The sequence below is a fragment of the Notamacropus eugenii genome, chromosome 4, assembly GCF_028372415.1.
Source record: "Notamacropus eugenii isolate mMacEug1 chromosome 4, mMacEug1.pri_v2, whole genome shotgun sequence".
Classification (NCBI taxonomy): Eukaryota; Metazoa; Chordata; class Mammalia; order Diprotodontia; family Macropodidae; genus Notamacropus; species Notamacropus eugenii.
Window position 1 is genome coordinate 425,142,467 of NC_092875.1, and position 53,851 is coordinate 425,196,317.

At 39.3% G+C, this 53,851-nt stretch overlaps 1 protein-coding gene across 1 annotated transcript; it reads right to left on the reverse strand.

Annotated features, from left to right (window-relative positions):
* Positions 1–416: 416 nt before the first annotated feature.
* Positions 417–29,954, reverse strand: IL7R (interleukin 7 receptor). The gene is made up of 8 exons (XM_072605819.1): positions 29,767–29,954; positions 23,782–23,920; positions 15,494–15,654; positions 11,333–11,490; positions 9,118–9,286; positions 6,242–6,335; positions 4,507–4,582; positions 417–3,848 (listed from the first exon to the last, which is right to left on the reverse strand). Exons 1-8 carry the CDS (start codon positions 29,846–29,848, stop codon positions 3,360–3,362), a joined length of 1,368 nt encoding a protein of 455 aa, XP_072461920.1. The 5' UTR covers positions 29,849–29,954; the 3' UTR covers positions 417–3,359.
* Positions 29,955–53,851: the final 23,897 nt, after the last annotated feature.

The window sequence follows — 53,851 nt, forward strand, 5'->3', positions numbered from 1 at the left end:
GCTTCCCTACAGGTATGAATGAGACACAAAGTAGAACTTTAGTCAATATCTTGTGTCGGTAACTGGTGAAGCTACTATTCAGGAAGGTTATCTAACAATTCATTTGCTTAGAAAAATGGAAGTGTCCAGTCATGACCTAGAATCCTATCCTTTCTTAGTTATCCATGCTCATGAGAAGCATTCAGAAGATGTAGTCAGAGCTCAGACATCACTGCTCCCTTTGTGATAGCAACTCAAATCTTGGGTGCGTATTTAGAATGAAGAAAAAGAATGTATGAGTTAGCCTGAAAACCCAAACTCATAAAGGGGTAATAGTTTTCAGAATCATAGACCAGTGACTGAGGATGGTTATACAAATCACCCACCCCAAGGAGGTCTCCATTACTCATGCTTATAGAAGACACAGAAAGTAACAATTAAATTTCGTATCATTTAATTAAATAAACTACAATATAACATACATTGGTTATTTATTTGGGCACTTAGCAGCTCTGCAAAATGTATTTCATGCATATGGAAAATGTGAGCCCAAGCCGTGATCTTTGGAGTAGTGAATTATAAGTTGTTTGTTTTTTTTTTTAAACCAGTAAATCAACGTTTGTAAATCCACTGGGCTTGCAATGATTTCCTTTGATAGGTAATGCTTTCTGTACTTTTCCCGACACTGGCATTCCCCACTGTCCTGATTAGCCCCAAGTCATTCTGCCCCTTGTTATGTTGTCACAGGGAATTTCCAGTCTTATGCTGTATCAAGTTTATGGTCAATTGATGAAGATTCCCACATGGAAACCAGAGGAACAAGAGGCAAGGGACCACAGGCAGCCCAAAAAATAATAATTCAGACCTTTACCACAAAAAGCAAACCAGTTTAGGGTTCACTTCTCTTCCTTCTTGTATAGTGCAGCCATGTCCAATATCAAACCAGCTCGATGCTTTATACATCTCTTTACTAGCATGCTCAATGTAGATCCATCTTGTAAGAGAAGTGACAATACACATCGTTGTTTCAAATGTGGTCTGAAGATCTTCCTTCCTTTCAAAAGTCTGTTAAAAATCGGGCATATTCTCTGCTTCAACATGGAAAGAGACTAGTTATGTTTAAATGCTCTATAGTGCAAGTCAGTGTGTGCATCAAGCATTAGCAGCAATTATACATGTAATGATCATGTTCTTCATAATAAATGAATAATAAATGTGTCTTCTTTCCTTCCTCCCTTCTTCCTTCCTTCCTTCCTTTTTCCTCCTTCCTTCCTTTTTCCTCCTTCCTTCCTTCCTTCCTTCCTTCCTTCCTTCCTTCCTTCCTTCCTTCCGTAGAAGCTTTGTCCCACTCCATCTCAAACCCAGGCCCACTAATCCTTCTTTATACAGTCCAGTGACCCTTCACTCAGGGCTCACCACATTGGTTACAGATTTAGTGCAGATGCCCAATTGGCTCTTGGTCTTACTGTAGCTCAGAACTTCCAGACTCAAGGGATCCACAGTTTCACCCTTCCAACAGTAAGGGACTATAGGCATGTGTCTGCTCTCATGTGTCTATTTTCATTCATGCTTAACATTTCAAATGATAACGTGTTAAATCATAGAATTATAGAATGTTAGAGAGAGAAGGGATCTTAGAAGTCCTCCAGTGGTGTTGGAGTTCAGTCCAGAAAACAGTACATTTCTTCTTGGCTCCAATCCACTATTTATATAAAACACACCATTATACCTGGGTTCTTCATAACTTTTTTGTGTCTTTGTTTTTTTTTCATCTTTCAAATGGAAGTAATAATGCCAACCTCACAGAGTTGTTAAGAAGATCAACTGAGGTAATATAGATCATTGTACAAAGCATGATGGCAATGTAAGGTAGCAAAATTATCATCATCATGGCACTAAACTAGCTAGGGGAGAGGATACCTTAGATCTATTATGCAACATTAATTCCCCTAGCTTCACCTCTCCCCTTTTAACTTCTCTGCCTTATGTTAAGGGATGACCCTAAGAAGAAAGAGATAAGGGACAGCAGCAAATGGAGAACTGCAATAGCTAGTTGCTCTAATCTCAGTCCTTGAGATTTGGATTAATTCTTATATCTGTCACCTTCCTTCTATACTTGCAGCTTGCTATACATCCTTGAATTTTCACCAGACTAAGAGAGATGAAAGGTAAAAGCAAATGTGTCTCTAAGGCTACCACAAATTGTGACTTCCAATGAAATCCAATGAAGATCCCTAATATGGCCAGAACTTATAAACTACAAATAAATGTAGCAGGCTCCTTAGGACAATTTATGGATAAATACAGGTTGTTGATTCGCTAATGCTAACATGAAAGTTTATTCATTTACTCCATGTGCTGAAATGTCCTGACATCCAGAGTTAGCAGTGAGATTTCCTCTCAGAACCATTAATGGTTACACACTTGGATAATGACAGGTCACAGTGAACCCTGTAGTCTAGGTAATTCAGAAATCGTCCTTTTTTTCCCTACCACTAATCAATTTCAAGTTGAGGACTTTTATAGAAAAATAGAAGTGAATTTGTTTTGCCCCCAAATAGAATGTAGACAGTGAGATACCGATTTCCTTAAACTGCAGAGAACTGGGTGAAAGTTTGACCTAGGTGATTCTTAAGGTCCCTTTCAAAGCTAAGATTTGGAGATTCTATGCGTTAATCTTGAAAAGTCACTTATATTATGTATCTTTAAACTCTGAAGACATGTTTCTTGAACCAGAAAAAAAGCTCATTTCCCTTCTTTCTTAGAACTATGGCATATTCTCCAAGACATGGCATGCCTGGCTTGAGTTTGGTGTCTCCACTGCCAGAAATTGTCTAGAGTTAAATGGTAAACTACAAAATGGTGTGTGCCAGGTAGTTCAGAGCAGCCGGGAGAAAAACCAGAATAGTACAGGGTCTTTGGCAGTCTCCATTTCTATGCCCATGTTGCCAGCTTCTGATTTGGAGAGTGTAGCTTAGATTTATACTTGTGGGATTTATACATCCGTCACTTCTTCCTCACTTTCTTCATTCCTTCTTTTTCTCCCTCCTTCCTATATTTCTTTTCATCCTTCCCCCTTTTCTCCTCTTCTTCCATTTTCAAAGAACTGAACAGCTTGCTAATTTGTTTTTGAAATCAATAACAACAGAAATAAGGCACTCTAATCTTGTTAGAAGAAAGCGTCACTTAACTGGGGAATGGTCAAAGGGGTGTCCAAAATTTGGTATATGTAGATGTATTACAAATAGAAAAGTTGCTTTTTCTTTCTTATGTTGAGTTATTATTAGAGATGAGATTCAGTTTGGGAAATGGAGTCTCCAAGCAGCCTCCTCTGTTGTCTTTATTGACTGTGATGCTGCAAACCATGGATTTCTTGAGGCTCACTTGTTTTGGTAGAAGCTGGACATAGTGACATACGCTTCTTCTTGACTTAACCTCAGGTTGGCATTGATGGGTTGTCCTTGAACAGTTGGATTTGGAGCCAACACTCCTAGTCTGAGTGGAAAAGGGAATGTCAAAGCACTGTTTCTAGAGTCGGAGCTAAGGAGTAGGCCCCCACAGAAATGAGCTTCATTTTTGCTATTCTCCTGATGGGTGGGTGACTTTGAGGCCATGACCATAGAAAGGTCACATGTGTTGAAGTTTCCACGCAGGCAAGCTGGGGGTGAGTTTCCTCCATAAGCCACTGGTGGGATGATGTTATTCTCAGATGGCCAATCAGGGCTGAGTCCAATCTTCTCTGTGACATTGAAGTCTCGGGGGAGGGAGACTTGCAGAAAACCTTCCACCTCTTCTTTGGCTTGAATGCCATCTACTTTATGAATTGGATAGTCCAGAAAGCTTTCTGGATTGAAGCTGATGTTGAAATTCTGCATAAGAAAAGAGATAATAAGTTCAGACATTGAACTAGAAGAACATGCTAACTAGAGTTCCAGAAAATCATTCTTTCTGACAATGGATCAGGATATATTTCCATAGAATATAAAAAGTGCTATTCAGGAGATAGTGTTATTAGGACATAAGCCTCCAGAAAGAGTTATAAACTCTGGGAAGTGATTTTTCTGATCCTTTCCAGGGATGGGTAACCTGTGGCCTTGAGGCCACATGTGGCCCTTTAGGTCCTCAAGTGCAGCCCTTTGACTAAATCCAAACCTCACAAAACAAATCCCCCTAATAAAAGGATTTGTTCTGTAAAACCTGGACTTAGTCAAAAGGTTGTACCTAAGGACCTAGGGGCCCAGGGGCTGCAGGTTTCCCACCTCTGAGTCCAACTCCCTGTGAAGCCCAATGTTTCCCGAGTCTCCTTCACTTTCTGATAGTGAGCTCTTTGGAGGTGCGGTAGCTCTTTCAGGCCCTGTATTCAGGGGTGCTGCAGTCATATTCCACAGTCAAGCATCCTCCTACTCAGAGGGAGTGTTTCAGAAAAGGGCCAAGACTCAGGCTCCACCATCTCTTGTCCTAAAATCCCTCCCTGGGATGCTCTGATCTACTCATCCAATGTCCTGAAAGTTTCAGAAAAAATCCAACCTTTTGTGGTTTCCTACAAAGCTGTTCCAGAGTCGTCTTGTGGTCAGGAAGGCTGGGCCACAAAACAGGTTTAATTCTGAAAGAACAAAATGTTTATAATAAAAGAGGGAATAGATGCAATGTGGCACAGCAGCTCTATTTCCTATTGGATCAAAATTCATTTTTGAGGGCCAGTTTTAGAAACTGTTCAAGCCTTCTCTCTGGTACAGACTGGCTGATACAGACCAACCGAACATGGCAAGTTACCTAATAATAATAGTTAATATTTCTATGTTGCTTTAAGGCTTACATAGTGCTTTACAAATATTTTATCCTCGCAACAACTCTGTAAGGTAGGTATTATTTTTAACCTCATATTTCAGATGAAGAAACTGAGACAACCAGAAGTAAAGTGACTTGCCTAGGGTCACACAACTAATAAATGTTGGATACTAGATTTGAACTTGGGTGTTCCTGACTCTAAGTCCAGCCCTCTCTCCACTGCATCACCAAACTGCCTCCCAGACAATCCTCTAAGATAAAATGAGAATTGGAACCGGTGTTGGAAGAAGCTTCAACAGTGGGATTTCCCTACATTGATGAAATATCAGATTTGAATCAAATCAATAAAAGTATTTATGAGATTTGGGGTCTATAACTAACTAATCATGGGGTTACGTACAAGTCTTCATTTCCCTTGGCCTCAGTTTTATCTTCTGTAAAATCTGGGGATCTGATTATATAATCTATAGGCTCCACTCTTGAGGACTCAAGACTCTTTACATGTCACAGAAGCCTCTTTATGGATGTGACTTCTCAACCTGGAAGTGTGCTTCAGTCCTGTAACCTCATCCTCACAGAACCTCCACATAAAGACAATTGTCTAGAAAGGCCATGACTTAATTTCTCTTCAGGGTCCATTCCTGATACTTTGTAATTTCTTTCCCACACACCCTCAGTACTATCTTTTCCTCTACCCTCTCCTACCTTTTCATCTTCTTCTGTGCTATCTTCCCCCATTAGAATATAAACTCCATGAAGGTAGAAACTGTCTTTCTGCTTGTATTTGTATTTCAGCATTTAGCTCAGTGCCTGGCACATATAAGTGCTTATTAAATATTGACCGACAGATCGAATGATCTCTAAAGCCCTTGTCCAGCTTTATCATACTATGATGCTAGGTCGCATGGTGGAAGGAGAGTTAACCTTGATGCTGAATTCACTAGGTATGAATTTGCAGAAGGGAAGCAGTAAACTCTGGACCATTGTGAAAAAGACTCTTAGTGAAGGAACAAAGCTGGATGCCAACACAATATTTTTGATGCCGACACGGAATCTGAAGTTGGCCCAATGGAACACCCAGAAACAATTGTCAGATTATTCAAGGAGACAACTTCAAGTGTTTATCTTTCTTGGACTTCATCCTATGTCTGTTTATCATTTTTGACTTTCTAATAAATGATAGGGGATACAGCTCTGTATGGTGGAAAGGTTGCTGAATTTGGAGTTTGGTTTAGAGAACCTGGGATCAGGTCTACCTCTGTGACTCCCTTACCCTCTTTGATCTCTTGATTTCCTTCTCTAAAAAAAGAGGGAGTTTGGCTAAATGAACTCTAAGGTGTTTTATAGCTTTTGAGAGAGCTATATAAAAATGTCACTGGGGCTTGAAAGTTAGCTGAGAATGAGCAGGGATAGTTGGCTTTTCAATTCCTATTATACCTTAATACAATCCCTCTGAGTGAGAAAAGGACCTCACCTTTTTTCCCATAGCAAACGGATAACAACAATCCCCACGATAATAGAGAAGAAACTCAGGGTGACAATGATAAGCATGACATAATTCAGCTCCTCTGGAAACCAAGAACAAAACTATTATTAATTCATCATTTTGTTAATATCCACATCCCCCTGTGGCTTCATCTGCTTAGTTACTTGGGCAGTTTCTTCAAATCAGCTTGGAAAACAATTCATGCAACAATACCATGACAGACATAAACTAAGTTTGAAAGATTTTATAACTATGATTAATGAAATGATAAACCACAAGACCTGAAGACTGAAGATGAAACAGGCCACACACCTCCTGCAGAGAAGAGATGGATATAAAAGGCAGAGAAAGAGATACACATCGCCAGACATGGTCAATATAGAAATTTGTTTTGTCAGGTTTATGCAAGCATGTATTAAAGGCTTTTTTCCCATTTAATATAATTCACTAAATAGAAGGATAGTGAGAGTGACGTTAATAAAAGAAAAATGGATAAGTAGTTGAATCTGAATTTGACTAGCAGTGTAGCAGTGTCTTTGATACCATGTTTGGAAACTGCAGCCAAAAATATGTTTATCTAACACATCATCATCATCATCATCATCATCTTTTCCACCTCCACCACCATCATCATCATCATCATCACCAAGATTATCATCACCATTATTATTATCATTGTAAATATCTATTGTCAAATTATTTTATTCTACATTTTGGATTGGTTTTATGTTAATAAAATTGTAACACTTTTTTAAGCTGAAAAGGGTTCTGGAGCCCCAGGTCCAAGATAAAGTGCTTTTCTGAATGTTTTGGGGAATTGTTGCTCCATCAAATAACATTCATTTGAGTGATGGAGTTAACATGACTTGCAGGATCAATCATCAGAAATGTTCCCCATCTCACCCACGATAGACAGATAATTACTGAGCAAAGAAACTTCCTGGGAGTGAGGACAAACTGTGGGCTGATTATAAAGATTCAGATTATAAAGATTCCAATCTAATTCAACAAGCATTTATTAGTGCCTCCTACATACAAGGCATTGTGCCAGCCACTTGGGAAGACAAAATGCCCTCCAGGAGTTTATATTCCACTGGGGTAGTTTAATATGCAACATGATTAATACATGCTGTCTCTCCCAGTAGAATGTCAGCTCCTTTAGGGTAGGATTTTTTTTTTTTTTGCTTTTGCTTTGTATCCCTAGTGTTTATCAGTGTCTGGTACAAAGGGAGTGCTTAATAAATATTTGTTGATAGATGACTATATTCACTGGTGACTGAGACGAGAGAGGATGCTAATATTGGGGTAGAGAATCACAAAAGGCTACTCCTGGGAGTAATGCATGAACTTAATCTTGAAGGAAGCTAAGGATTCTAATTAGACATGAGGACTGTTTAAAAAGCCACTGAGGTTATGGGTGAATTGAGGAATCTTAGAGAGGACATGGCTGCTGGAAAGTGGGAGAAGGAAGGTCAGCATGAGAGCTATTGGTAGCTCCTAGCACTTTCAGGACAATGGAGTCAGGCATTCTCCATTTTCATCCTACATTAGAGTTCCATTCATTTGACGATTCTGTGAAATTGACAAACTCTCACGTTATACAACCAGTAGGTGACTTTTAGGGGTTTAGAATCTTTCCGGAGTTGGTAAATTATAGTTAGCAGGTTTTAATTTTTTGGTACTTCCTTTAGATTTTAGCTACTTCCTTCTCATTTTCCCTAAAGAAGGTACAACAACAGCATCGATTACATGGCTCCATGGAAAATGGAATGCTCTGCTGGGGGGAGGGTAGTCCAGCCCTGCAGAAGTCACCTGTTCTTTTCCTTCTTCTCCTTTTTCTCCTCAAATTCTATGCCCTATTTATCTATCTATCTGTCTGTTTATCTATCTATCATCTGTCTATCTGTCTGTCTGTCTGTCTGTCTATCTATCATCATCTAATAACACTAGCTAGCATTTATATAGAGCTTTACAGATTACCTATAACCACCCTATGAGGCAGGTGCTATTATCATCTCCATTTTGCAGATGAGGAAACTGAGGCAGGTTAAGTGACTTGTCCAGGGTCACACAGCTAGTAAATGTCAGAGGCAGGATTTGAACTTGGTTCTTTCTTACTCTAAGTCTAGAGCTCTCACCCACTATGCCACCTAGGTGCCTCAATCAATATATGATTATCAAGTCTCTATATAAGGTGCTGTGGGTGCACAGTACATGGCACATAGTAGGTGCTATATAACTGCTAACTATTATTAAAGTAGTAGTATTCATAACAAACTAGAATTAAAGTGGTTGAATAATGTAGTGGATAGAGCACTGGACTTAGAGCCAAGAAGACATGAGTTCAAATGTTGCCTCAGACAATCACCCCAAAGAAGTTACTTAGCCTCTGTTTGCCTTAGTTTCCTCAACTATAAAATGAGGTTGATAAGAGCCATATCTCTTAAGAGTTGTGAGGATCAAATGAGATAACATTATAAAAGTGCTTAGTAATGTGCCTGGCACATAGTGGATACTTTCTTCCTCCCTCCCTCCCTTCCCTCTTTCCTTCCTCTCTCCCTCTCTTCTTTCTCCTTTTCTTTATCCTTCCTTTTCCTTCCCTGTCTCTCTTCCTTCTTCTGTCTCCCTTTCTTCCTGACTTCACACCTTCCCTTTTCCCTTTCTCCTTCCTTACTTCTCTCCCACCTTCCTTTATCCCTCCCTCTATCCCCCCCTTTACTCTTCCTCTTTTCCTCCCCCATCCCTTTCTTTTTTCTCCCCCTCCTTCCTCCCCTCCCTCCTTCCCTCTTTGCTTTCTTCCTTCTTTCCCTCTTTCCTTCCTTCCTTAAGATAGACCACAGATATAAACATAGAAGATGGCATACCTGCTTTGGGTCTCAATGGTGTCCTGAAGTAGACACTGGGGCTCCAATCACTCCAGGACCCTGCAAAAAAGGTTCCACAAGGAAGTGACCGTATTTTAACCTCATATGTTGAATTTGGTTGTAGCTTTCTCTCCAGGAGTGTTGCAAGAGGATAAAACGAGCTTATATGCTGAAGAGTGAAAGAGGTAATTTTTGTTATTCTTGTTCATGTTGAAGAAACAGGTAACATTCAATTTTAACAAAGTATTACAAATCAAGCTTAATTTCATAATGTTGCATTCTTGTGGGCTTATCATTTGAAGATCAAATTCCTTGGAGGTTTCCAACAGGTTTTCTCAAGCCTCTAGGTGATTATGCACAGCATCAGCAATGGACCTTTATCCATTAGGTCAAGTAGACCTAACTTGTCACATCACATTATATAAGAGGCTGTCTACTTTGTTCATGGTCAGCCTTGGCCAGAGAAAAAGGAAAAGTGGATCACATAAGCTAGACCTCTGAAGAGAGCCCATTTCATTCATCACTTTACTTCCTTCCTCTGAACTAAAGAAGAGAAGGTTGAGGAAGGTGGAGTATAAGCCACGGTTGGGGTACTAAAGTATAAACATAAAAGAACTTCTCTCCTAAAAACTATGAGGCTGGCTGCAGATGATGGCGATGATCTGAAACATGAGAGAATGCAAAAGGCATGTAGAGGGTTGGTTTGGAAAGTTAGAGCAATACCATTGTGCCCAGAATAAAGATACCTGGACTATTTCTTTCATTAGCAAGACAGAGGCTATGACTTAGTGGAGACATCCAGGGACACTTCGTGTTCATTGTAGTGATATGGTCCACCTTACTTATTGTTTGTGTGGTTACATTTTATATTACGTTCTTTATTTCCCTAGTGTTTGTCTAAAATAATTTTCAATGAGGAAATCTCAAAAGCCATTTCCCTAGGAGAGGATCTGTGGCTAGGAGTTGGGGGTTGGGTTAATTCTGGGAAAGGTGACTAGTACTGACTGGGCTCAGGATGGGTCTATTACAGAAGCTCAGCCTATAAACTGGTCATATTGAGGTCCAGAATCAGAACTATGTTGGAGGGGGGCACAAGAGAACACAAGTAAAAATTTTAAGACATTAAAATAAATTATGGATTAAAACACCAAATAAAATGAGCATTTCCTAATACATAAAAAAGCAGAAGAGGATTGTCCATGGAATGAGATAATAGAGTTTGAAGAATAAGAGAGTGGAGGCAGAGGCAGAGGGAGAGTCTCTATGTGATTTCAAAAATGGGTAAGTCAGGTTTAAGAAGGGAGGGTAATGGTGGCTGGGAGGAGCCACGTTGAGTCATAGACCTTGGTAACTAACTAACATTCCCCTGTGAGTTTAACTGAAAACCACTCCCTGCAAGCCCTAGCAATATTTATTTTCCCTTGCAATTGGAAAAATGGATGCCCTTTAAACCCCTTTTTAAAAGACTGATGAATTATTTTCAGGGAGCAAGAGTAGGAAAAGATCTGTTTGTTGCTCTGCTGACTTACTGGAAATCTTTCAATTCCTTCAGGCCAGAGGAGGGAAGTGGTGTCACCTGCAGATGAGTAGAGGGAGGTGGGCAGCTAGGTGGTGTAGTGGATGGAGCTCTGGGCATTGAATAAAGAAAACTCATCTTCATGAGTTCAAATCTGGCCTCAGACACTTAATCTGTTAAAGTGAGTGGGAGAAGCCAATGGCAAATCACTCCAGTATCTTAGCCAAGAAAACCTCAAATGGGGTCACGAGGACTGAACAACAGAGGGGGAGGGATCCTGCGAAGTTTTGATATTTGCTGTGCTGCTAAGCCTTACTCCAATGGGCCCTGCTCACTGGTGAGTCTCATCCATCATTTGACCTGGTTTGAAGAATGTCATTATAAACCATCACTGCATATCCTGAAGCCACACAGTGGAAGAGAACTTATATTTTCCCAAATCTCAGAGTTGGAAAGGTATTTAGTCTAACCTCCCCACCTGGTATCAGAGATGCCATAACTTGTTGGAAACCTTCCTTTGGCTCCATAGATAACAGAAAGAAGCTATGGACTTTAAGGGACTCAGAAATGTTAAGAACTGACCTGGTCCTGATATCCCCACACAGTCCAACTGTCTATTCATTGTGCTAGGAGATTTTCCCTCTGTGCTACACATCTTGAATCTTCAGAAGACTTTCCAAAATGCTGTTAGCTACTTACCATCCATTGGCCTTTACTGTCTTTTTGGTGATAGGCTATATCATGGATTAAATCTTTTACATAGTCCTTCCTCAAGTGTGTTGTATTGAATGTGAGCACAAAGTCATTTGCAGCTTCACGGTAGGTGACATTTATGTTGAAAGGAGCTTCAGGCTTTACTAGAAATGATAACGGAAAAGAGGTCAGCACACAGGGCAGATAGGAAGGATGAGCAAAAAAGCAACCCTTTCTCTAGCTCTCCGCCTTCTCTGAAACCCTAACTCTCATCCCTACCTATGTCACAGGGTTGTGAGAATCAAAAGAGATCGTATTTGTAAAGCACTTAGCACTTTTGCTTACTACACATTCAGTGTACAAGAATTCCTTGTTCTCTTCCTCCTTCCCCTGCTTGGCCCGAAAGGGAGAGCAAATCAATTCAGTTTCAGTAACATTATCACATTTAATGGCAAATAGAGGCAGATTCCTGTACATTTAAGCACCCTCAAAGCTCCAACTAAGCATCACAGTGGTATGGCACAGGAGGCAGGGTGACGTGGAGGGGACGTCTGACCTGGAGAGGAACATTCTAGCTCTAGCTGTACCTGTGGGAGCCTGGTCCAGTAATTTATATAGGCTCTATTTCATGCCCTCCAAGAGCTGTACCTAGGGCAGGGCTGCTGGGCTCTATACTTAGAAAATACCAAAAGCACTTATAGTCTTCAAAAAGAAAAAAAAAACCAATAACAACAGAGCTTAGCATTTTGTTAGCAAGAAGAATTAGCTAAAATAGGAAACTAACAGACACTTCCTTTTTTTCCTCCCAGGTGAATGCCTGCCTGGCCTGCCCTGGTCTGTTCTCTTTCTCCCTGCCTACCCTTCCATAAGCACCAGGCCAGGGGCAGTGTCTTACCTTGAGGACACCCTGCACTGCCACAGTGTGGGCTGCCCCAGATTGCCTGTGCTTACACTATGGCCACCTCTGCCCAGATGCTAAAATTTTAGGTCCCTGCTTCCTCATCTGAGAATGAGATTTCAAATCATTTGACTAAACAATTTCATGACCAAATGAGAACCTGCTGTGTTTGAGTAGGTGGGGATGCAACGATGAAAAAATTAGCTCTGTGCCTCCAAGGAACTTAGAATGGAATTAGTAGGGGGACAGGATGAATATCTAAATAACTATAATGTAAAATGTGTAATAATAGTAACTGTAGAAAGAACAACGAAGAGATCTAAGTGGAGTGGTTAAGGAGATTCTAGCAAGGGGACATCATTTTTAGCTTGAAGGCTCATGGAAGGCTTCAAGTCAGTGCCAGGAACAGGCAGGAGCATCCAACCGAATGATCCCCAAAGGGAAGGTGACACTTGGACTAAGTCTGGAAAAGAGAAAAGGGTAAAGATGGGGGATGGGGCTCCAACAAGATCATAAAAGAGAGGCAAACTTCAGAAAAACCTGGGAAGACTTATATGAATGAAGGGAGCAGAACCAGGAGAATATTGTACACAATTACAACCACATTGTGAGATGACTAACTTTCATAGACTTAGCTCTTTTCAGCAATGCAAAGATCTAAAACAATTCCAAAAGGCTCATGACAGAAAATGCCATTCAAGTCCAGAGGAAGAGCTATGGAGTCTGAGTGCAGATTGAAGCACACTGTTTGCACACACACAGACACACTCTCTCTCTCTCTCTCTCTCTCTCTTTCTGTTTTGTTTCTTCTTTCTTATGGTTCATGCCATTGGTTCTAATTCTTCTTTACAACATGACTAATATGAAAATATGTTTGATATGAATGTACATGGAGAGCTTACATCAGACTGCATGCTGTTGTGGGGAAGAAGGGAGGAGAGGGAGGGGGAGAAAATTTAAGCCTCAAAAGCTTGTGGAATTAAATGTTGAAAATTAAAAATAAATTAATTAATTTTTAAAAAAAGATCATAAAAGAGGACTGTGGAAGTGCATGGTAAAGTTTCAGGAATACAAGGGATTGTTAAGATAGCAAACGCCTTTCATAGTCTTCCAAGCTTGGTAGCTGAGATGGAGAGACCAGGCTTCCTGCCCATCTCTTGCAGGGTTCCCTGTTTTGCCCCAGCCAGGAGGTCGCCCACTCACTCTAGCTGAAGGTGTGGTTGCTGCTGAGTGGGTGGCCTGTTTGTTTATAGGGCTGATCTCAAGCAGAGATAGGATCCATGGAAGGTTTGGCATCTGACCAAACCTAGAGGTGTAGAGAAAAGCGATTGAGTGCACACTTATCTCCTGTGGTGACTGAGTCTACTTCTCTCCTGGTTTGAAGGTACAATGGGATCAGTTCTATGTGATTGGATGAGGAAAGCTATTATAATAACATATGCAAATAACTGCTGTGGCCTCTGGGAGAATTCATCTGTACTAAGATGCTGCTCACATGGGAAAACACATAAAAAGTCACCAGAAAAGCAAAGGAGGGAGGGAGATGCCAACAAACAGAAACCAGAGAGCAAGTAATAGTCTTTTCTCCTGACTCCATTGCTGGTAGACAGCTCCTTTCTTTCAATGGAAATCCTGCTCTTCTTTCAAGACCCAGTTGGAGTCTGCTCTTCCATGAAACATCTCAGGAAAGCCCATTTCTCAAGGACTTTCCCCCTCCTTATTTCTCTCCCTTCTCCTCCCTTCCCTTTCTGAAATTCCTTCCATTTAATGGCTCCCCTTGGCCCGTGGAATGAAGTCCATCATTCAAGATCTCCTGCAATCTGATCCCAAACAATTCAATGAATTCAGTCCAACTAAATTCGACAGACATGAATTGCTTCATTGAGTTAGGCTGCTGAGGGCCCAAAGATAAAAATGACACCCTCCTGGATCTTGAGGCATTCTACTTGGAAGAACATAATACATATATACACAAGAGAGTATGAGTTGAAGGAGTGCAAAAGAGAGACCCAAAGTGTCTAAGAATATTTGAGGAGGGTGAGATCATTCTTAACTGAGGGGATTAGAGAAGGCTTCATGGAGGAAGCTGCTTTCCTTTAGGAGAATGTTAGCTCTTTGAGGGTGAGGATTTTCAGATTTTTTTTTTACTCCCAGTGCTTAGTACGTTGCTTGGCATACACTGACAGATGCTTGTTGAATTGATTCAGAAGATAACAAGTAACAAGGCAGATATTTAAATAGGTTCCCTGACTCCAGAGCCATCTTTCTTTCCATGATGCCAAGTTAAACATTAAATAAATATAAAATAAAATAAATTTTTATTTGGCTGTGTTAACACACTGATGTGCATCGATAAGCAACTAGCTGTTTGTCTGAATCAGTTGGTTATCAAATAATCATTAATACGTATTTGATGAAAGTTAGTAATGATTGTTCAATAACTAGCTAAGTCAATTAAAATAGTTAAATTGGAGGTCCATAAAGTCAGGGACTTAGAAAAATAGGCTTCCAACTGAAGGAGATTAAAATTACTTTTATAAATTGTCTCATTCTAGCTTCATTACAGCCCTGTGAGATAGGTCCTAAGGATCTTGGTATTTTCACATATAATGAAGGAAATGGAAGCTCAGAGAGGTTACGTGACTTGCCAAAAGTCACATACCAAGCAAGTACCAAAGCTAGAGCTTGAATCTTCTTGGTGGCCTTGTGGTGTGCTAAGTCACAAAGCAGAAAATACTCTAAAAAAATAAAGGAAAATGAGGAAAGAGTCAGGAAAGAAAGAATTGCACTTTGTTGGTGGTAGAAGGAACAAAGTTTATTTTTTTGATAAAAAGTTATTATTGATTTTAACATTCTTTTCTTTTTAAATTTTGAATTTCAAATTCTCTCCCTCCCTTTCATTCCCTCTCCCATCCACTAAGCAGAAAAGCAATGTATCAATTATTCATATGAAATTATGCAAAAAATATTAGCCTTTTTTTAAAAAAGCAAGAAAAATAAAGTGAGGAAATTATACTTTCAATTTGAACAAAGTCCATTCTAAAGGTCATAAAGTGTGTTTCCTTCTGCCCTCTTTCTTCTCAAGTATATCACCTCCATCATCCCCTTAGGGCTTAATTGTTTTTCCCAGTCCTTTGTCTAAAATCTAAACTGCTTTCATAACTAATCAACTCAGCACATTGTAAAGGGATTATGCCTTGTAATAGAGAGCATCTCCAGAAATTTTAAACAACCCCAACCATGTCCCTTCCCATTGTGTAAAGACTTACCTATTTTGGTTATCTTCAGGGTTTTGCAATTCACCTTACTTTTTCCAAGTATCACACATATCTCACAAGTATTAATCAGTGAAAATGATCTTGATTTCATAAAATAATCCTTTTCTCTTTTCGTCATCATCTCACATTGTGGGTTGGACATAAAGGCGCCACTGGGAAATGAGATATAGAGCCAGCATAAGCTTAGGAATTCTGGGTAACAACAATGGTCAGTAGATCTGACGCTGTCCCCTCATGGCACCCATCCCTCTGCCAGGATTTAGCCATTAGAAAACTAAAGGCAAGTCCTCTCCCCCTCAGCTTCTTAGGTTTGAATGTAAATCCAGTCAAACAGCCTTGGTAGACAGTCTGGCCAGGTCAAACCAAAGGCAGATCTGCTGCCCGCTAATGACTCAGTGACATTTTTTTTTTAAGGAAATAGACTGGGATCAATCCCCACAGAATTTTTTTTTTCATAAAAATGTTTTATTAATGACTTTTATATGATTAATTTTCTGGTGAAACTCCCACTCTTGCAGAACCTTCCCTTGTAAATAAAGAAAACATTGAAGTCCAACGAAGTGAGACAGTGACTTTTTCTAACAGATTGTACCTTATTTTGCATCAATAGTTTTCAACTAACTCCAGAGAGAGGGAGGGATAACATTATTTTTAAAGGAAAATGATGCTTCTGTGGGATGAGAGATAAAGAAAGCCGTCGGACAAAGTGGGGATTACTTCAGGGACGCTTTCTCTCCTTCTTTACAGAGAAGTGTACACCTTCAATCGTTGGATCTGGGTTCTGGGTATGACTGAATGATTCTCATATGCTCTTCTCATGTTCTTGGCACAATCAAGTTGGAATATTATACATTGTACCTGGACTTTCTGAAGAGGGAACTGCTTGCCTACCTACGAGGTGGGTGAGGCTGGGGAATTAATTCTGAGATAAATCTGTCACATTCATGTGCAAAATCTCCCACTATCAAACTTGCTTACAAATAATTAAATGTATTTACTTGTAGGGAATTACTTAAAATCACCCCAATGCAACATTTAAAAAAAATCATTATCTATTTTACCAATAGAAATTTATAGAAATAAAGGCAACAGTGGTCAAATCCTATATGATCTCAGTATAAAAAAATTTGCAAAGTATATTCAATTTGTTGTTGCTCTGTCTTGGGATTTTGAAAGACCAAGCAAAGGCATACTCACACATAGTTGTCTTGACTAAAGTCATTTAGAATGCTGCTACCACACTCACTTCAAAATTGGGGGTTCCCATTCTGCCATCCCTCATCAATTCCCTTCTCCTGGTGTGGTAACCCTTTGAGAGTTTGAGTATTTAGTTTCCACTCTTTTTGCTAAATTTACCACCTAAATAGTTCAGTTATAGTATGCTTTTGACATGGAGGCTGGCTGCACGAGTTCTAGGAAGTGTTTGAAGGAGGCAAGATTGTCCTCTTCCTGTTCTACGAGGAGTGCCTGGAGACAGTATGGGGGATTTGAGTACAGGTCTTCCTGGGCTGCTGAAGAGGAAGGGACTATGACAGCATAAAATAGTACATATGATGAGGAGAAAGAACTTTTGGGAGAAAGGAGCACCAGGTGCCTTGTATCTTTGTCCACCAAGGCAGATGGGGCAAATGGGACAGGTGTGATCAATGTGGGGTGCTTTGGTAAATTTCTCCCTGGCCAAGAAGTCAGGCAGTCAGCCAGTGTGGTGGATGCTATTTATTGCATCCTTTCATGTTTTATATCCAGATGAAATTCCCTGAGACTCTGGAATCCTTCCCATGATGACACCCTATTAGCATTTCCATGAAGGTCTGCGAAGTTTCAACCAGCAACAGACCAGCCTAACTCTAGATATTCCCCATGATTCTCTCTCATTGTCTCAGTCTTCTGGAAAGATAGATTTTAAGCTTTTATAGGATGAAGGATCTCACATTTTATAACGTTTCTTCTTTAGAACTAATTGTTCTTCCCCACTTCTCCCACATTTCGTTTGAAATCAAGTTTTCGCAGAACCTATCAATAACCGTTGGTGAGTTATACCTGCAATATTTTTAGTCCAAGGGGATGAACCTGGATCAATGTTACTTTTTATCCCTTTAATTCATTTGAATGATGGCCTAGTTTAATAAAATTAGAACAGTGTTCAGTAAGATATTTGGCAGGTCATGTTTATAATGGAAATTCACTCCAATGATGTAATGATTTTGAAGCTTATAATGGATCTGAAGACAGCAACAACACTGTTGAGGTCCTCTGCCCCTTGAATGCATTTGATTCCACATGCTGTATGCACACCTAAGAAATGTAAGGATCTTCCTAAAGAAGTCTGGGTTACTGGGACCCTGAGAATGTCAAGTCAGAGTTGTCTGGAAAAAATTCACGCACTCAAGCCTCCTTTCAGTCAAGTGGCAAAGTTTATTGCCACACCGATAGTAGCGGGCAAAGTACTTCTGGAGTACTTGCAACCTAATGGGGGTGAATCTCAAACTTATATAGAAAAGGGGTAGGGAAAGGAATGCTAAGGGTGCTAATTGAGTAGTGCAAGGGGTCCAGGTGTCATGGGCAGCAGGCATCAGTGATATATGGATCGGAAAATTCAGGGAGTCAACAAAATTCAGCAGAGACACCGTTATTGATACCAGGCACTGAGGGAGAAAAGAGAGTTTTTTGTTTAGTTGCCACAGGCATGGACTTTGGGCATGCACCAGAGACAAGATCCTTGGGCAGCCACTCCGAGACAGATTCCTTGGGCCAGCATCTTGCACTGATTGTTTTTATCTGAGGAATTACAGGGTCAGCTCTGTCTGGAAGGGAATTTTCTCACAAGGTGTGTACGTGGGGCCTGTGGGTTATTTAGACATGATCTTAGGGCTATTTTAGGGTCCAGGTCCCACCACCCCATCATTCGCACCAAAATGCCTTCTCCTTAATCTGCCTACTAGTTAATGCCAACTACTCGAGAATCAGATTTTCATATCATTTTCCAGAACCACTGGGATCTAGTGTCCTCAGAGGCAGCTAGGTGTCTCAGTGGATAGAGTGCTAGACCTGGAGACAAAAAGACCTGAGTTCAAATCCAGCCTCAGACATTTACCAGCTGTGTGACCCTGGGTAAATTACTTAATCTCTGTCTGCTTCAGTTTCCTCATCTGCAAAAGAGGGATTATAATAGCACCTACCTCCCATGGTTATTGAGAGATTAAAATGAGATCATTGTAAAGCCCTTTAGAAACCTTAAAGCATTATAGAAATATTAGCTACTATTTCTTTTACCTTTTTCCAATTAAAAAACCTGACTACTGATCAAATATCAAGTTTAGTGGTATAGATGCTTTCTTTGATACCTTGAAAGATCTCACTATGCGAAACATATCTACCAATGTAGGATCACAACCTAGTACACCTCATCTATTTCTCCTGGAGAGCCCCAATTGGAGATGGCACCAAGTGGAGCCATGCTCCCCTTTCTGTGCCTCAGCTCACCCAGAGACCACCCCAATTTTTCTGCCAGCGCTCCTTTTTTTTTTTATTCTGCTGACCAGACAATGACATCATCCCCAACCCTGCCTCTTCTGGAGGGAATCCAGAGTTCTTCCTCCATAGGCTCACTCATTCCCTGCTTGCCAATGGTGATCAGATATTCCCTTCAAGTTTCCTCCCCATAGTCGCCCAGTGGGACAGAAACTCTCTTGCCCCCTAAAGAATCCTGGGCTGCTGCTGTTCCCTCATTACCTTCTGTGCCTTTCCATCTGCCCTGCAGCTGAACCCTCCCTTTTGGGTTGTCCCCTCTAATTAGAATGTCATTTCCTTGAGAGCAGGAATTATCTTATTTTTCTACCTATTTACCCAGCACCAATCACAGTGCTTGGCACATAGTGCTTAATAAATGCTTTTTCATATATTCCTTCAGAGGACCCATAAAACAGACGGTATAGAAATACCAGAAACATGCTGTGGGATAAATCCAAATGTTTAACAGAGTATGGGGGCTGTAGCATGGTCAAATACTATGTAAGTAAAAGTAGATAGAATGTTCATCCCATGCGCCCACAATCGGTGCTGAAGCAATCAGTTGAAAAGTAAAAAAAAGTCACTTGAGCCAACCCATTACTTGGCATGCTCCATGTCAAGCACATTTTTTTATGAATTTTTTTCACGACAATGAATTATTTGCATTTTCAGTGAATTATTTTTGCATTGTCTACTCATAGTTTATAATATAATATAATATAATATAATATAATATAATATAATATAATATAATATAATATAATATAATATAATATAATATGATATAATAATATCCTCTTCTCTCTTCATTTACACTACACTGTCTTCCCGAAAGCACCTTATCAGAAGGTTTCTACAAAGCCGATTGAGCATTCATACACACTGAATTTGCTCGAATGTGTTCCACATCACCAGCAGAAACTGATGTAGTAACTTTAATAATAGCTCACATTATATTTATCCTGCATGTTGTTTTTCCCTTTGCAATAACCCTGGGAGGGAGAGGTATTAGGAAAGATGACAAGAGGACAAGCAGATGAAGACGGCTAAGAAACAGAACCATTGATTTAGGTTGTGTTAAAAGAGGGCAGTTGTGCGATGTGAAACAGAGGCAGCTGTGCAGTATAGTGGAGAGAGAGCTGGCTCTGGGACCAGGAAGACCCACGTTCAAGTCCCACCTGAGCCAAAGCCTCACTATATGACCCTGGGGAAGTCACCTACCCTCCTGATGCCCCCAGGCAGCTCTCTAAGACTATAAATTGGGGACAAGGTACTAGTTTCCCTTGGTAGAGAAAGTCCTCTCACCATGAATTTCCTTTGTCGATGAAATCACAACCTCAGTTACATCATCGGTGCTCTTAGAAAGCAAAGGATGACAAATAACAACAGACCCAGTTAAAAAGTAGGCACAGTGCAAAGTTGGGACTGCCTGGGTTGTAGGTGCTATTGGAGCTGGCTGACGAGCTCTAAGACATTGGAACTACCTGACCTCATGTCAGCCTTAGATCTGTTTCAAAGCTGAAAGTTAAGACCATCTACTTCTGAAATGGGGGGTGGTCTTCTACGAAGGGAAACCTCAGACAAGTGTTATACACACGTACATGCTTATGTATATATGAATGTATATACATACCTATACCTATATTATATAAATAATGCTTATATGTAGTATATAATATAATGCATATATATAGTTTAGATATTGACAGCCAAGAAATACTTTGGTAAAGCAAGTTGCCTTCCTACTGAACTAACGGTACATCCCAACTTTACTATCCCATGTCATCTTTACAACAACTTTGTTGAGATGAAAATAAATCATTTCTTCAGTCAGTGAAACTGAGACTGAAAAAGGTGAAGAGCAGTGATGGGGAACCTGTGGCCTCGAGGCTACATGTGGCCCTCCAGGTCCTCAAGTGTGGCCCTTTGACTGAATCCAAACTTCACAGAGTAAATCCCTTTAGCAAAAGGATTTTTTCGGTAATACTTGGACTCAGTCAAATGGCTGTAGCTGAGGACCTAGAAGGCCACATGTGGTCTTGGAGCTGACAGTTCCCTATCCCTGGGGAAGAGACTTGCCAAGGTCACATAGGTAGGAAGAGACAGAACAGGGCTCCAAGTCTCTGGATTCATGTTCTTTCCACAAACTAAATGGGACTTTTTTTTTTTTTGTTCTTCTTCTCTTTACTGCTTGTCTCCTAGTATAGTGTAAACAGTCACAGGCAATGAGAGTTAGATCTTCCCTACCCATTAATAGGCCTTGTTTTGTAGGAAGGCCCTCACCTTTTGTTAATTAATGAGGCAATGGTCATGAGGGTTATGACACCCTCTGGCTCTGAAAAGTGTTTATATACTCTGAGGTGAGGTTTTGCTTTGGAGGCTTATTCTCTGGAAGAAGGTTCATGTGCCAGATGAGACTCTGGGTAGCCATGAAGGAGCCCTGTCATTGAAAACCCAGATGTCGGTGCTTCTCTCTCTGGTAAGTATGTTAATGGTTAGACAACTGGATCTGTCTGTTGATCTGTGATGCATGTATTGCTTATGGTCAGACAGTTAAAAGTTCTGTCTGTTGGTCTTTATTTTTTTGTTTGTATTTTATCTGTTGGTATATGTGATTAAAGAAGATTGTTGACCCCTCAAAAGTTGTTTTCCTTTTAGAAAAGCAGATCTAAGAACCTGAGCCACCAAGACACCCTGGATGTGTCAGGGTGCTTGCTGTTATACCTAGTACTCATGAGAGCCATGATCCCAATTCTACCCATGGCTGTGTGTACATTTAATTCAATTAAGCAGATATTTATTAAGCATCTGCTATGGGTAAGGTACTATGTTAGGAACACAAAACCCATTGAGGTCCACAGTCGATGTAAAGCAATAGGGTGAGAGGGCAGCTAGAAAATCTGCCTCAACTGTTTTTTTCTTTTCTGAAATTGATTTTGTGTGGTTTTTCCCTTCATTCATTTTCAGGTAGGACTTGGGATTGAGGTTCTAAAATTTTAACTTTCATAATCATGGAAATCTCTTACATTTTTCATCTCAGTTGCTCATTCTACAGTTAGGGGTTGATAGGTAGAGAAGAATTGATATTTCTTAATTGGGAAAATGAATTTTAATAAGGTTTTCATAAAGATGCTCAAGGTATTTGGTTGTATTGTGAAAGAAACAGGTAAGGAAGGTTCCCCTCCTCTTATGGCCAAGTGTATGTATGTATGTATGTATGTATGTATGTATATATATATATATATATATACATATGTATGCGTGTGTGTATGCATATATACTGGAATTCATTCATACCTGGGCCACCTAAATATACAACATGGATGAGATAGGGCTGATTTAGCATTATCAGGATGGTTCTGCAACTGTCTTACTGAGAAAAGTGGACTAGATGCAAACTGTGGCACAATGTATAGAGCACTATCTGGAGGATCTGAGTTCATTCTCAGACACTATCTTTGTGGTTCTACAAATGTCACTTAATCTTTGCCTCAGTTTCCTCATCTGAAACAGCGGGATACCCGCTTACCCCTCTAGATTATTGTGAAGATACATTGAGACGATAGTTGTAAAGTGCTTTGCGGACCTTTAAAGCACTATCTATGTACTAGTTCTTGTTAATGTTGCTGTTATTGAAGACCTAGGTTCTGGCTCGGGATCCAAAGTCAAGTAGTCTTGTGACCCTGGGCAAATCGCTTCATCTCTCATATGCTCAGTTTTCTCATCTAAGAAAAGATTGTTGTGTTCGTCCTTCGTTGCTGAAGAAGACCATACCATCAGAGAAATGGTGACATGAGATGAAACCAAGTGAGATGACTTCAGACATTCCTTCCCATTCTAACAGTACGTGAGTCTGTGTCCTCCAAGAGCAAAATCCTTGTTAAGCTCAACAGAGTGCTTCTTGTATTGGTGGTTATGGGGAAATGTCAGAGGAGTTGGGAATTACACTGCACACAATTTGGTAGCTGGGGCAGTAAACTCTGTTAAATGAATTTGAGTTCCCGTCTTTTACTTCCTATACTTCCCTTTTAGACATTCCCTTTCATAGTCTTTAATTAATTAATTTTTAGTTTTTGACATTTACTTCTACAGGATTTTAAGTTCCAAATTTTCTCCCCATCTCTCTCCTCCCCCGACTCCAGATGGCATGCATTCTGATTACACCTTCCCCCAATCTGCCCTCCCTTCTATCACCTCCTTCCTTCTTTTATTCCCTTCTATTTTCCTGTAGGGCAAGATAGATTTCTATACCCCATTGCCTGTATATTTTATTTCCCAGTTCCATGTAAAAACAATTTTTAACATTCATTTTTAAAACTTTGAGTCCCAAATTCTCTGCCCTCTTCTCTCCCCACCATCCTCATTGAGAAGGAAAGCAATTTGATATAGGTTATACATGCCCTTTCACATTCTTTTCTAGCATCCAGGATCTAATATTAAGCTTAGGAGGAAACAGGAGCTACAGAACTACCAAGGAGAGAATGTGAAGATGAACTATAGATCTGTGTGTTTATGATCACACAATCTGTGTGTATGTGCATGCAGGCATGTATATGTGCATGAGTGTGTGTCTTTAGTAACAATTTTTCTAAGGGAATTTAGGGTATTCATAAAATGGCAAAATTGACTAATTCTGGCACCAGTTTAAGAAGTCTTCCCTCTCTCCCCCCGCCCCTTCCTTGCCAGGAGTATGACACTAATAGAGGTTTGGAAACTTCTACCCTCCCCCGCCCCAAATGAAAACAAAAAAAACCACACTAGTTTCTCACCATAACTTGAGCCCCAAATTGGTGCTATTGAGAGACGAATCATTGAAAGAACAAGTGAGAGTGTGCTGCTGGCCATGGACTTGCAACTGGCTATAGCAAGTGAACTCAAATTCATCTCTTTCCTCATCTTCAAATCCATCTGGAAAACAACACAGAGATTATTAGTCAAGCAAGAAATTTCGTTAATTTGAAATGTGGGATCTAGCAGTGAGTAGATTTTTTGTTTAATATACTTTTCGGGGGCACCAAAGGGTAAAAAGTCACGTTTTGTTTATAAACAATAAAAATGATCATAAAGGAGGTGGCATCAGGGGAAAGAAGGGCAAGCTTAAAAAAAAGATCTAACATGTGCCTAGAAATAATTTCATGATTTAAAAGACTGTCACACTATGTGTTCTCTTCCACTTACTGTATCTAATTTGTATCATATTTATTTATGAATATGCCATCCATTACTTAGAGTACATAGTAAGGTCTCAGAAGGAAGGGATTGTTTTATTTATCATCTTACCTCTGACCATTCTTAGCACAGCATCTCACATATAGTATTGATATACGATCATAAGGTTAGAGATAGAAGGGAACTTGGAGGTCATCTTGTCCACCAGCTGCTATTTCACAGATGAGAAAATGAGCCGGGGAGATGTGAGGTGACATGCCTAAGGGTACATAGGTACCAATGGGCAAAGCCAGAGTTCAAACCCAGAGTGTCTGATGGCACACTGAGCATTCTGTCCAGTACACCATACTGTGTCTTAGCCATTTAAGAAATAAGAAAAAAGTTTGTTGGATGGATCAAAGTAGAAAATAGACATGGTGCAATGATTAAATGCATTTCTTCATTCAGACTCAGTGTAGCTTTGCCATTTGAATGCATTAAAAAACATTTCTTAGGTACTTTCTATGTGCTAAATACTGGGCTAAGTTCTGTGCATACAAATGGAAAAATCAAAAGACAGTCTGTTCTCAAGGTGCTCATGTTAAAATTGAGGGAGATGATAAATAAAATCAAGTTCAGCTTATCATCTTTGTGACTCATTTTCCTCCTCTGTAAAATGTAGGTGGTAGAAAAAATGCATTCTAGGGTCCCTGCTAATACCATAATTCTCTGTGACCCTTTAATTGATCTATTTGCTTGGTTAATTATAAGTTAGAGAGAATGCATACTACTACTTTTGTTCTTAATTTTTGATCTGAATTTAATATTACTTTTAATTGTCTTTATTAGGGGAAAAGAGCCAATAAGTTTAACAATATAATAGGAATGGAATGGCTATTTATTAAGAGCTTCCTGCGTATCAGGTAATGTGCTAAGTATTTTACAAATACCATCTTATCTTTTTCCCACAACAACCCTGTGAGGTAGGCACTGTCATTGTTTCCGTTTTATAGTTCAAGAAACTGAGGCAAATAGGCTAAATGACCTGTTCAGGGTCATATAGCTAATAAGTGTCTGAGACTGGATTTGAATTCAGGTCTTTCTGACTTCAGGCCCAGTATTCTATGAACTATGTCACGTAGCTTCCTCTAATAAGAACAATGGGCATGTATATAATAACTGATAATAATAATGATAATAACTAACATTTGTGCAGTACTTACTATTTGCCAGACATTATACTAAGCACTTCAGATCATTATCTCATTTTATCCCCACAACAAAGTGAGATAGGTGCAATTATCCCCATTTTATAGATGAAGAAACTGAAGCAGACGGTGGTTAAGTGACTTTCCCAGGGTTGCATCCACATCTGTTAAGTGTCTGAGGCTGGATTTGAACTCAAGTCCAGTCTGTACTAGACACGGAACCACCTAGCTGTCTCTAATAATAATGATTGACTTTAACGTAGTGCTTTAAAGCTGTGCAAAATGCTTTCATAAATTATCTCATTTTATTCTCCTAACAATCTTATAAGAGAATTACTACAGGTCCCTATTTCACAGGTGAGGAAACTCAGGCTGAAAGGTTAAGTGTGCCCAGGAGTGTGCAATTAGTAAGTTTCTGAGGTGGTATTTGCACCCAAATCTTCCTGACTCTAACACCATTCATTATGTTAAGCTTGTCATCACAGCTCCAAACTTGCCTCAGTGGGTCATTTTTCCTACCCACTTGCTACAGGATCTTAGCTAAGATGCACAGCCCCACTGACCAAAGGCAATGTGACAATTTGTTTCAGGGAACAACAGGACTGGTGAAAAGATCCTAGATATAGAATGGGAAGGTCTTGATTCTATATCATACGAGAATTAGGATTAAGAAACAGGAGATACTTTGCTCAGAGATGAGATGATTTTTGGGAGATTTGGTCACTCTCTTTAAAGTATCTGAAAGGTGGTTATACTGAAGATGGATAAGACTTATTTTGTTTGGCTCCAACATTTAGCACTGAGGGTAACAGGTGAAAGCTACAAAGAGGCAAATGTAAATTTGATGTCAGGAAAAATTTCCTAAGGATCAGAGCTGCCCACAGATGGAATTGGCTACCTCAAGAGATGGTGGGTTCTTTCTCCTTGGAAGTCTTCAAGTACTGGCTGGATAACCATTTGTTGGCTATGTTAGGAAATCTAGTGGGAATTCCTACTGGGGTATAGTTGGACTAAATGATTTCTCAGTTGCCTTTCAACTTTAATATTCTGTATTGGTCCCATGAAGGTATAATTTCTGTGTAAGACATTCTCTAGGAGGTTAAGAATGATCACACTGCATCAAATGCATAGACCATTCAGTCCAGGGCTATAATTTCCAATGGAGGGCCAAGGGACATGAATCTTTCCTCTCCCTGATGTAAGCCTTAAAAATAGGCATAGTCAAGCCTCTATTAGCTATTGTTTCTGGCTTACAAGTTTGTTACACCTGTTTGGTTCTACTTCTATTGGATATTTGTACTACATCTTAGAATAAAGGATTTTTTTTACATCTCTTAACCATCATGGGAAGCAGCTTTCTTTCTTATTTGCTTCTTTTACCTTGTTCAAGTTTCAAAGGGTACAAATGTAGGTTGACCTGAACCATACTTCATGAATTTATAAAATCAATATCTCCCTCCTAGATTTCCTCCCCCTCCTCCTCCTTTTACCCCTTCTCCTCCTCTTCCTCTTCCTTTCCTTATTTTTGGCCCCAGCATTTCCTTTCCCATCATTCTTTCAACTCTTATTTGGACCTGCTATAGTTCTATCATGCATAATCATTATAACCTGTCTTGTTATTCCACAAAGGAAGGTAGACTATGGGATAAATTTGGGGGATGATTGGGGATCACCGGGTGTGTGAGATCTGTGATTTCATTGGCATGAAGACTCCTTCCTCCATTCACTGATACAGATTATCTACTTGCCTGTATTTTATGGTCTTAGACAGTTGCCTCGAGCACTGAGAAATGACCTGCCCATGGTTCCACAGCTCCATCAAAAATGGAACTTGAATCCAGGTCTTCCAAGATCTGCCCTCTGTTACACTGTCTTACCATGGGTTAGGTTAGGTGCCTCTAAATGTATCAGATTCAGAGTAATAAAAGATTAGTCTATAATGTGATCAGCACTGGCATTATAAAGATGTTCCATGGGACTTAGTGTGCCTCAGTGTATTAGCTACACTGTGCATCGAGTCTATCATGTTAAATGTTAGTTTTGTTAAAGTGCTTGTTTTTAGAAGCAATTTCTTGACCGTTACTTTACATCTTGGTTCTGACACATACTAGCTGTGTAATCATGGGCATGCTTCTCTACCTTACTGAGCCTTAGTTTGCTCCTCTGTAAAATGGGGATAATACTTGGTACCCTATTCATACACTATCAAGCTGGGTTATTATGAGGAAGAAACTTTGTAGACTGTAACTGTTATATAATTGTGAGGAGCTGAAAAGAATGCAACAGTGTAAGGATGCTGTTGGGGACTACCATCCCTGAGCTTACAGGACCTTTCATTTTTTTTCTTTGCAAACAGCATCTGGCAAGTTGCTGGAATTCTCAAAATCCAAGGAGACTGAAAAGTCTTTGGACGGCTCAGAAGGTAATTTAAACAAAAGCTCCAAAGTTCAGACCTTGTTAATGGGAGAGTCCTTGACTCCCTTTCATTCTCTGCTCAAGTACCACATCTTTCCAGAAATCTCCTGAATTTGCTAGTTGTTTGTGCCTCCTCATAAATGGTTGTTCAGTCATCCTGTTGTGCCCAACTCTTTGTGACCCTATAGCCCATAAAATGCCAATCCTGTCCATGGAGTTTTCTTGGCAAAGATACTGGAGTGGTTCAGCATTTCCTTCTCCAGTGGATCAAGGGAAATAGAGGTTAAGTGACTTGCCCAGGGTCACACAGCTGTTAAGTGTCTGAGATGATTTGAACTGAGATCTTCCTGACTCCAAGCTCAGTACTCTATCCATTGAGTTGCTTAACTGCTTTCTAACCAATTACCGTGTATTTATTTTACAAACATTCTCTTTTTATTAATCTATAGTCTTGTGTATTGTCTCTTCCTGGTAGAATATAAGCTTTGTTTCTCCAGCATTTAACTTAGTGCCTGACACATAATAAAGGTAAATGAATACTACCGCGGAATTGATTAGTTTATTGACTTGTATCTAATCACTCCCAAATTAAAATGTTTCAGAGTTGAGGAGACTGTTCTCCAAAGGCATATGTAGTATTTTCCCCCCTTTTCACCAGAAGTTAAAACACATTCCCAGTAAAAACCAAAATTTCCACTTGAGTCACAACTCACAGTTTTAAGAGAGATCATGCAAAAAAAATAAAGATCACAATATATGTTAACATGTTTTTTCTATGTTCAGTATTCATTTTCTGTTCAAAGCACAAGACCACATTTACTATGAACTAATAAGCATCTCTGTGGAATGACTCATAATGTAGTCAGACTGTGAAAAAGTTAACTGTATGACTTTTATCCTGGAACAAGAAAACGTCAGTGATTTCCCTATTTAGTAGTTAAATTACGCGAAATATCTAAACTGAGTCATTAGAGCTAATGGGTTCAATTCCGTCTCTTATTATCAAAGTAAAAGAACTTAATTTACAGGAATGAATTGATATGAGCAAACTCCCCAAAGTGCTGCTGTTTGCTTCCTTCTTGCTAACTGTTGGCTGGAATTCCTATAGACTGGACTGTATCTTCGTATCTATGTTTCCTAGCAGTAGGATTATCACAGCAATGATTCATCTCCTCATTTATACTCAGTAATGGTGGCTTGTTAAAGAAATGAACCTATTCAGGATCTCTGGTAAGTTGATTTCAAGGAAATAATTCATTTTTTTCTTGCCTAATCTTCTAGAAAATTTAAAAGCAAACTCTGGGGTCCAGTGGAAAGAACAGTGGACTGGGAGACAGGAGAGCTGGATTCTGGTCATGTACTTTCTATTCTCCAGCAGGGCAAATTGTGTGGAAACTCCTAGATGGGAGGATATCTGAGGTTACCCAGTCCAACCTCTCTGGACTCTTTATTTGTTATAGAATGAAGGGGTTAAACTCTATCACCTCTACTGTCCCTTCATGTGCTAATATTCTGTGATCTCTTCTGTTAAAAAACAACTTTAAGTTTTAGTGGGGATTTCTCAAGAATTGTGGTTTTGTCACCAAGTCCACACTTTGGGAGTTCCTTAAGTGCAAAGGGCTTGGAGTTTTCTACTTGGAATTAACTCTTAAAATCTATTGCTTATGGAGGTTACAGGTCTCTCTCCTTTCATTGAAAGAAATGATCTCTACCCAGATTTAAGGTCCAGTTTTCAGAAAAGCTAGTAGCTCCTTTCTTCTCGATATTTAGGAGTTAAATTATAAAGCAGGAGTCAATACAACTGCCCATTCTTCAATGCTTTAATTCCCAGAATAATCTAGTTTTTAAATGATCATCTAAATGCTCATTAGAAGCACTTGCCCAGGACCTCTCCATAAGCATTTAAGATTCTCATGGTTCTGAACAACCCCAAAGAAGTCTTCAGAGTCCCATAATCCTAAAAAAAAGTTTGAAATGACTCACCATCCTGTCCGAAGCCACTTTCTCCAGAAGAAGAGTGAAGTAAAAAGAATATAATAGCAATAGTTGTACTGAGAACTGTCATTTTGAGAGAGAGAGAGAGAGAGAGAGAGAGAGAGAGAGAGAGAGAGAGAGAGAGAGAGAGAGAACGAACCAGAGCCAGTGAGAATCTGTGCCTGTGTTAGTGAGAGAAAAAGTTGGGGATGCAGCTTTATAAACCAACACTAAGTAACTCTGTCTTGCTTAACCACAGCCAGGAGGAAATATAAACACATGAGAAAAGAAGACAAGTGTCTGCAACAGGAAGCCTGAGTACTACTTGTTGAATTGTAGTAAGTAGAGAGGACTACTGACTTTCTACTGGAAATGGGGGCTTGTGAGCCTTTGTCTTTGAATCTCCTGAGTTTTCTTCTGATCTCCCCCTACTTCTAAACTTGTTGTAAACCAAGGCAACAGTTCCAAACGAAGTACTGATCTGGCTTATCTTCTCACTGATGAGAAATAACCATACAGGCTCCACCCAGGATACGAAATCCCTATTGTTAAAACTGGAAAAAAAAAGTGAGAAGATTCTCTGGTCCCTTCCAGCTCTCTAGAGGGTATGATTTCTTACCTGAACAATGGAGATTATGTGCCTTCCAAAGATTTCATCACAGAATTTATTTATTAAAATTAATTTATATTATATTATAAAATTAATTTATTTTAGTTTAATTTTAATTAATTTATTTTAAATAAACTAGCTCCTTAGTGTCCTTTAAGAACCAACTCACTTTACATACAGTCAAAATCGAACTCCTTGACAACAGGGGCTATCTTTTGTTCTTTTGTGTATCCCTTCCACTTAGTCCAGTGCCTGGCACACAGCAAGTGGTTATGAAATATTGGTTGAGCTGGATTTACGAAAACCTGACTTAACCACAACCTTCTAGAAACCCTTTGCATGAGAAGAATTGTTCCCTTATTTTGGCTGTCTTACACATTACTTCTCTAAGGCCAAATCATTAAATGAATGTATATTAATGTACAAAGTGTAATTCAGTGGATAGAGAACTTGTCTTGGAGTCAGAAGACTGGGGTTTGAGTCCCACTCCTGACACATACCACCATGGATTGGCCAAGTCACTTAAGCTCTCAGTGCTCTTGGACAATGCTCTAGGATTATAAAGTTGGAGATTAGGTGATACCTGCATTGATAAAAGGAAGCTCTTCAAACAGGGAGATCCTTAAACCAACAAAATCGTGATCCAATCCCCATTCCCGTATATATATGTGTGTGTGTATAAGATACATTTCTGCCTACAGATAGTATAGAAATCTATATACCTAGATAAAAATATATCCTATAGATAGTCTACAAAGATATCTATAGTATATATCTACATCTATTATCTATACACATATATCTATATAGGATAGATACTATGCTATAAGATAATGTAGATACTGTACTGTACTATAGATACAATAGTACACATATCTACCTATATCTGCATTTCACATACATGATATATATTTTATATAACTTATCTATACGTGTTTATAGCTAGCTGTCATCTATCTCTCATCTACTAATCTATCTACCTGTAATAATGGGATTTGAAATAAACATGAAAGGGATGAATGATCAAAAATAAGTTGGGAAATGAGTATGTCTGGCATATCTCCTTTGTGCAAGTAAGTTAGATTCAAGAGAAGACCTTCAGAAATAGTATAGAACTAGTAACATGGAGGTCTGACAGAGGTCAGGAACTTTGAAATTTGTTTACAGAAATTCAGTCACAGAAAACAGAGTGGAAACGGAGCCTAGAAGTCATCTAGTCTAACTCTCATTTTGCAGGTGTGGAAAGTGAGTTTCAGAGATGTGAAGAGAGTTTATTCTCTAGGTTTATTCAAACCTAGGTTTTCTGACTCTAAGTCCTTGACTTATCCCACTACACTGACTATCTGTGGGTGATATTTGCCTTAGGAAAACCTTGCTAAAATATAATGATCTAGATAGAGGTGTATTATCTACTGGACTCACAATTTTTAGGAGGAATTAAAACTAGATACTGTCCTAGGATAAGAAGTAATGAAAACATGCCTCACCTAAAGGGTCAGAGCAGCCAGAGTTATTGGCCAACTCACTTCAGGCAAATCAATCAGAAATAGAAAGGTCAAGTGTGAGTTAGGAACGTCTCGTATGAGAATAATAGAAACCTCCAGGGATGGTGAAGGAAGCCACTACAAGTTTAGCGCAGGTCACCATGAAGTTCATGAAGATATTTCTTGGTCACATAGGGAAGTGCCTTCTGCCAGTCCAGAGGTCCATATCAAGATATAAGAATGAGAAGCAGGTTCTGGGAAGAGTGAGAAAGCTAACACTCATGCCAAATGTCCATTAAATGAATCTTGTTCTAAGAGCTTAGGAATGTGGTCTATGATCCAACTGAGATAGGACTGGGGCCAACTCAGAACAAATAGTAGCAGGGCTCATTTGGAAGAGCAGAGGGTCAGAACTTCAAGGAAGCTAGGGGAAAAAAGATGTGAAGAAACTAGATTCAGTAGTATCAGACCTGAGAGCTGTGCTGAAGTGGAAAATGGATAATTTTGATTATTTCAAATTAAAAATCTCCTGTATAAATAAAATCTATGTAGCCAAGAATAGAGAGAATGAAGAAAATTGGGGAAAAACTCTCATAGACAATCTCCCAGATAAAAAGTGGATGGGAATATTGTTGTTGTGTAGGAAATGATGAACTGGTGGATTTGGAAAACTATGGAAAGGCTTGGACTTATGAAGGAAGATACCATCAACCTTCAGAGAAACAGATGACAAGTGGAAATGAGCACAGTATGATCTTATGTAAATGTGTTCAATAATATATATTTGTTTATGAATATCTATGTACATATGTATATGTATGTGTATATATGTGCATAAATACATGTATATATATACATATATATGGGGGAAGAAGGGGAAAAATAAAGCAAAAAGTGTCCTTCACACATCACACAAAAGAAAATCTACAAGGAAGCAAAGAAAAGCTGGATGGTTTTGAAAACAATGTGTAGTATTTATTATATAAGTTTTCTTGAAATGGAAATTTATTGCTTTGTATTGAACTCTCATATTCTGTTGTTTGCATGGTAATTTTTTCTTGTTTTGTATTTAAGTTTAAAATAAATTTAAAAACTGAAAAAAAGGATTGGGGCCAGATGATTGGGGTCATAGGCATGCAAGAACTAAAATGTTGACTAGGTTAGGGGGAGGAGATCAGTGACAGAGTAGGAGGACCTAAGAGAAATCTAGACACCATTCGCAGTTTGTGCACAGGAGACCAATGTTAGCTTTTCAGACTTTCTGAAGTTTATCACTTTTTACCCTTTGGTATGTCATCTTTCACCCTTATTTGGGTAAGCTGTGTAACATTTTTGGGCAGAAGTTACGTTATCTGTAAAATGATGGGGGTAGACTAGATGAAGAGGGCTGACCTCAGGACCAGGGTTCAAATCTTAGTTCTTTACTCTGACTACCTGTGTGTCCTTGTGAAAATCACTTAATTCTCTGGTCTTCAGTTTTCTTGTCTGTAAAATAATGAGATTTATTACCCCATTTTATGACCTCCAAGGCCTTCTTCTATGCTCCTGTGATCCTATAAGACCTAAGGAATCTATCAGGACTAAATATATGATCCAATGATCTGTCAGACAAGTAGGAAGTTTTGATTTCAGCAGGTCAGCATCTTCTCCCCTATACCATACTGCATTTAGACCTGTCATTACATAGACTTTGAATCTGGGTTTCTTAAGGATCATTCAGAATTTTAAAAATCCTCCTCAACCTAAAGGTTGCATGTTGCATGAGCTGTCTGTCTTTTTCTTCCTCATCCTTATACAAGCAGAAATGTGGAGGTGAGGAGGTGTGTTGGATGCTCTGGCCTGTTCTCAATGAGAAGCTTATGATTAACCATAGCCACTGAAGTCCCTCTTCAGGGGGGAAAGAGACACTCAATAAGACAAGATCTTTCTTGTTTCTGGCCTTTTTCTAGACTTGATGGGACTCTACAGGATATTCCAAAGTGTAGAATGGAGGAATGGTGGTGGAGAAAGTGTGTAGGATGGGCAGCAGCTAGCCAGGTAGTTGGCTCTGCCTTTGAGAGGTTTTCCCCAAAGGACCAAACTCTAAACGATTCTTTCAGCATCTTTGTGCTCTCCAATAAGAGCGACCCTCCTCCTTTTAATATCGTTAATTCAAGAACCTGGTTAGGAAAAACAAGAAACCAGGTGATAAAAATCAATACAGGCTACTCATGGGGGTGAGTCCTTCATGAAACCACAATCTAGCACTGAATCCACTGCCAATTGTATATGTACACCTCCCTCTGCAGAGTTTACTGATGAATTGGGAGCTGAACTGGGTCATGTCTCTTTAAATTCTCTTGTTTATCACTTAAATGGACTATCATTTTGATTTTATCTCTTTCCTTCAGATGTGAAGAAGCAAGAGAACAAAAAAAGGGCACAATATTTTGGTTTAGCTTCTGATCTTTAGCTCAGGGGATTTCCACTGGTGTACTCTCTTTGGGTGGGGACAGGGGATGCTCTCGGAGGAATCAGAGAGGAGAGTCCAAAGTAAACTGGCCCAAGGGATGAAACAAATGAGTTTCATCTTGAGGTCTTTCCCAAAGACTCTGGCTGTTGGAGAATGCTCTGACTTTCTTTGAGAGATTGAAGAGGAGGGAGGAGAGAGGAGGGCAAGGATTCTCTGGACTCCCACGAGAGAGGATGAGACATAAAAAGGGCAGCACTGGGTGGGTGGGGAGGATGGGAAGGGGAAGGTTTCTCTCCTCCTATCTTCTCTCCTCCCCTCTCTTCCGCTTTCGTTCCCTTCTCTTTCTTTCCTTTGCCTGATGGGGGAAATAATATATTCACAGATAAGTAAATATGAAATATACGTGAGCACATACAAAATATGCAAATGAACAATCCTCTTTGGTGGGAGAAGGGGTGAGAGTACTAGTAACTAAAGAGATTGGCATCAGAGAAGGCTTCTTATAGGAGGTGGCACAACTTGCCAGGGGACAACTAGGTGGTGCAGTTCATGGAATGGAGTTAGGAAGACTCTTTTTCATGAATTCAAATCTGGCCTCAGACATATATTAGCTGTGTGAACCTGGGCAAGTCACTTAACTCTATTTAACTCAGTTTCCTGATCTGTAAAATGCTCTGGAGAAGGAAATGCAAACCAGTATATTTGCCAAGAAACCCCAAATAGGATCATGGGGGGTAGGACAGGACTGAACAACACAAGTCTGTGAGGGAACTAAGCCTTTCAAGAGGCTGAGGGGAAGAGGGAAAGAATTCTAAGCACGGGCAAAGGGCATGACAATGTGACATGGAAGCTCTCGAGCAGTGGGATATTTCGCAGGACAGTTGGGCTGAACTGTAGAGTGTGTGAGGGTGAATATCGTGGAGAGGGGAATCCATTTGGCACAGCAGAGCAAAAGATAGAGTCATGAAGATCTAGCCTGGAATCCTGCCTCAGGCACTTTATGGCTGTATAGACCTGGACAAGTCACTTAAAGAGTCTCAGTTTTCTCATCTGTAAAATAGGGATACGAATAGTAACTACCTGAAGATTATTTTGATGATCAAAGAAATCAATATGTGTAGAGTGGTTTGTGAACTTTAAAGTACTGTATAAATCTTAGCTGTTATTATTATTGCTGCCATGTGTTTTTACTGCTAGTCGTAATTATTTTGACAAAATGGACCAGATTAGAAGGCTCCTTACACGACATGTAGTCAAATAGCCCCATTTCCTGCCCTTTCCTTCCACTGGGGGAAATGATGTACATATATATGTAAATGAAAATCTGGCCTGAGGCACTTATTAGTGATGTGAGCGACCCTGGACAAGGCACCTGAACTCCTTCTGCCTCAGTTTCCTCATCTATAACAGAGGGACAGTAATACTACCTACATTTCAAGGTTGTTGTGAGGACCAAAGGAGCTTGCCTAGGTAAAGTACTTTGCAAACCTTAAAATATAAATACTAGTGGTTATATGAGGCAACGAGGTGGCACAGTAGATAGAATGCTGGGCCTGGAGTCAGGAAGACCTGAGTTCAAATCTAGCCTCAGACACTTCCCAGCTGTGTAACCTTGTGCAAATCACTTAAATTCTGTTTGCCTCAGTTTTCTCATCTGTAAAATGGGTATAATAGTAACACCACCTACCTCTCAGGGTTGTTGTGGGGATAAAATGAGAAAATAACTATAAAGTAATTAGAACAGTGCCTGGAACATAATAAACACTGCACAAATGTTAAACCCTCATCATTGTTGCTTTTAAAGCAGAATGATGCATTTTCCTAGTTTTAGAAGCAGAGAATTTCGATATTTTTTTTATAACTAGGCAGACAAAAAACAGGTAATTTCTTCTCAGAGTCACACAGGAAGACATTCTAGCCCAGGAAGTGCTATGGCATCATTTTGACTCCAAAGTAGTAAGTTCAGTTCTTACTGAACAGCTCCATTTGAAAACCTTATTAATTACTCGTAAGGATAAGTCTTGGTTGAAGTTATGTGATAGGATCATATAGTTAGAGTAGGAGGGGACTTGAAAGATCAGTTAGTCTGACATCTTCACTTTGTAGATGAGGAAGTTGAGACATTTGAGGGGACATGCTCATTCATGTTCACACAGTAAGTAAGCATCACCACTGGGACTTGACTCCTGACCATCTGACTTCATTTTCACTCTGCCAAGCTTCTCTCTGAATATAGGTCTTTCTTTCCTGCTCTTATCAGAAGGTAAAAGATTTGGGAGCAAAGATTAGCACAATTTTTTTTCTTTCAACAGTCCAGCCACTTTATCCATTGTACCACCTAATAATTAGGTGGTAAAAATTAGGGCCAAAACTAAAGAAAAATAGTTGTGATGTTCTGGGAAATCGGAAATACGGAAGATGGGTAAAATTCTTGGAAAAGTCTGATTTTTTATAAACAGTTTGAAAAGCTCCAGAACATTTATATCCCAGTGATCTCTTATTCAGAGTTATAATGAGTAATATTTTTACATGGGACAAAACACAGTGTTGGGGGTGGGGCGTGGCACAGAAGACAATCTGACCATAAGAGAAATCATCTTGGGTTAAAGGACAATCTGAGTCTTCCTTCCACAGGGGTTAGAAAAGAAGCCGAGTCTTGCAAAAGAGGTGGCACAGTGATGGGACCCTATTAGGGGAAAGATCCCTTAGAGGTAATAAAACCATATAATGGTCAGTAGAAGACATTGAGGAGAACACCGTGTGAGTGTCCTTGGACAAGGTCCTATTTGCATCATCCTAGCTGCAATTCTGGTTGTGTTCCTCTTCATGATTAAGAGTCTGACCTTTTTTCCCTCATGACAAAGACTAAATCACAGAAATAATCTTCCTCCTGAAAAACACGGGCTTTGCTCAGTGGGAACGATCCTGTAGGTTCTGAGCCCCTAAGGAGAAGAATTATGAGGTCTAGGAGGGTGAAGCAGACTGACAGAGCTATAAGGAAGCCTGATTTTGTTCCAAGGTAAAATGAGTTTGCCTCATCAGCTTATCATTCTATGCTGACTCAGTCTCTGGGGTGATTTGGGGGAGTCCCATCATTTTGAAGTCTCATTTCCAGAAGTAAAACATTTTCCTTTTTTGTGGCTCTTCTTTCATCTTCCTTTCCTCCCTACCCCATATCTTTTGCATTTGTACCTTTCTGTCTTTTGTATTCTGGGCAGTGTTTGAAATGTCAGGGAGGCCAGGGTATCCTGCCCTGGTGCGTTTCAACACTGTGTCTCCAGCTGTCACAAAATGACTTCTACATGAGTCATTTACTACTGAAATTTTTGGCAGACAGCAAACAGGGAAGGTTTTAGAATTTGGACAATTGGGAAAATACCATTTGACAAAATGTCTTTTCTAATTCCCTGATGCGTGGGTTTTTTGATTGAAAGCTTATCTAGGCACAAAAAGTATGAATGCTCAGATGTGCGACTATGCCTGACCCCATCCTGTTTCAGACCAAAGGGACCTATCAGGTCTTCCTGGAACCCACCTGCAACTCCTTGATTGAACATGGCATAGTATCACCACAGGATTTCCAACTTCTTTGTTTGGCATCCAAGCACTTCACAACCTGGATCCTCTCTATCTGTCAATGACTTTTATATGTTTTTACCCTCTCTTACATATGGTACTGCATTTCCCATCTCCCTTTGTACTGGCTGCCCCCATGCCTGGAATGCTCTCCCTACTTACCGCCTTCTCTTATAATCCCTGGATTCTTTCAAACCGCAGCTCAAGCTATCCCTTCTGCAAGAGGGAGAACACAGGAGGTCCCTTTCGCTGCCGGTCCCTTTCCCTGTAAGGTTACTTTCCATCTCTTTGGTTTGTATCATGCTTGTACCTATTGGTGGACATATTGACACTCCAGTTAGAACATAATGTTCTTGAGGTCAGGACTGCTTTTGATTTTTTTTCTCTTTGTATCACCAGTGCTTGGCACAGTGCTTGGAGCATAGTAAGCTTGTAGAATGATAAGATCTGCCCTGGACATCTGGATGAAGATCAAACAGATAATTTGCTGGCAGGCAATCAGAAGTAAGCAGAAAAGAGTAAAGGAAGTAAAATGGGAGGGTGCAGATAGGACAGATAAAATCTCTCTTCATCTCTTCAAATTGTTTAGTTGGGTTAATATGGCTGGAACCCACTCCCACTCCCAACTTGATTTGAGACCACAAAATCTAAGGTTTATATCCCACTTTTAACTTTGGGACCAATGGCCAACCCTTAACTGTTAGGTGCCTTGGTTTCCTCATCTATAAAATGGGGTTAATGATACCTTCAATACTATCTTATAGGGTTTTTGGAATGATCCAATGGGACAATGTATATGAACTGTTTTGGAAACTAAAATGTTTTGTAAATAAATGTCAGTTCTCATTATCCCAAGGATGTGACTAAGATAGAACTGGGCATGATTTGTTCTTTCTTGAAGGAGCTCACAGACTTTTGTACTTGGAAGTGACCTTACAGATGATCTAGAATAATCTGTATTTATAATAGGAACCTCATTTAAATGACTCTACATGGAAGTTTTCTAGCTTTTGCTGGAAGACAGAGAGTGAGGGTACAGAAATATATCAGCTTGATGAAGGCAAGGACTGTTTTTCATTTTGTGTTCCCCACATCTGGCACAGTTAATTGCATGTATTAGATGCTAAATTGTGGAATGAATGAATAAATGAGTAGATGAAAGAAAAGAATGAAGGAAAGAAAAAGGAAAGAAAGAATGAAAGAAAAAAGAAAGAACCCACCACTTCTCAAAACTCAAACAGGCTAACCCTAGGGTCAACATAACACAATTTAAAAATTACTTTTGTTTTGAAATAATTAAAATCCATCTTTTCTCCCTGACAGTACCACCTACCTTGTTGGGTTGTTGTGAGGATCACATGAGGTAATATTTGTAAAGCACTTAGCACAGTGCCAGGCACATAAGAGGTCCCTAAAAAATAAACACTTTTCCGTCCTTCCTTCCCCCTCCCTTCCTCCCTATCACTCCTCCCCTACTGAAAAAGAAAGAAAGAAATTCTTGCAAGAAACATGCATCCTGAATCAAAACAATTCCAGCATTGGTTGGGTCTAAATATGTATGTCTTGATCTATTCCTCTGGGTCCATCACTGCTCTGCCCAGAGGTGAGGAGCATTCTTCTTCAACAACCTTTAAGAATCATGGTTGGTCATTACATGGATCAGAAGTTGTTAAGTCTTTGAAAGCTGTTTTTACAATGTTGTTATTGTATAGCTTGACTAGTATTTTAAGCCTCTACCATAGCTCTTTGGGCTTTTAGATTTCCAAATTGTCACAAGTCACAGAATTGAAAGCTACTATTTGTGAAGCCCAGTAAAAAAAATGTTGCTGCCAGGTGTGATGGTGAATACTGTAGTCTCTGCTACTGTGAAGGGTGGTGTTCTGAGCTACAGTTGGGCTAAAGTTGACTTGGTGCTTCCACTCAGTTTAGCAGAAAGGCTGCCCAAGAAGGGAGTAAACTGAGCCAGGTCAGAAAGGCAGCAGAACTGAACTTCTGTGTTGAACAGTGGTGGAGTCTGGCTGTGAGTGCCTGCTGTGTGCTGCTAGCCTAGTTGAAGCAGAGGACTAGGGAGAAGAAGAAGGAGAAGAAGGAGGAAAAGAAGAAAGAGAAGAAGGAGGAAAAGAAGAAGGAGAAGAAGGAAGAAGAAAGAGGAGAAGGAGAAGAAAGAGAAGGAGGATTAAGAGGAGGAGGAGCAGAAGGAGGAGAAGAACCAGGAGGATGAGGAAGAGAGTACTTTGGCTGAGGGCTGCAGATATGGCTATTTGCAGGAAGGGCATTTCTAAGGCAATATCTTTCATCTGTCCCTTAACCAGCGCATGCTGACCTTCACATTGCTTTTATAGGATAAAGAAGTTCTGCATTCAGAATTGTGGTGCTTTTGGTGTGGTCATTGTGGCCCTCCAGTTTAAAGGCTTAAGGAGCAGCAGTGGTAGGGTACTGAGAAGATACTGAAGAGTGGGATAGGCTGGGGTTGGAGATGGGTAACCCACAGTGTGGACCCAGGTCAACGTTGGGTAGGACTGGCTTTTATTAAATAATAGATCTTTTTATTTTGAAGGTGAGGATTTTTTTCTTCTCCTAAACTATATAAAGGCCTTATCACCACAGTGAAGGTTATGGTTTTTGCTCCACAATTCAAGGACAGAAAACTTTAAAGAGTCATTGGCAGTGTTTTGGTAACAAGGAAAACAACTGTTGACCCCCAAACTGCTAATGAGTTCAAAGAAGGTAATAGCAAGACATGGTAGCAATAGAAACAGAACCAGATACGTTCACCATTTAGTAGTAGCTTTATTTTTTTTTTTAAAGGGAAGAAGGGCTGGAAATAGTGATATATCCTTGTTATCCCTGCTTCTGCGGAGGCTGAGGCTGGTGGATCACTTGAGCTTGGTAGTTCTGAGTTGCAAAAGGACTGAGGCTAATTTGGTGTCCACCCTAAGGAAAGTAAAAATATGGTGAATCCTTGGGAAAGGAGGGCTGGAAAGAGCAGGGATTGTTTCATTTTTTGCCTTTGTATCTCCAAGGCTTGCATAGTAGTACCTGGCATTTGATAAATTGATTGATCTAACAATACCTCATCTTCATCAACCTTATTATTGTTAATCATTACCATGTCATCACCATCACACAGGAGCAAGAGGATGATGCTGCAGAGTCCTGTGAAAGCCCTATGTGGAAATCAGATGGTTGGCAAAGTTGTATCTGCCAGAAACCATAGGAATCTTTGTCCTGGAGGACTGGCCTTTATGATGTTCTACCTGTCAGTTGGAGGGGAAGAATAATTACAGGTCACTGCCTTATGTTAATAGGAGTAAAATAATCTCCCTGGAGAGGGATGAATTTGAGTTGAGCTGGTCAGCTGATACACAATCAATTTGCTAAAGCAACTAATAATGCTCCGTATAAACTCTGTCTGTGGTATTTGTTACCTGGCTGACGTTGGGCAAAGTACTTCACCTCCTTGGTCTCATCTGTAACATCCTCATCTGCAAAATTCAACCCTGGCCTAACTGACTTCTGAATCCCTTCCAACACTAGATCTATAATATTTTGCTCGTGAGAATGTGGTTGCTGAATGCAATCCTGAAAACCCCAAATTATCTAGTTTTAGCTTTTTCTCCAGAACTATTCAGTTATGGTTTCACTGTATCATTTACCCAAACATAGCTTGTATTGAAGATTCTAGGGTGTGTGCGTGTGCGTGTGCGTGCGTGTGTGTGTGTGTGTGTGTGTGCGTGCATGTGTGTGTGTGTTTAACACACCCTAACCTGAGCATATAAACTGGTGCTTCTTGAGTGTTTTGAGTGGGGACAAGGATGGAGGTACTGAGGCAGATAGTCATGGATAGCTACTTTAACACAACTAACTTATTAGGAAGTAACTAAGGTTTGAGGGAAATGTATGCTAATACACAGAATTAAAGTTCCTGAGCCCCCATTCATATGTTTCCTATTTATTCAAGTCAGTCACAATAATATCAGCTCTTTAAAAAAGAATCTGAATTTAAGATTAGAAGAGATCTTACAGATTCTCTAGTTCAATCCCTTCATTTTATTAAAAAAAAAAAAAGGTTTTTTTTTTCAGATCTGCATTCTCTCCCTGTCTCATTTTTACCTCCCCTTAATTAAGAAAACAAGAAAAACAAAATTGCTGTTACAAACGTGTGTAGGCAAGCAAAATAAATGTCTGCATTAACCATGTTAAAAAACAAACAAACTCAGTTTTTCCTGTGAGTTCCTCACCTCTTTATCAGGAGGAGAATACAATTTATTTTTAGTTCTCTCTAACTGTGGGTAATCATTGTGTTGATAAGAGTTCTTAAGCCTTTAAAAGTTTTTTGTTTATTGTTTTGTACAGTTTGTTCGTCTGACTGCTCACTTTGGTCTGCATCAGTCTATGCAAATCTTCCAAAGTTTCTTTGAAACCACCTCCTTCACCATTTCTAACAGCACAATGGTATTCATTGCATACACGTACCACAAATCGACCAACCATTCTCTAATTTATGAGCAACGCCCTCAGTTTTCAATTTTTAGCCACCACAAAAAGAGCTGCTGTAAACATTTTTGTACATATGGGTTCTTTTTCTCTTTTGACTTTTGGGATATAGACTTAGCAATGGTATTGCTAAGTCAAAGGATATGCCCAGCTTTTGGGTATAGGTTTAAATTGCTTTCTAGAATGTATGAAGTAGTTTACAATTTCATTGATAGTGAATTAATGTTCCTGTTTTCCCATAGCCCCGCCATCATTTGTCATATTTTCTTTCTTTCTTTTCTTCTTTTGGGTCAACTTTGCCAATCAGGTAGGTTTTCTAAATGTGCATTTCTCTAATTATCAGTGAGTTAGAGCATGTAAAAATATGGTTATTGAAGGCTAATAGTTCTTCTGAAAACTGACTATTCATATCCTTTGATCACTTTCAATTGGGAGATGGGTCTTATTCTAAAACATTTGAATCAGTTCCCGATATGTCTTAGAAATGAACCTGAGAATATTTCTGCAAAGATTTTTTTCCCATTTGTCTGCTTTTCTTCTAATTTTGGTTGTACCGGTTTTGTTTATGCAAAAACTTTTAAATTTTACATAATAATAATCATCCCTTTTGCATTCTGTGAACATCTCTGACTCTTATTTGATCATGAACTCTTTCCTTAGATTTAACTATGCCTGAGATGAGTAAATTGAGATTTTTTTACTCTAATAGTTTTACTGTCTATTTTTCCTGGTTCTTCACTGAACATTTTCTTTAAGAATTTAGATACTATGCCATTTTATGCATATATTTTAGTATTAACTATCATTCATCGTCTATGCTACCTTTAAGTAAAATACATTTTACCTGTTTATGCCATTGAATGAGACCTGTTTTTACTAATGCTTTGTCTGAGTTCTCGATTGCTACTTGTCTTTTTTACTTCAGCTTAAGCACAAGATGCTTTGTATCAGTTAATTTTTTAAAAAACCTTTTATTTTTTGCATCTATTCCTTTCAAATGCATTTTTATAAATAACACATTAATGGATTTCGCTTTTTAATCTAATCTGCTATTGTTCTTGTTTTATGCATTAGTTTGTCTCACACACTCAGCTGTAACTGTGAAATGTTTATTTCTCTTCATCTTATTCTCATTCAGTTTTTCTTCTCTTTATTTCCTACCCCCTCTTCTTTAAGAGTTTGTTTTGCTTCAGATTTAATCTACCTTCCCTCTCATTCCTCTTTCCTTTCTCCCCTTTCCCTTCTATTTCTCCGTTGACTGAAATGTATTTCTGTATCTGTGAGTGAATTCCCCTTTCCTTTGACCAGTTCAATGAGACTAAAGTACAAATGGACAGGATCCCTCCTCTACTTTCTCCTTTTTGTGAGATAATTTTCTCCATTTTTCCTCTCTCTCCCCCAAGAATATTCTTCTACCTATTCCTTTCCACTAAAAAAGGACCACTAAAACATCAGAACCACTACTAGTCCCTCTGTCTAATTAGACTTTCCTGTATGAATCTACATGTGTATAATGATTGTAGTTATGAGAGAATGCATGTATCATCTCCCTATATTAGAATGTAAATTATCCTTTTTTTGTCCCTTGTGATTACTTACAAATGCTTACCTTCTTATGGTTTAATGACTTCTCCTATATGTATTTCAAATTTTATATTTAGCTTCAGTCTCTTCATCTGGGATGCTTTGAAATACTTGATTTCACTAAAGTTTATTTCATTACTTTTCATGTCAAATTTCATTATCAAAAATATTTCATTATCTTGTTAAAGAAATACATTTTCCTTCCATAGGGTTACACTCACTTTTGAGAAACATTCCCTGACTACTTTTTTTAACTTTAAAAAAATATATAATTTATTTATTTTTCAGTTCTTAACCTTCACTTCCACAAGAATTTGAATTCAAAATTTTCTTCTTATCTCTCCCCACCTCCACCCCAGGACAGTATGCACCACATCCATCCCTTCCTCTAGTCTGTCCTTCCTTCTATTACCCACCCTTCTTCCATCCCCATTTCCCTCTATTTTCCTGCAGGGCAAAATAGATTTCCATACTCCATTGCCTATATAGCTTAATTTCCAGTTGCATGCTAAAACAATTTTTAACTTTCATTCTTAAAGCTTTGAGCTCCATATTCTCTCCCTCCATTCCCACCCACCTTCACTGAGTAAACAAGCAGTTCAATATAGGTAACAATGTGTAACAATGCAAAGCACTTCCATAATATTTATGTTGTAAAAGACTAACCACATTTCCCTCTGTCCTATCCTGACCTTCATTTATTCCATTCTCTCCCTTGACCTGTCCTCCACAGTAGCGTTTGCTTCTGATTATCCCTTTCCCCAATTTGCTGTCCCTTCTATTATCTTCCCTCTCCTATCCCCTTCCCCCTTGCTTTCCTGTAGGGTAAGATAGATTTCCATATCCAATTGAGTGTGTGTTATTCCCTCCTTAAGCCAAATCCCATGAGAGTAAGGCTCAATTATTTCTTTCATCTCCCCGCTCTTCCCTTCCATTGTAGAAGCTCTTTCTTCCCTCTTGTATGTGAGATGATTTGCTACATTCTACCTCTCCCTTTCTCTTACTCCTAGTACATTCCATTCAACAGTAAGCTTTATTTTTTTTTAGGTATTTTCCATTCATATTCAGTTCACCATGGGCCCTCTATGTGTACATACACACACACACACACACATATATATACACACATATACACACACATATATATGTATGTATATATATACACACAATATATGTATACATACACACCTACACAATGTACATATACATACCTACACATTTATAATGTACACATACATACATACCCATACACACCTACATATATATATATTCCCTCTAAATACCCTAATATTGAAAAAGTTCTCATGAGTTACAAATAACATCTTTCCATGTAGGAATGTAAACAGTTCAACTTTAATGAGTTCCTTAAGGCTTCTTATTCCTGTTTACCTTTTCATGTTTCTCTTGATTCTTGTATTTGAAAGTCAAATTTTCTATTCAGCTCTGGTCTTTTCAGCAAGAATGCTTGGAAGTCTTCTATTTCATTGAAATTCCATTTTCCTCCTGAAGTATTATGCTCAGTTTTTCTGGGTAGGTGATTCTTGGTTTTAATCCTATCTCCTTTGACCTCTGGAATATCATACTCTAAGCCGTTTGATCCCTTTATGTAGAAGCTGCTAAATCTTGTGTTATCCTGTTTGTATTTCCACAATACTTGAATTGTTTATTTTTAGCTGCTTGTAATATTTTCTCCTTGACCTGGGAACTCTGGAATTTGGCTATTCCTAGGTGTTTTCCTTTTGGAGTTTCTTTCAGAAGGTGATCAGTGAATTTTTTTCATTTCTATTTTACCCTCTGGTTCTATAATATCAGGGCAATTTTTCTTGATAATTTCTTGGCAGATGATACATATACTTTCTTTTTTGATTTTGGTTTTCAGGTAGACCAATAATTTTTAAATTATCTCTCCTGGATCTTTTTCCAGGTCAGTTGTTTTTTCAATGAGATATTTCACATTGTCTTCTATTTCTTCATTCTTCTGGTTTTGTTTTATAATTTCTTGGTTTCTCATAACTTCATTAGATTCCATCTGCTCCATCCTAATTTTTAAAGAACTATTTTCTTCAGTGAGCTTTTGAACCTCTTTTTCCATTTGGCTAATTCTTCTTTTTAAAGCATTCTTCTCCTCATTGACTTTTTGAATCTCTTTTGTCATTTGGGTTAGTCTATTTTTAAAGGTGCTATTTTCTTCAGTATTTATTTTGGGTCTCCTTTAGCAAGTCGTTGCCTTGCTTTTTGTGATTTTCTTGCATTGCTCTCATTTCTCTTCCTATTTTTTCCTCCACCTCTCTTACTTGATTTCAAAAAAGAAATTTTGAGCTCTTTCATGGCCTGAGACTATTGCATATATATTTTTTGGAGGTTTTGAATGTAGAAGCCTTGAGTTTTATGTCTTCCTCTGATGGTATGCTATGTTCTTCTTCATCCAAAAGGATGGAGGAAAATACCTGTTCACCAAGAAAGTAATCTTCTATAATCTTATTTTCCCCCCTTTTTGGGCATTTTCCTAGCCAGTTACTTGGCTTTTGAGTCCTTTGTCAAGTGAAGGGTACAGTCTAGGGACCTGTAAGTTCTCAGTTCCTCCAAGGGGGCACAATCACGGAGTTTAGTCCTCTCCTGGAGTTTACTCCTCTCCTGGCCTGTGCTCTGGTCTGGGAGCAACCACAAGCTTTTCTGCCCAGGATCTGCAAGTAGGATTCCCTCTCCAGAGCTCTCACCAGCTCTACCATGCCAGTGTTCCTCCTCACCCCAGGACCTCCACTCAGGACTCAGATCCAGATCTGCCACTCAGTTCCCCCAGGGTCTTAAATGGGCACTGCTGCTGCAATGACTGCCGCCACCCTGAGGCTGGGGCTAGACCCCAGTTCCCTTCTCACCCATCTGAAAGAGCTTTTTCACTGACCTTTGAAGCTGTCTTTGGCATTTATGGGTTGAGAAATCTGGGAACCACAGCTGCAGCCTGTGATTCTGTACCCTGAAGCCTGTTCTAGTCCTGTTCTGTCTGTGCCATGTGGCCAAGGCTGGGCTGCACTCCGCTCTGAGCCCACTTCTATAGACCTTTCCTGTTGGCCTCCCAGGCTGTCTTGGACTAGAAATCTCTTTCACTCTGTCATTTTGTGGCTTCTGCTGTTCTAGAATTTGTTTAGTCATTTTTTACAGGTATTTTATGGGTTACAGGGAGAGAGCTACAGCAGGTTCATCTTTCTGCTCCATCATCTTGGCTCTGTCCCTCCCTGACTACTTCTTAAAGAGGCCTATTCACTGAATGGGCATTACCTCAGTCTAAGTGAGTACCTGAAAAAGACTTAGCCTAAAAAGGTCAAGGTCTCTCATCGTATTCTGGGCCATCTCCAGTCCTCCTGATGAATATCTGGTCACTAGATCCAGATGGCTCAGGAGGAGAAAGTGAGGCTAGTGACCTTGCACAGCCCTCCCTCACTCAAAACAAAGTCAAGTGCAAGTCATATCATCATTTCTCTGATGTCATGGTCTTCTTCCAAAATGAAGAACAAACACAACAAAAAATTTTGTAAGTCAAAATTTTTCTTCTTCTAGAATGTGGTATTATTAGCTGTCTTCTCCTTTATAGCAGTGGTTGCTAAATCTCGTGTGAACCCAATTATAGCTCCTTGGCACTTGCATTCTTTCTGTCTAACTGCTTTCAGTATATATTTTTTTGACCTGGAAGTTCTCAGTTTTAACAATAATATTCCAGTGAGTTTTTATTTTGAGGTTTATTTCAGTTGGAGATCAGTGGATCTTTCTCAATTTCTTCTTTACTCTTTAGTTGTAAGAGCTCTGTATAGTTTTATGATTTCTTTAAATGTGATGTTTAGGATAATCTTTTTGATGAAGGATTCTCCAACATATTGAGTAAATCTTGAATTATCTATCATCAGTATGTTTTCCAGGTAAATCACTTTTGTTTTAAGATGACTTACATTTTCTTCTATTTTTTTCAGTCCTTAGACTTTGTTTTAATATTTATTTTTGTCTTTTGGAGCCATTAGCTTCTATCAAATCAATCCTAATTTTTAGGAAGTTTTTTTCTTGAGTAAGGCTTTATACCTCTTATTCCTAGCTATTATTTTTCTTTCCACATCTTTCTTCCATAGCTCTCATTTCTTTTCCCATTTTCCCTGTATCATTCTCATTTAGTTTATCATATTTTTTAGCTCTTTACAAAATCTTGTTTCACCTTCTCCAGAAATTCTGGTTGGGCTTGTGCCAAAGCTGTGTTTTTTTTTTTTGAGATTTTGTCTCTTGGTATCCTAGAGTCTTTCTTTTGAGTTTGTGTCTTTGGGCATCTCTGCCACCATAATGCCTTTTTTTCGGTGGGATTTTCCTTTTGTTTGCTCATGCTTCCAGCTCATGTCTTGACTATAGACTTTATGTTAGGGCTAAACTTTGTGCACTTCAAGAGAAATATCTAGGCTGAGCTCTTGTTGTGTTGTGTCCTTCTGCTGCTTTCTTGGGTGGGGTAGGTGTTACTTAGTATTATTTCATTCCGTATTCTGAAATAGCTAAGGAAACAAAGTTTTGAGCTTCTAAGCATATTGATTTATTAAGCAATTTATGCTAATTGTGTAACAGATTGAGACTAGGTCTCCTCAGCTTGGCATTGTATCCTTGAATACAGGAGGAAACAAAGTTTTGTACATTAAAAGAAAACAACTGAGAGAATGTAGGCCAGGATAGAAAATTAAATAATCTGATTCCTAATTAGAAGATAGATTAGGGGCTTTCCAACTTAGGAAGGGGAGAGCAAATGGGTACAATTCCATGAAACCAGAAAAAAGAAGTGTCCCACTCCCTTCCAAATGTCTATATTTCATCCAAGGAACAATGAAAAAATAATTAATTTACCAATATGGGGCCAGTTTTCAGATAAGACATGTGGGATGTTTGAATGTGTACTTGTGGAAAAACTCCTTCTATCAATATCTAGATCTGACTGGGTTTCTGATCAGTATCAACCAGATCCTTGATTGAGGCCTTTTAGGAACAGGTAGAGGTGGTCCAGCTTCCTGGTCATGTAGGACTAGGTTCAAACAATGCAATAAAGCTTTATCAGAATCCTCATAACTGAACAATGTTTTCTCAGAAGGCCAAAATTGGACTAGATTCATAATTGAGTAGATAGGGAACTGAGTTAGCTCCTGAATTGAGTCATAAAATAGAGTTAGTATAGTTCATTTAATTTCCACAATTTCAGGATCTGAGGGGCAGCTCATGCTAGTGACCTGCAAGCTTTCAGTGTTCCCAAAGTGGTCTGATTTGGAGTAAGGTCTGATAAATAACCTCTTGGTCTGAGCTCTACTAGTTCCTGACTTAGTCTTGTGCCTGTCGAACACTACTGTGAGCTTGCCCCTGGTTGGAGTTCTAGTAAACTGTTGCAGAAATCAAGTACTGTCTAAGCAGCTCTGAAGGCTCAGAGAGGCCAAAATAAAAGTTTGATGTTGATCAGTGGTTTGTGCCCTAATTATTTTATTGCAAATTTTAGACTTGCCTGGAGAATCAAACTGAGGCCTTACTGTTCTCCTGGGATCAGAGTCATATAACTACTGCTTGCTTCTGAACTTCTTCCTAATTCAGTATAGTGCCTAAGACCTGTAACTTTCTGTTCCAGAACATCTCCCATGGACCCAGATCCCCACCTCAGTCAACTCTTGATCTGTGTTATGAGAAGGAACTGAGTAGTGAGTGATGGAGTTGGCAGTGAGCATCTGTTTTTTGTACCCTACACAAGGTTGGTGTCCTAGTATTTGTCTTGGACTTCATCCTGGCCTGGTGCATAACCTTATCCTCTTTCAGTCCCTGGTGCTGGAATGCTCATTGTGGTGTTCTCCTAGCCAGACTTCTTCCCATTATACAGAAGACTTTCTGATTTCTTAGGCAGAGCTGATCTGGAAAAACAGTTCATTGTGACTTTTCTTGCATTTCCCAATGAGATTGGGTCAGGTAGATTTTCTAGATATTTGTGAAGGAGGTGTGTTGGATAAGCTGGGCTACGTTTCCTACTCCTCCACTGTTTGTCTGTCACTCTCCAATACTTTCAGTGATTTTTCAGTCACATCTGACTCTTTATAACCCTATTTTGGGTTTTCTTGACAAAGATACTGAAGTAGTTTGCTTTTTCCTTCTTCAGCTCATTTTACAGATGAGGAAATGGAGGCAAACAGGATTAATGACTTGTCCAGGGGCACAGCTAGAAAGTTTCTGAGACTGGATTTGAATTCAGGAAGATGAGTCTTCTTAATTACAAACTCAATGTGCTATCCACTGCACCAAACTGTTCCTATACTACTAATTTTTAAACATGAAACTTTTAAGATTTATTGAGTAGAAGACACAAAGGAATAATTAAAATATATCCATCCACCTATAAATCTGAATCATATTCTCCTACCAATGCATATGATGTCCATAGAGAAAGAGCAAGCAGAAACCTAGAAATGAGACATATGAATAGGGAGGCATGGGTCTTTAAGTTAAATCATGTTTCTGAATTTCAGGCTTGGATGTCAGGGGTCTATTTAGGGAATGGTCTGTACTGTGTGCCATTTGCTGGGTGATATTCTTCCTCTTTTGTTCCTCTCCACTCTCCTTCTGGATAAAGCCACTTCTCTGTTATTTTTGAGACCACTGAAGCAATGATAAGCTAATTTAGTTAATAACAGCCTTAAATCAGCAATCTGCAGAGCTTTCCAGGTCTGTTCCTATAGCTAGCCTCTTAGGTAGAATGATACACTTTCAGTTAAAAGCAATTTTCTTTAATCTTGGGATTGGTGAAATTATTCAGGTCTTGCTTTCTATAGAATGGGTGATTTTCCTCTCTTAAGCCATTAAGTCATGTCCAACTCTTTGTGACCCAGTTCGGGGTTTTCTTGGTAAAGATTCTGGAGTGTTTTGTCATTTTCTTCTCCAGCTTATTTTACAGACAAGAAAACTGAGGCAAAACAAAGTTAAGTGACTTACCCAGGGACACACAGCTAATAAGTATCTGTGGTCACATTCGAACTCAGGTCTGATTTCAAGCGCAGTGCTCTCTCCCCTGAACCACCTAGCTGCCAGAGGGCAATAGAGGGAAATGTGGACAAGCCTTTAAGGGGTTTCCCCTGTTTTAATCTGTAGATGGTGCTGGAGAGCAAGGCAGCCTTTCCTCAAACCTGCTCTTCACCTACATGAGAAGACTTTTATTTCCTCAGGTGAACTCTTTCAAAAACAGCAATTGTCCTCCAATCAGATCAGCTCCCTTCATCAAAAGCAGAGGTTCTAACTATCTGGACTCAGTTTCTTGTTATCTTTTTATCACTGGTACCTTCTTAGCCCCATCGGTTTGTATGTCTTCTGTTCTGGCTTTTGGGGTCTTGGTTTCTATAAACAGCTTTCTGAAGGTCTTCTCTCTCTTCTGAACTAACTTCATCAGTCACTGACTTCTAATCTGACTTTCAGCACTTAAAGTCAGGACTTCCTCATGTGTGACAACCTTTAACTTAGGCCAAGAAACCGCAAATCCACATTTCCCCCAGATATGACAGAAATAGTCCTTATGCAGTAGTCCCATAGTCCCAAAATACTTCTTTGATTCAGAATTTCCCAGCAACAACCTTCAAAGTTCTGAAAACAGTCATATTCAAATTAGGTGCTGGGAAATAATGTACTGCAGTCATCTCTACCTTTCCCTCTGAGAAGGTGTTTTTCTTTTAGATTCTTCCAGCAGCATCACTTTCTCCTCAAGCTGCTTTTCATTGTGTTTCACAAATGATGTACTTTTCCTGCCCCTCTCAGAAAATAAAATGTTCACCTTACAAATGAGCAGTAACGTACACATGTACACATGCCCCTTAGGATTCAGAGATCATGGACAGTGGATGCGTCTCAAATGAGATAATATTTATAAAAAGCACTTAGAACATACCTGGCACATAGTAGATACTATATAAATGCTTCTTTTTTTCCTCTTTTCCTCATTCTTTCCTTATCCTTTCCTGAAATCCTTGACATCTCAAGTAATAGTTGTTTAAAAAAGGAGTGGCGCAGATAGGTGACTAGCACCATCTCTGGAGTGGATAAAGCACTAGCCCTGGTGTCAGGAAGGACTTGAATTCAAATGTGACCTCAGACACTTATTAGCTGCACGACCCTGGACAAGTCATTGAACCCTGATTGCCTCACCAAAGACAACAACACCAAACATAAAAAGGAGTGGTGGGACTGTGAAACCTAATTTTCTCTGGATGGAAACAGGCAGGCAGTCTATATAATCAAACAGTATGCTGAAAATAGCAATTTAAAGTAAGAATATTAATAGTTGCTAATGAGTAGTAGAGGAAACAAATTTATGGTGAGGTGAAAAGGGTGCAAAATTTGAGGTCTGGAGACTTTGGTTCCAGGCTTGCTCTGCCATTAATTATCTATGCATTTTTAGGTAAGTCATTTTAATCCAAGACTATGCAGCACACATTTCTATTTATTTATATAAGTCACTTTTTGTTTTTCATCACCTACATTTCCCATTATATCTTTCCCTCTTCCCTTCCCAAAGTGCCATTCCATATAACAAAAAGTTTTAAAAAGAGGTAAAAAGTGATTTCAGTAAGACTGATCAATACCTCAACCAAGTCCAACATTATGTGCAGTGTGTGGTGTTTGTAATCCTCCACCTTTACAAAGAAAGGAGGAAAGTGCACTTTCAGAATTCTTCTTTGGGGCCAAGCTTAGCTGGTATAGTTTCATGGTATCCATTTTCAATTTTTTCCCCATCAATTATTTATTAAACACCTACTCAGTGCCAGGCACCATGCTAAGTATTAGGGATAGAAAAAAATACATAGAAACCCTATCCTTTTTATTAGTGTATCAATCAAATCACCAAGCATTTGAGGTATCTAGTTATACAGGACACTTTGATTGCAAAGACAAAAGCAAACTAGTCCCTTCCCTCAAGGAACTTACATTTTAATGAGAGAGACAGCATACACATATTTGAAGGTAGGTCAAACACATAAAAAACAGATATGAGATAACTTTTCAGTGAGAGGAGGTGACACTATCTGCACGCAGGTGACCAGGAAAGGACTCACACAGAATGTGGAATTTGAGGGAGTCTTCAAGGAAGATGAGGATTCCAAGCAGCAGAGGAGAGGAGGGAGGATATTTCAAGCATGGGGGACAACCTTTGCAAGGGCAAGAAGATGATAGGTGAAGAGATGTTTATGACCAATAGAAAGGAGGCTGGACCACAGAAAGCATGTAGGGGAGTAATCTACAATTCTGGGTGATTAGGGAGATAATGGTGCCCTCAACAGAAATAAAGAAATTGAATAAGGAAGTTGTTGCCAAGTGAATGGAACTCAAGAGAGAGTCTAAGGCTAAATATATAGATCTGGGAGTCATCTGTATTGAGATGATAATTGATCTCAGGAGAGATGAGGAAGCTGTTGAGTGAGAGTATAAAGAGAGAAAATAGCAACAGGCCCAGGACTGAACCCTACATTCTATTGGGGAGATATAACAATTGAATAGATAAGTAGATATGTGATCACTGGAAGAGAGGGATTGTGTACCAACAGTTATCAGCTACTGGTTTAATTCTTGCCTTTTTGTTATGAAGTCATTTCAGTTGTGTCTGACTCTTCGTGACCCCATTTGGGGTTTTCTAGGCAGAGATACTGGAGTGATTTGCCATTTCCTTCTCATCTTACAGATGAAGAAACTGAGGCAAACAGGATTAAGGGACTTGCCTAAGGTCACATAGCTGAGGCCATTATTTATATATTATATATATGAAATGATATCCTTTCCTGAAATCCTTGACATCTCGAGCAATAATTGTTTAAAAAAAGAGTGATGCAGCTAGGTGACTAGCACCAGTCCTGGAGTGGATAA

What these genes read in the sequence shown, in the direction of transcription:
- IL7R (XM_072605819.1), bottom strand. Translation starts at nt 29,848, where the DNA reads ATGACAGTTCTCAGTACAACTATTGCTATTATATTCTTTTTACTTCAC. An exon ending in CCTGAAGATAACCAAAATAG is followed by an intron (nt 11,491 to 15,493) that starts GTAAGTCTTTAC and finishes TATCATTTCTAG; the next exon opens with TAAAGCCTGAAGCTCCTTTC. An exon ending in ACCATTGAGACCCAAAGCAG is followed by an intron (nt 6,336 to 9,117) that starts GTATGCCATCTT and finishes CTTGGTTTCCAG; the next exon opens with AGGAGCTGAATTATGTCATG.